This window comes from Coregonus lavaretus (assembly GCF_964263955.1).
Source record: "Coregonus lavaretus genome assembly, chromosome: 19".
Taxonomy (NCBI): Eukaryota; Metazoa; Chordata; class Actinopteri; order Salmoniformes; family Salmonidae; genus Coregonus; species Coregonus lavaretus.
The window spans coordinates 42,081,605-42,153,693 of NC_140006.1; the positions used below are offsets into that span (position 1 = coordinate 42,081,605).

General features: G+C 43.3%; 2 protein-coding genes across 2 annotated transcripts in view; both read right to left on the bottom strand.

Annotated features, from left to right (window-relative positions):
* Positions 1–11,576: 11,576 nt before the first annotated feature.
* On the bottom strand, positions 11,577–24,191 carry LOC311146521 (annexin A13-like). Its single transcript, XM_084183038.1, has 11 exons — positions 24,034–24,191; positions 22,923–22,998; positions 22,289–22,383; positions 21,570–21,740; positions 18,096–18,129; positions 17,471–17,550; positions 16,300–16,368; positions 15,882–15,983; positions 15,382–15,457; positions 13,980–14,092; positions 11,577–13,115 (listed from the first exon to the last, which is right to left on the bottom strand). The coding sequence occupies exons 1-11, from the start codon at positions 24,046–24,048 to the stop codon at positions 12,996–12,998; spliced, it is 951 nt and encodes a 316-aa protein (XP_084039164.1). The 5' UTR covers positions 24,049–24,191; the 3' UTR covers positions 11,577–12,995.
* A 46,563-nt stretch (positions 24,192–70,754) lies between these two features.
* LOC311146319 (uncharacterized protein) overlaps positions 70,755–72,089 on the bottom strand; it is a gene marked incomplete at its 3' end in the record, with an annotated part of 16,481 nt that continues 15,146 nt past the window's right edge. Inside the window, exon 8 of the mRNA XM_084182808.1 lies at positions 70,755–72,089. This exon is cut by the window's right edge and continues 462 nt beyond it. Within this exon, the coding sequence (XP_084038934.1) occupies positions 70,755–72,089 (1,335 nt within the window).

Sequence of the window (72,089 nt, forward strand, 5' to 3'; positions counted from 1 at the left end):
TTTTCAGCAACATTTTGGTAATAAACCTTTAATTAAATTTTCCTAAAACCATCCAATAAAACAACAAAAACGGTTATTGCAGTGCTCTGATGAAGGATCTTGCTCCAAAACACATCAACATTATTGAAAGTTGCCATCCTGAACCTTCTTTCAGCAAACCAGTAAATGCATTGCTTGCTGTTTGGTGTTTTAGGCTGGGTTTCTGTATAGCACTTTGTGACATCTGCTGATGTAAAAAAAAGGCTTTATAAATACAATTTGATTGATTGATTTCTGTGTTTGGTCTCATCTCAGGTCAAGGCCCAGTATGGCCTAGTCCTAGAGAACGTCAAGCAGATGTCATTCCAGCAGGAGGCGCTAGAGAGCCACGTGGTGGCCCCCAGGGGCCAGGCCAGGGCCCACCACAGGCAGGCCTACGCTGTGCACAAGGTGGACATGGAGGCCAGTGTGATGGAAGTAGAGCTCCCCATGTTGGCCTGCGGCTCCTGTGGAGCGGAGGAGTACTGCGACTTCAGAACAGGTCGGCCGCAATGTGAGAGGTGCACCATCTGTCCAGCGGGCTTCTTCCTGGTGTCCCAGTGCTCCTTCCATGCTGACAGGATATGCCAGGTGAGGAGAAGTGTTAGTAATGTTGAAAAGACAACACACAAATCAAATGAAAATGTATATGAAGTGCATTAACGGTAGAACAAGGACCGAACCCTGCGGAACTCCAGCTGTAAGCTTAAAGTATTCTGAATATTCTAAATGTAGATGCACGAACACACCCATTCAGGAGTTTTATTATGTTCCTGAGTGGCGCAGTGGTCTAAGGCGCTGCCTCGCAGTGCTAACTGTGCCACTAGAGATCCTGGTTTGAATCCAGGCTCTGTCGCAGCTGGCCGCGACTGGGAGACCCATGGGCGGCGCACAATTGGCCCAGCGTCGTCCAGGGTAGGGGAGGGAATGGCCGGCAGGGATGTAGCTCAGTTGATAGAGCATGGCGTTTGCAACGCCAGGGTTGTGGGTTCGATTCCCACGGGGGGCCAGTATAAAAAAATAAAAAAATAAAAATAATAATAAATGTATTCACTAACTGTAAGTCGCTCTGGATAAGAGCGTCTGCTAAATGACTAAAATGTAAATTATTAATCATGTTTTATATATTACAGGACAGAGATGAATGCCTTGAAGTAGCAAACCTGTGTGCAGAACAGAATAAATGTCTAAACACTCCAGGTAAGAAGGGTTTAACCTGTTTGGTGAAAAACTCTTACTGTATCAGCAATCCTTTGTCCATAATCCTATGCTACATATGACAATTCCTCCTCCACTCACTCTATAGTGAAGGTGAAAGAGTTAGAAATGTTCTACTTCTGTATTTGTGTGTGAGAGTTAACTTCTGTCCTCCACTGTTTCTATGTGAACCAGGTGGGTTCAGGTGCCAGGGCTTGTCTGAGAGAGAGGCCAGCGCAGGCTTGTGTGGACACGCCTACTTCTACAACTCAGAGATGGAGGAGTGTCAGGCCTGTCAGGAGTGTGAGGCGGAGCCAGTGGCCACACCCTGCACCTTCATGAGTGATACTGTCTGCTCCACCCCTTCCACCACCGACAGCAGCAGGCTGTCCATGGCCTGGGCGGGGGATGTGACCCTGCCTCCTGCCAAGAGCCAAGCCCCTGGTCACGCCTTCCCCAACCTGCAGCTCCACATCCAGGGGCGGGGTGACAGCAATCTGCTGTCCACCGAAGACGGCCATCTGGTGCTGAGACAGCACGGCCTCGTGTGGGCAGACGAGAACTTGGCCCTGAGCCACGGATGCCGCAGTTTCGTCCAGGTGTGTCTGCAGTTTAACGCCAGTGACCTGGCCGAGGGGCGGGACCTTGGCGGGGTCAGGGTGGAGCAGCGGGAGGGAAAGGCACTCCAGGGTGCCAGCGTTAGTGGGGTGGCAGAAGTTGCTCCAGGAAGTATGCTCTCCCTGCTCCTCAGGAGCGCCAGCCACCATTGCAACCACACAAGCGATGGCCTGCACCTACATGACCCCTCTGTGGCCCCTCTCAGCCTCTTCTGGCTGTCCCATGACACCGGGGCCGTTGCCATGGCGGCGCAGGCAGTGTCGTCGGCGCACTACCACACCAACTACCGGCCCGCCTTCAAGACCACGTCCACCTCTGACCCGTACGTTGTGGGGCTGACTCACGATGGGCGTGGAGTGCGCTTCACCGAAAGTGGCACGGTGCGCTTTGTGTTCCAGCAGGCACTCTACTCCATGGGCCAGGCGTGCGTGACCGAAGGCTTTCACCTGCTGGCCTACATCAACCGCAATGGGAGCAGCATGGAGCTGACTCGAACCTATAAGACCGGTGTCCACTACCGCGACACGTCCATCTCCCTGTCTGCTGCCACCAGGGTCGGCCCAGGTGATACTCTGGGCTTTGAGATCCTCTCCCCGGGGCAGTGCAACATCCGCTACTTCGGCGACGACTCCGGCATCAGCGCCCTCAGCTTGGTGTGGGTCCCCGCCGCCATCTCCGCCGCCCTCTCCGCCTCAGTGGCACGCACAGGCTTGCCCTCCGGAGCGGTGCGCAACAAGCCCCTGTATTTCCGCCAGGTCAGCCCCCACATGCCGCAGGTGCAGGTTGGGCTTCCAGGGAAGGGTCGCGCTGAACAAGGACGCGAGTTTGTCTTCATGGAGAGCGGGACAGCCAGCTTGGCACTGGACCTGAAGCTGATCCACTCCTGCAACCCGGTTAAAGTCACCCTGCTCCGGCATAGAGGCGAGGAGGCAGGGGAGGAGGGCAAGCCAGTGCCCCTGGCCCAGCAAGTCGGGGGCCAGATGCCAGAGGGCAGTGAGTGGGCAAGTGTGGGGCTGCGGGCCTCCTTCCAGGTCCACAATGGCACGGCGGTTTTTGTCACATTGGACTGCGTGCGCGGACGGATCAATCAGATCAGTCATCAGGCGGGGAGCGGTGTCTCTGTACTGTGGGTGGCAGCATATCACTAGTCTAAAACACCAAACTAACAATACCTAGCTAACCTAAAGCAGGGTTTACCAAATCTTTTACTTCTTCAATTAGCCTTTGATCAACAATATTGTCCAATTTTAGCATGGTTTCCGTTATGTATAAAAAGTACCCTTACTTATACTTACTTAAAATAGACCAAATTATGATTTTGGTGGCAGAGAGCATATTTAAGATTTATGGTATTTTATGCATATTTTATACTGTATTTTGATATGATAATGATGCTAGAATTAGCATTGTTATTCAACAATTCTTGGTATGAACCTCCTTTCATGTTGACATTTGTTGGGCGCATATTTTTTCTGTCTTGTATTTACAGTATATAATTGAGTTAGTGTATTGACGCCAGAGTTTTATAGAAGATACTTAAAATTATTTTGCTTTCATCAAGGATGATTTTGCAGGGCTGGTTTTACTCTGAAATGTGTTAAGAGCATATGTTTCGGGTTAGCCGCCATTTTCTAATGTGAGTGTCTTCTGCATGCCTTATTTAATGACCATTTTCAGGAGACCCAGAAAGGGTTTGTACACTCTTGTGTGGAGGTCCACTTGTGTAAGACACTCACAAAGAAGTGTGTATTAGCACTTGTTTAGAATGACAGTGACTTACTATAACCACCATTTAGAGTTCTAAGACAGGCAATTATGCCACCAGCCAAAGTGCCAGTCTTAAATGCCAATAATACATGCTTTGTAAATATTAAACATAAAACACTGATTATGACACCAAACCTCATGCTTATTAATAAGTCAAGGTCACTAAACACTCACTGCTTTAACGCACAAGACTGTAGGCTATATATTTTAATAGTGGTTGAAAGTTTGTTATATATTTAAGCAATAGGGGGTGTGGTAAATGGCCAATATACCACGGCTAAGTGCTGTTCTTATGCACGATGCAATGCAGAGTGTCTGGATATAGCCATTTGCCGTGGTATATTGGCCATATATCACAAACCCCTGAGGTGCCTTATTGCTATTATAAACTGGTTACCAACGTAATTAGAGCAGTAAAAGTAAATGTTTTGTCATACCCGTGGTATACGGTCTGATATACCATGGCTGTCAGCCAATCAGCATTCAGGGCTCGAACCACCCAGTTTATAATTAAGTAATAAGTCCCGAGGGGGTGTGGCATATGGCCGATATACCACGGCTAAGTGCTCTTCTTACGCACGACGCAATGCGGAGTGCCTGGATACGTTTACATTTACATTTAAGTCATTTAGCAGATGCTCTTATCCAGAGCGACTTACAACAGCCCTTAGCCGTGGTATTTTGGCCACATACCACAAACCTCCAAGGTGCCTTATTGCTATTATAAACTGGTTACCAATGTAAATAAACAAGTATTTTTTGCATCATACCCGTGGTATACATTGTCTTATATATATATTATACACACGGGACTGAAATGCTGTTTCAGCCAATCAGCATCCAGGACCCAAACCACCCAGTTTATAATATGTACAGCATAATGTGCATATGTTACTACAAGCTATATGTCCCTAACCCTAATTATAAAGTAATCATAAAGACAGACAATCTGTCATATACCTTTGTAATCACATGTAAAGACCTGCGTGGTATGAGAGACGTGTCTGTCCTCATGTCTTGAATTAAACCCAGGTGTTGCCGGCAAAAAAAGACCCAGATGTTTTGCATTGAAGATCAAAAGACACAGTGGGTCTTTTACATTGAATTTAAACAGTTGAAATGGTATTTGAAAAGTGGTTAATAGTCTTCCAGTTATAACCTCTCCTTTCTCAGAATGTTTCCACTGCATTGGCTAAAGAGCAATATGCACAATACCCACCATATGAAATTCACCCTATTCAGCGGATGTTATAGTTTTATGTATAGTTTCATATTGCTGCAGACTAGGAATGATTCAATAAATCATGGTCCTAGTGAAGCCAATGAGCTCGTCTGTGCATGTCATGAGATGTGATCTGTTGCTATATCAGGACCAAAAACATGCAGACACACCCACATGAAAAAATACTACAGTTTACTATAGAATACTACAGTGCTTACTATAGAATTATGTAGTAAACTGTAGAATATTACACTACACATTGTAGTATACCTCGACCATGTGTAGTACTTACTATAGAATGTTGTAGTATACTGCAGAATACTATAGTAAATACTACAGTATACTACAGACCACAAAAACACTACAGTAAATACTACGGTCATGTTTGCAAAAACACTACAATAATTACTATAGTAAACACTACAGCAGGGGTCTCCAACCCTGTTCCTGGAGAGCTACCCTCCTGTAGGTTTTCACTCCAACCTCAGTTGTAACTAACCTGATTCATCTTATCAACCTGCTAATAATTAGAATCAGGTGTGCTAGATTAGGGTTGGAGTGAAAACCTACAGGACGGCAGCTCTCCAGGAACGGGGTTGGAGAGCCCTGCACTACAGTATTTAATTTGCATATACCCTGCCCATTCCCCTCCCTTAACCCAAATTGTGCCACCCAGAAGTGAGAAACCTACATGCCAAGTATCGACAATATATTGTGTTCCCTACAGGTTATAGAAAAGAGCAGCTCTGAACTCTCCATTCAGACCTCAATCCTACCTACCTACCTACAGGTTATGAAACATTTCCTCAAATACAATTTCCTCAAAGACAAAGTCACCATTGCTATGTCAAAGATAATAAAACTAAAATACTATAGTAAATACTACAGTCATGTCTGCAAAAACACTACAGTAAATACTTCAGTATACTACCATCCGCAAAAACACTACAGTAATTACTATAGTATATACTAGTTTCTTTCTTACTAGAGTATTTATACTATCATAAACTGTAAATACTACAGTATACTACATGCATGTCCGCAAAACTACACTAAGCACTACAGTATTCACTGTAGTGTTTTTGCGGACTTTAGTGAATACTACAATAAAGTGAATACTATAGTATTTAACTATAGAATACTATAGTATTTTTTCATGTGGGCAGCAGCTTTTCAGGAACAGAGGTGCCTACTTCTACTTTAAAAAGGCTTATAATGGCACAGGTAATAGTAAACGGCATGAAACGGGGAGGTACTATTTTAACTTAGTTTGTTTTCCGTTGCAAAACGTTTCACTACAGTGTGCCCTACTGAACACAACTCAGTTAGTTACTTTAAATTGATACGTTTTTGCTCATCATATTGAGATCAACAGACAAATGCTGATTTAATGGTAAGTAACTATCATAAAGATACAAAAGAATCCCCATACCATTTATTTAGATATTAGCATTACACCTTTAAAATCCAGAGTAGTTGAAAAAAGCAACGCCTCGCCTTACCTCCTCTTGTGTATAGTTGTATTCCAATATGGCATTTTTGGGGGGGAACAATCGTATTGGATAGGGATTATGTTTGCCACAGACTAATTACCACAAGGTCAAGGGGACATAATTCAAAGAGCATGTCATCATGGTAGAAATCAAAACTACTCCACTTTGACTTGTGAGTTATAGCTGTGATAAAAAAGAAAAGGTCAAAGTCCCCCCTTAACCTAGTGCTGGCCCCCTGTGCGGGGAACCAGCCAGCCTCTCACGTTAGCGCTTTAGCTAAACGCCAATGTAACACAGATGGAGAGCAGCAAATCCTCTGTGATCTGGCGACACTGTAAACATTTAACCTGTGAAGAGCGGTATTAAAAATAGACTATAATGTTTAAAAATGGACTGTTTCATTTTAGTCATAGGCCTTTGTCGGTCATGTATGCCCCAGAGTTACTTGCAGGGGAACGTTTAGGATAAATGGTAGCATGTACACTGAAAAGGTTGGAGGTGGAAGAGTTTCGTCGATGCCTTACATTACACAAATAAAAAGGCTGAAGTTCAAAGTCATTGAAAAGGATCCACGGGTTAAAGTAAATGTCCAGTGTTTCCAGATTTCTATTAAATATGACCTATAATTAATCACAATGTGTAAAAAAAAAATTCATTCCAAAATTTTTTTATTTAAGTATGTTAAAAAGCAGCTTTTCTGTGTTGGAATGGTGTGGGCGTACCCCAACAACAGAATGGTGTGGGCGTATACCGGTCATAAAAAATATTCATGCGAGTAGACCGCTGATTGGCCAGCTCATCCTCTATGAGCAAATAATACGCATTTTTTAAACAGTCTGTTTGAGATCCAAGTTTGAGGTGGGTTTTTTTTTAAGTGGTTGTTTTTTCTCCAATTGATGCTTTGGCCACAAATACAAGTATAGGATGCGTCAACAACATTATTTCGGTATGCGTTAACAGAATATTTACTTTCAAAAGTGAGATTTTCCCTGCACAGTTACTTTAAAAGGTAGAGTCAGCGATGCACAAAGTAAACAGCAATATTGGGTCGATTTCCCCAACAACTAAGAGCATTGAAACGCAAGGCTAAACCTCTCCACTGTTTCCGGTCCACAGCTATTACGTTGTAGCTATTGAAGCGCACCTGTGCACATGTGATGATACTCTGTGATAGTGAGTTAATTAGTCAACTAAGTGCATCGTCTTGCATTGTGCTCATCTGTGACATCCGCGGTGCTACTCGTGGCAATGTCATATTGCTGAGTCTCAGTTTAAAATGATAGTTCGCTTTTTTGAAGTTTAGACAAATATGGTGAATAAACAAAGATAGTTCACTCAGGCCATTTACCCTTGAAAAAAAAATGGTCAGTTCCGGTCTGCTTTGGTTCTCCCATAGACACCAATGCAATAGCAGCTGGGTCCGGTCTGCTAAGTTCATTGACTGTAACGTAGGCAGAAAAAAATTAAGACGTGGGGTGTCTCGCTTCCTCTTCTGTCTCTGGTTTACCCTTAAATTACACTTACCTAAGGTGGTGTTGAATCACCCAGAATGTTTTTTTAAGTGCATTAACTCGTTATTTAGCTAGGTCCAGCATCTCCCAGTTGAGCATGAGTGCTGCTAGCAATGCTAGTGGAAATGGCTAGCATGGCTAACTGTACTCTCAAAACCACAAAAAAAATTGTCATTCAGACCATCTCCAAAACAATATACACAGCCACACCATGTTTTCAGATATATATGCAGGGGCGGTGTGTTCAATAGGGCGATATGGGCGACGCACTGCCAAACGGGAAAAGGAAGGGATTTTTTTTCTAATCAATTATATCACGGCAACAGTAGTTATCAGTGTTGTAATCTAGACGTCTGATCTGCCACAGTGCCACTAAATGTCCAATCAGGCTAAAGTCGTGCTTCAAATGCCCCCCCCCCCCCTTTTGGGGCAATTTCAGTCAGGTTGAAAATCGCCCAGAAGTCTGTCATAGACTCCCATGTAAAATCTATTTTTTTCAAATATCAGAGCTTTCAATACAATCTCTATGGGTTTCTGAGGGCTTGCACTTACGCGCTTTCGTCATACGTAACGTAACCATGAACGTAACTAAGAAAAGAGCGGGTAGCCTCATCAATCAATTCACGTACTACTATCAAGATGGCTATAGCGTTCAGTGCAACTCGATTGTCTCTTTGAAATAAGTTACTTTTTGTCGGCGAACAAATCAAGATAAATTGGCAACGAAACAATTAGGACCTCCCAGACCAAATTTAATAATTCAACAGGTTTCTACTAAAGGGGGGAAGTCCTACACCCGAGGATTTTCCAAAAATTGGTACGAACAAAAACCTGGCTAGCAGGCTGCGATGTAGCTAATGCAGTCTTCTGCTACCCCTGCTTACTCTTTCACCCTGAAGGCGGCACGGCAGACAGCACCGCTTGGACAGCGACTGGTGTGTAACGGACATGCACCATCTTTCAGGAAAGATTAAGAAACATGAGCTGTCAAAGACCCACATGGATATCTGTTTGAGATTGTCTGCTTTGGGGAGAGTGAACATTCCCACTCAACTGGATGAGGGATACAGGCTAGCTGTCCGCCGCCACAACGATGAGGTTAGTGTTGATAATCACAAGTTTACTGGAGAACTGAAACTGACAAGGCTGACAAGATAGGACCCTTTTGTCCATTGTTATTGGATAGGAACATAACTTATAACCAGCTCCTGACCTAAATAGATCTTAGCACAACATTTTACTCAACATATCATATTCCATATTCACTATAACAAATATATTTACTACGACATTAGCAAGAACCGCCACATCCTCAGCCGGCTAATCCAGTGTGTGAAGTTTTGCGGAGTGTTTGAGTTAGCTTTGCGAGGCAAAGATGAAACTGAGGGCTCCACCAACCCTGGTAAGCCAACACTTTTGAGATCAGTCAATAAATGCTTCTGGTATTGACTTATATGCTGCCCCTGTCTTCATGTTGTTGCTGGACATATCTTTTTTAAAATGTGTGTAGGTCACCTAAATCATCAGAAAAATTGCCCCCCCTGAGAATTTTTTCAGGAGCCGCCACTGTATATATGTGGGACTATCACAAAAGGCAATCAGGAAATGCTTCACAATTCAAATACAGTCAACTTTTACACATATAATAGCAAGTGGTCCTCTGTAGCTCAGCTGGTAGTGCACGGCGCTTGTAACGCCAAGGTAGTGGGTTCGATCCCCGGGACCACCCATACGTAAAAATGTATGCACGCATGACTGTAAGTCGCTTTGGATAAAAGCGTCTGCTAAATGGCATATTATTATTATAAGTACAGTATATTACAGATATACAATATCAGTTCCTTTGAGGGACATGCTTTTGAGACCACATAACTTCCACTACCATTGGTAGCCCAGGAGATGCTGGACCTGGCTAAAATAACCAGATAACGGACCTAAAAACTGCCTGCATGGATGGATGATACCACCCACATTAAAAAGGAAACCATCCCTTTAACAATCAGTGGAACTATCCCTTTAACAGTAGGTGGATTGTCCATTGACATCAATGCATGCTTCAATGCAAACACTGATGTTATGCTCATATCTGCAATTAGGATTCGGTCCTTGGGGAGCTATACAACAGCATCACACAGGTGGCCTTCACAGCAGACGGGCGAATGCTCGGTAGAGGCGGGGGGGGGGGGGGGGGGGGGGGGGGTTGGGGAATTGGGTGGGGGAAGTGTGGTATCCATGTTTCACAGACAGAAGACCAACTGCAACTAGGAGAAAGTCTGTTTTTGAGAACTCTTGTGGATTAACACAACCACCCATCAGATCACATTAACAGTGTCCCACTGACAAACAGTCCCAGAGGGTGAGAGAGCGAGGCAGACAGAGAGAGAAAAGTAGAGACAGAAGGAGAGAAAGAAAGAGTGCTACTGTTACCTCCTGTGGAAGGATAGGCCTCTAGGTGATGCCGCGCCATCTGGAAGCATTTGGGACTTGTTTTGGAGGCAACTCAGGCAAGCTTTGTTCTCAGTTTCCCTGTTAACTCTGCATATTCCTTAAGATAAAAGGCTTAACCATGATTTGATTTTCCTGAATGGCCATATAAAACATGTCATTTTTTGTTGTCCTGTAGGCGTACGAATGAAGTGAAAAATCGATTAATAAGTGTACCTTCCAAAAAAACTTCTGAAACCCTACCTCTTCATCACAGGAGGTTGGTGGCACCTTAATTTGGGAGGACGGGCTCATGGTAATGGCTGGAGCAGAATCGGTGGAATGGTCTCAAATAAATGGTTTCCATGTGTTTGATGCCATTCCATTTACTCCGTTCCAGCCATTAGTATGAACCGTCCTCCCCTCAGCAGCCTCCACTGCTCTTCAAAGAGTATGTTAAGACGACAGAGTCTTATCCCCCCCATTAACAAAATAACAAATAAAGCTTGCACTAGTTTTTTTCCTTCAAGCATCGACTTTGCTGATAACTTTGTTGAGGAAATATTTACTTACAACTGTGATGCGATTGTCTCACGTAGCTATCTTAAGATGAATGCACTAACTAAGTCGTTCTGGAAAAGAGCGTCTGCTAAATTACTAAAATGTAAATAAGTGTTCTTAATGTTATGACATGGAGTGTATCCAACAATGTACTCAACATTAAACAGTATTCTATGTACTGTAGTAAACATTAGGTTTCCTTTCCTATGCAGTACAGCCATCTATGGCTTTCAGTATTTAGTATTTATTAGGATCCCCAATTAGCTGCTTCCAAGGCAACGGTTACTCTTCCTGAGGTCCCAGGTCAGAGACCCAGTCAAAGAAAGCACAGATCTTTCAGATAAGGTCCTACTATATTAGGGAAAACTGAGTGGGCTAAATTGAGCTGAACCTTGTCAATGTAACAAACAGTACCTTGCATTCCCCCCTAATAGCATAGTTGGCATGACATAGGGCCTGCAGTATGGTTTCAATATCGGGTAAAGATAGATCTAGAGCACCATCTAGAGGTTCAAATGGACACTGAGGGGCTAGATACCAAGGCATAAACTGTTCTTTATATTAATACTCCTCATTCTCACTTTGGTTTTTGTTAACACCACACAGGAAACAAAGAAAATGCCCGTTTTACAGTTTAAAGTAATTGAACATTAGTCAATTATGAGACAAAACCAGTAGTAGTGAACACATTTCAATCTCATGAATGCAATTTCCCTTTTATCTGAGGTTGACAAGAAAAGAGAAAACACAGCAACATGCATTGTTCGGTTTAATATAGCTATGTTTTATTTATATATTTTACTGTAACCACAAATCTTTGGCTATGTTCAGGATAACATTAATCCAAATGCCAGTCGTTGACATTGACCTGGTTGCCATCAATACCGTTCTCTGACACACCTGTATAGCCGACACAACAGAAGCCTACTCTCACTACAATATAATCAACATAGTTAGAGGTATTTTCAACAACATACTATTTTAGGAGGATATGTGATATTATTAATTACCATACAGTAGATGCCTTTAATTCTACATCCCTATGATTGTACATGAAGCCTTTACGATTAATGTTCATATTTCCTTTAAAATGATTAAATCCTACAAATCAAGGCTTAATATATTCATTTTAGAGCACTATCACTCTCTAAAAGCATTAACATCAACTGCAATGAACATGTTTATATCTTATAGTTAGATTGGTTACTACTGCTATTTTATTAGAAAAAAGAATTGTCAATCAAAATGTGTGTAAATATGTGAAAGAGAAGGCAGTTTAGAGGCTATGATCTATAAACACCGGTCACCTTTTTCTACAGGTTAGAAAATCCCAAACGACGGATAGAAATTCTAAACCAGATATGTTTCCGAGATCTTCTCGATTTAAAAATGGAGTCATCTCGTGATCCTCTGTACGTAAAGTTTTACGATGAGATTATTCGGAACTTGAGTGGCGAGTGTTGCAACAGGACGAAAATATAGCATTTCTTAAAGGCTAGTCAAGGCAGCTACGTGCTAGAAACTGATGCTACAGCCAACCTCAACTCTCAGCCACAAAGAAGAGGAAAGGAGCAAGAGCATGTCTGTTGGAATATGTTTTGGGTTTGGGGGGGGTGCTGAGGAGTATTTCTCCTCCACTAATACAGGAGTAGTAAAGGGCAAGTTCACTAATTTTGTAAAAAAAAAAAAAAAAAAAGGGGGAATAAATAACATTTTGTTGCATTTAATTTTTTCAGAGGGTCCTGCAGCACTCTCAGCACACCTACTTCTCACGGCTTTGAATAAGAGCGTGAAAAAGTAACAATGAGAAATAATAAATAGCTGGTTACATTACTGTATGTAAGAAGCAAGAAGAGGAAAGTCAAACTGTACCAGGAATGTGGAATGTGTGATAGTAAACATACAGTATATCAATAATCATTTTTTTTTTTGGTTTTAAGAACAGTATTTAAAGTTCAGTTCTATGACTTTTACTTCATTATCCAGTATACTGGCCAGGCTACCTGGCAGTCTTCTGTTCATAACAACTCGATGTAGAAGTTATAGTGACATCTTCTGTCTGCGTTAGTAACACACGATGATATGGTTGGTTTTCGGTCCATGCTGCAGTCAGAGCCGAAGACGAGGAGGAGGAAGAGGTGAGAGAAGAGGAGAGCGAGGGAGAAGTATAAGAAAACAGGGGTCTTAGTGCAGGACCTCCAGTAGGAGGCGTTTGAAGTCTCCTCCACACTCAGAGCTCAGAGCGTCTTTCAGAGGAACGTCATACTTCTCCAGGTACATCTCCTTAATGGTCTCCAGGTCAAACTGTTGGAAACAAACACTCACATGATCTTCTGATTCTATAAATTATCTTCGTATGACTTTGATACGTTCTTATTAGGGCAAGTAGTAGTAATCATGGGTTGCACCTCCGTCACTCGGTTGCGTCATGCCATTGTTATGAACATACAACCCTATTGACCAGGTCACTCTTGAAAAATAGATTATCTCAATGAGAAAAACCTGTATAAATAAAGGTTAAATAAAACAAATATTTGTACCCTGAAGGCCACTGGTACGCAGTCATTCTGAACGAATGACTGTTTCATCAAAATTACACTACAGTGGCCTGGAAATACGACGATATTGCTAAAGTAAGAAATAATGAAATGGGAAACGTCGCCATCATTATGATGTCCTCAAATTTACTTTAGAGAGATGGCAATGTTGCCATTAGCTAGCAAAGTTTGTACAAAAAAAATATTTGCTAGCAATGCTAATGTTAGCTAGCTAAAATTCAGTGCAGTCCCCTCAATCTTAGCTAGCTAAAGTTATCCTGCATCTAAAGCCAATCTGGCGACATCACCAATGCAAAAAATATTTATTTTGAAATGTCATCGTGTTTCCAAGCCACAGTAACGCACTTTAGACTAAATCTTTTTTTCAGTTGGGCATCAGTCCTAAAACGTTCAAAATAACAGTGATTCCTTAGCATGTTTGTAAGGTCGTGTAATTTGCTCGCGCAACAATTATTGTGGCAACACCCTCCATCATAAGCCCTTACACAATACTGATAGGAAAATAAGTGAAAAAAAGGCATTGCCTAACAGGACAAAAGCTTAGAAACACATTGGTGATACAAAACCCCTTAATGAGTAATATTCTGTGTCTCATGCCTTGATGTCATACCTCTGAGCGACCAACGATGATGCGGATGAGTGTGTCTTCGTCGGTGCCCGCCCCTTTCATTGCGGCGTTCAGGCGACGGGCGAAATAGAGCTGAGGGTTTTTGGCACACCTCACTGTTGAGAGAGAGACATGCATATGCACGCAGACACACACACAGATGAATACTTCCCTGTACCCCTCACAAATCTCAAAGCACTGGGTGGAGGGTCACTTAAGTCTCTAGCACCAGCGTCTGTTTTCATTTGATGAATGAAAGTTGGTTCTCTCATTTTGGAGTCTACCCACTATGTTATCGTCTCATGATGAAGACTCCTTCACAGACACTGGGTGAAATCTCATTTACAACTAATGGCAGTGAATGGTTTCACCCTCAGTTAGCCAAGTTAGTTAGCTATAATTAACAAAAATATAAAAACGCAACATGCTACACATTTTACTGAGTTACAGTTCATAAGAAAATCAGTCAATTGAAATAAATTCATTAGGCCCTAATCTATGGATTTCACATGAAGGGGCGCAGCCATGGGTGGAGCCAGGCCCAGCCAATCAGAATGAGTCTTTCCCCACGAAAGGACTTTATTACAGACATGAAACTGAGGAGTATTTATCAGCTGTCTGGGTGGCTGGTCTCAGACGATCCCGCAGGTGAAGAAGCCGGATGTGGAGGTCCTGGGCTCGTGTGGTTACACATTTATGTCATTTTAGCAGAGGCTCTTATCCAGAGCGACTTACAGGAACAATTAGGGTTAAGTACTTTGCTCAAGGGCACATCGGCAGATTTTTCACCTAATCGGCTCGGGGATTAGAACCAGCCCCCTTTCGATTACTGACCCAACGCTCTTAACCACTATGCAACCTGCCGCTCCTACACGTGGTCTGCGGTTGTGAGGCCGGTTGAACGTACTGCCAAATTCTCTAAAACGATGTTGGAGGCGGCTTATGGTAGAGAAATGAACATTCAATTCTCTGGCAACAGCTCTGGTGTACATTCCCGCAGTCAGCATGCCAATTGCACCTGTGGCATTGTGTTGTGTGACAACTGCACATCTTAGAGTGGCCTTTTATTGTCCCCAGCACAAGGTGCATCTGTGTAATGATCATGCTGTTTAATCAGCTTCTTTATATGCCACACCTGTCAGGTGGATGGATTATCTTGGCAAAGGAGAAATGCTCACTAACAGGGATGTAAACAAATTTGTGCACAAAATTGGAGAGAAATCTTTGTGCGTATGGCAAATTTCTGGGATCTTTTATTTCAGCTCATGAAAACATATGACTAACCCTTCACATGTTGCGTTTATATTTTTGTTCAGTGTTTTATTTACAGGTAGTTAGCAAAAGAGTGGTCGCCAGCTACCGTAACGCTGTTTGTGTCCAAAACATGGCTCTAAAAATGACATACCCAGGGTGATGTAGCACTCCTTTAAGGTCCCAGTAGCCTCGTTGTCAATGGCATCCAGGATCTCTGTCCCAGAGAGCTGGAGAGAACACAAACAAGACAGTGAACACAGAATCAAGATGGTGATCCATTTGTCCATACTGAGTACAAAACATGACTGACTACTTCTAGACAATTTCCCCAGTACTTAGAAGTGCTTCCATTTAATGACAGATAGTTTTTTTTTTTTTTTTTTTTAAAGGACTGGGGCAGTCCCACTCCTCACGCATTTCTTGTTTTTTTGGATAGTACAGATAGAGGAGAGAGTGTGCTGAAATAGCAGTGGGACAGATTTTAACCCATGCTGCAGCAGTGTATGTGGGCTGGAGGCAGCAGCTTACTCTACTGGACCAACCTAGTAATAAATGGTTATTGTCTTCCACGGTTGACTATTATTGTCAATTCAGAGCGTTGACAGAGTTCATGACCCCCCCAGTGGCACATAGCAGGTGGACTGTACATACCTGCTCATAGATCTTGAAGGTGGCCTGAAGCTGCAGGTAGTTCCTGTGTGTCAGAATGTAAGTGAAGGTGGACTCGTCTGTTCCGAAACGACCCTCTCCTGCCTGACATCCACAAACAAAGACCAGAATAAAACACACCAGCAGAAAGCACAGGGATACAGTCAAAGTCATTGCTTACAAAAAGGAAGGAATTCTGGCTTGAGATCCGTACGCACAACTTGGAATTTTGCATAAATCACGCATTGATGTCAATGGCAGATTTACTCGAAAGACATGAGTTACTGACGTTGCTCTAACTCTACTTGGATCGTTGGGGCACAATAGGGATAAACATCCTATTGATTCCTAGAGTGTCATGAGGGGTTAATAGTAACAGACATGAAACAAGAGCCTGGTACAGTACGTAGTGAGAGCTCACCTCAAACATAGCGGTCGCGTCCTGCTCGGCCAGTCCCTCATCCACCTCAAAGCCCTCATCCCTGTTAGCCTATCAGGGTAGAGAGAGAGAAAGGGGGCGTGGGGTAAAGAAGAGACGCAAAGAGAGAGAGAGAGCGTCTGGGAGGGATCATCAACCTATCAAGCCAAGGTATGATGTGAGTCAACAAGTGGCATTAAAAAAAGGGAGTTTTTCCCCACAACCAACAGTATTTTCCTGTTTTCCCATTTACTTCTATTCACTTTCTTACCTAGCAGTCATTCTTATCCAAACCAACTTACAAATGAAAAACTGTATCATGGTCATTGTGATACGATTGAGGGGATATGAGTCATGTACCTTTTAGTGCCGGGGAAGTGGGATGGGGCAGTGGTGGAAAAAGTACCCAATTGTCATACTTGAGTAAAAGTAAAGATGCCTTAATAGAAAACTACTCAAGTAAAAGTGAAAGTTACCCAGTAAAATACTACTTGAGTAAAAGTCTAAAAGTATTTGGTTTTAAATATACTTAAGTATCAAAAGTAAACGTAATTGCAAAAATATATACTTAAGTATCAAAGTATAAATAATTTCAAATTCCTTATATAAAGGAAACCAGACGGCATCATTTTCTTGTTAAAATAAAAAATAAAAAAATACAAATAGCCAGGGGCACACTCCAACACTCAGACATAATTTACAAACGAAGCATGTGTTTAGTGAGTCTGCCAGATCAGAGGCAGTAGAGATGACCAGGGGTGTTCTCTTGATAAGTGTGTGAATTAGGCAATTTTCCTGTCCTGCTAAGCATTCAAAATGTAACGAGTACTTTTGGGTGTCAGGGAAAATGTATGGAGTAAAAAGTACATCATTTTCTTTAGGAATGTAGTGAAGTAAAAGTTGTCAAAAATATAAATAGTAAAGTAAAGTACAGATACCCCAAAAAACTACTTGAGTAGTACTTTCAAGTATTTTTACACCACTGGGAAGGGGGTGGTGAAAGAATGGGAACAAGGCCCAAGTGTGCCGAACACAGACTGGCCTCCCAGTCCATTTTACCAAAGGGGAACAACTCCAGTTGGATGTCTTGTTTTCGCCTTGTCACGTGATCAATTGGTGCAAAATGTGTATATTTGACACATGTACTGTAATCACAGAATATTATCCGGTTTACCTGCAGTAGAGAGATCAGAAGGTTCTTGACATCTCCACTGGTGTCATCCTCAATGTCAGCCTCCAGGTCACGCTCGTTCACTGGAAGGGAAACAAATGTGTCACATTGTAGAGGTCAAAGGTCATTCCAGATGTATATGCATTGTGAAGCTTTTATTTTTTTTACAATACACAGTTTCAGTGGCGTTAGGAATAAAAATTGAAGACAAAAGTCCACAAAACCCAATAGTGGGATGTCAAAATGCAATACTTTGAAAGGACAGCAATTTGAGAAGAATGTGAATTCAATATCACAACAGTATGGAATGTATCAATAATTCCCCTGACATATCAGACATTGGGTCAGCATATTGTTTTTAAGGGGGTAAACAGTCTCACCTTTCACTGACAGTTTGGGGATTTCCCAAATGCTCTAACATTACGCTAAAAGGAATTTGTGATGTCATGTCTAAATCTCCACCAGAAAACAAGAGAGGAAAATGTGACCGATTCCACTGTGATTCATCCTAGTGACTCACCCTTGACATAACAAATACAAGAACACTGGTTGTGTATGGGTTGACTGACCATAGTCTGGACCATAAAATGTGTGATTATGCTCTGAAGTCCTGGCTAAAAATACTTACCCTGGGCATACGCCTCGTGGCAACTCAGGATCTCCTGTTGGGGGAGAGAGTCAGGGAATAACACAAGAGACATTCTGCTTTAACATTTCTGTTTTCATTCACAAAATAATATACACAGTTCTTTGTCTAAAAGTCAGTGGGACAGGTAACTGGATCTGTTGAACAGCATTGTTTGTCATTATCTTGTGCGTACATTCCTGCAGAGTGCAATTTGATCACGACAGTCCAAATCAATGCTGGTTGGACCAATAAACCCATACCCGATAGGTCCTTAATTCAAGAAGGCCCAAATCCCCGTCATTCGCATGAAGAACAGACGGAGATATCGGGGACGTAGGTCGGGGTGCCTTGTAAGGATCCGACGGCGAATGGGTAATCTGCCTCTACCATCAGACCTATTAGCCAATATACAATCATTGGATAATAAAATGGATGAGCTCCGATCAAGAATATCCTACCAAAGGAACATTAAAAACTGTAATATCTTATGTTTCACTGAGTCGTGGCTAAACGACGACATGGATAACATACAGCTGGGGGGGGTTCGGTGAATCGGCAAGATAGAACAGCCGCCTCCGGTAAGACAAGGGGGGGCGGTCTGTGTATATTTGTAAACAACAGCTGGTGCACGAAATCTAATATTAAGGACGTCTCGATGTTTTGCTCGCCTGAGGTAGAGTCTCTCATGCTAAGCTGTAGACCACACTATTTACCAAGAGGGTTCATCTAGATTTTTCGTAGCCGTCTATTTACCACCACAAACCGATGCTGGCACAAAGACCGCACTCAACGAGCTGTATAAGGCCATAAGCAAACAAGAAAATGCTCATCCAGGAGGTGGCGCTCCTAGTGGCCGGGGACTTCAATGCAGGGAAACGTAAATCTGTTTTACCTAATTTCTACCAGCATGTTAAACGTGCAACCCAAAAAAACTCTAGACCACCTTTACTCCACACACAGAGACGCGTACAAAGCTCGCCCTACATTTGGTAAATCTGACCATAAATCTATCCTCCTGATTCCTGCATACAAGCAAAAACTAAAGCAGGAAGTACAAGTGACTCGCTCAATACAGAAGTGGTCAGATCACGCAGATGCTAAGCTACAGGACTGTTTTGCTTGCACAGACTGGAACATGTTCCGGGATTCTTCAGATAGCATTGAGGAGTACACCACATCAGTCACTGGCTTCATCAATAAGTGTGTCGATGACGTCGTCCCCACAGTGACTGTACGTACATACCCAAACCAGAAGCCATGGATTACAGGCAACATCCGCACTGAGCTAAAGGGTAGAGCTGCCGCTTTCAAGGAGCGGGACTCTAACCTGGATGCTTATAAGAAATCCCGCTATGCCCTCTGACAAACCATCAAACAGGCAAAGAGTCAATACAGGACTAAGATTGAATCGTACTACACCGGCTCTGAGGCTCGTCGGATGTGGCAGGGCTTGAAAACTATTACAGACTACAAAAGGGAAGCACAGCCGCGAGCTGCCCAGTGTAACGAGCCTACCAGACGAGCTAAATTACTTCTATGCTTGCGTCGAGGCAAGTAACACTGAAACATGCATGAGAGCATCAGCTGTTCCGGACGACTGTGTGATCACGCTCTCCGTAGCAGATGTGAGTAAGACTTTTATGCAGGTCAACATTCACAAGGCCGCAGGGCCAGTCGGATTACCAGGACAGGTACTCCGAGCATGCGCTGACCAACTGGCAAGTGTCTTCACTGACATTTTCAACCTGACCCTGACTGAATCTGTAATACCAACATGTTTCAAGCAGACCACCATAGTCCTTGTGCCCAGTAACCTAACCTGCGTAAATGACTACCGACCCGTAGCACTCACTTCTGTAGCCATGAGGTGCTTTGAAAGGCTGGGTAATGGCTCACATCACCACCATTATCCCAGAAACCCTAGACCAACTACAATTTGCATACCACCCAAACAGATCCACAGATGATGCAATCTATTGCACTCCACACTGCCCTTTCCCACCTGGACAAAAGGAACACCTACGTGAGAATGCTATTCATTGACTACAGCTCAGCGTTCAACACCATAGTGCCCTCAAAGCTCATTACTAAGCTAAGGACCCTGGGACTAAACACCTCCCTCTGCAACTGGATCCTGGACTTCCTGATGGGCCGCCCCCAGGTGGTAACAGTAGGTAACAACACATCTGCCACACTGATCCTCAACACGGGGGCCCCTCAGGGGTGCGTGCTCAGTCCCCTCCTGTACTCCCTGTTTACATTTTTACATTTTTTGTCATTTAGCAGACGCTCTTATTCAGAGCGACTTACAGGAGCAATTAGGGTTAAGTGCCTTGCTCAAGGGCACATCGACAGATTTTTCACCTAGTCGGCTCGGGGATTAGAACCAGCGACCTTTCGGTTACTGGCACAACGCTCTTAACCACGAAGCTACCTGCCGCCCGTATACCTGCTCACCCATGACTGCATGGCAAAGCACGACTCCAACACCATCATTAAGTTTGCCGACAACGATGAGACAGCCTATAGGGAGGAGGTCAGAGACCTGGCCATGTGGTGCCAGGATAACAACCTCTCCCTCAACGTGATCAAGACAAAGGAGATGATTGTGGACTGCAGGAAAAGGAGGACAGAGCACGCCCCCATTCTCATCAACGGGGCTGTAGTGGAGCAGGTTGAGAGCTTCAAGTTCCTTGGTGTCCACATCACCAACAAACTATCATGGTCCAAACACACCAAGACAGTCGTGAAGAGGGCACGACAAAGCCTATTCCTCCTCAGGAGACTGAAAAGATTTGGCATGGGTCCTCAGATCCTCAAAAAGTTATATAGCTGCACCAGAGAGCATCCTGACTGGTTGCATCACCGCCTGGTATGGCAACTGCTCGGCCTCCGACCGCAAGGCACTACAGAGGGTAGTGCGTACGGCCCAGTACATCACTGGGGCCAAGCTTCCTGCCATCCAGGACCTCTATACCAGGCGGTGTCAGAGGAAGGCCCTAAAAACTGCCAAAGACTCCAGCCACCCTAGTCATAGACTGTTCTCTCTGCTACCGCACGGCAAGCGGTATCGGAGTGCCAAGTCTAGGGCCAAAAGGCTTCTTAACAGCTTCTACCCCCAAGCCATAAGACTCATGAACAGCTAATCAAATGGCTACCCAGACTGTTTGCATTGTCCAACCCCCCCCCCCCCCCCCCCCCCCTACATGTACACATTACATTAATTACCTCGACCAACCTGTGCCCCCGCACATTCACTCTGTACCAGTACCCTGTATATAGCCTCCCTACTGTTATTTTATTTTACTGCTGCTCTTTAATTATTTTTACTTAACACTTATTTTTCTTAAAACTGCACTGTTGGTTAAGGGATTGTAAGTAAGCATTTCACTGTAAGGTCTACACCTGTTGTATTCGGCGCATGTGACAAATAACATTTGATTTGATTGGTTTAATGGTCCAGTAACAACATACCTGATTGGTGCTGGTGCACAGGATCTCCACCAGAACAGCCTCGTCGGTGCCCGCCCCTTTCATGGCCTTCCTCAGCTCCTTGGCAGAGTAGATGTGGGGTGGATCTAGCATTGCCACGACGGCCATCTCAAAGCTACCAGTCAGCTCCTTCTTCAACACCTCCTCCAACTCCTTAGTATGGACAATACATAGAACAGACAAGTCTAAAAAATATTTCCTTGTGCAAACCCTGTGGTATAGTGGTAACACACCTGCTGCTATCACATGTATGCCTCCCCACCAGAGATCAGGGTTCAATCCCTGCATCGTCCGGTCTCCCCTCTATTTCTGTACTGTCTAAATGGAATTCCACTCTCCTTTAAACAAACAAAAAAAGTGTTGATTTCCTCGATTCCTATATACATTTTCCTACTCCAATGCATTTCAAGGAGGCAAGCAAAGAGGACACAAGGAATTAAGAAAAATCTAGGAAAGGCGAAATTCTGCACAATGGCATCGACATCCATTTTTTAAAAACATTTACATGTTAGTATTTCCATCACTCATTCACCGTGCTAACTCATCATTTGGGACATCCATCTTGTGCTCCAAAAAGTACTTCTCCCCTACAACTCAAATGAAGCATGCTATAGTCGTAAAGCAAACAGTTGGACTCTGCATGTCATATAAAAGGTCTTAATGTGTTGATGTCACGAGTCTATGGATGAGAAACGACTCACATCGTCATACTTCTCAAAGTATGCGTGCTTGATTTCCAAGCGCTGTGCTGATGAACGATTGGCCAGGATCTCAATGATGGCCTCCTCATCCGTCCCTGTGGAGATGAATCAGAAAGACATTTAAATACAAATTAATAAGGTTGCAAGCCGATGATCCATGGACGCTCAAACTATCTATTTATTTAGTGCAAATAAATAAAAATCAGTCAATTGTCCTGTTATCGTTGTATAATCCGACAATCTTTACATTGCTGTATAATTGACTCATATTGGTGGATAGATCATGATTAGGTCACTTTATTTCTGATCAGATGGGTGATGTCATGTCATAGAGGCGTCCATCAGTCATGTGCAAGCTAACATGACCCAATGTAAGGGACTGAATGGAAGATAATGAGAGTTTCCTGAACCAATCCTCAGTACTGCTGGTTTTCATCCTGCCCCTCTAAATCAGGAACTGATTCAGACCTGGGCTGGGACATCTATCTGGCCAATCAGTGACATTGATTAATCAATTCATTAGGGAGACGAGAAAAACGTCGGTACTGTCGACCTCCAGGCTCGGATTTGAGAACCCTATAGCCTTTGACCTAGATTAATGCTTGAATAGGAATATACGAGTCTATACACTTACCCAAACCTTTGCAGGATTTGCGGATGGCCTTGACATCAGCCATGACATCGAAATCCTCATAGGGGGTAATGGTTGGCTATATGGGGAAACGTTCAGAACCAGGACACCAATGACACTAATATAACATGATATACAAAAATATGTGCTTTCCCATGATACATCTGTCTCAAATAATCATAGGTCTATGCCACATAATTAATCCTAAAATTATGCAGTCTTTTCTGTATAGATCATGTGTGGGGCGGCAGGTAGCTTAGTGGTTAAGAGCGTCAGTAACCGAAAGGTCGCTGGTTCTAATCCCAGAGTCTGTCGATGTGCCCTTGAGCAAGGCACTTAACCCTAATTGCTCCTGTAAGTCGCTCTGGATAAGAGAGTCTGCTAAATGACGTAAATGTAATGTGAGAAAGAATTTTCCTTCATGGTTGAGTACAGTAGGCTAGATTCCCCTCTCTGTTCCTAGTCTAGTAAAGGGTGCAGTCTCTGTGAGCTGAGTCATGGGGCAGTTGCATATTGATACAAAGTTACAGGGCCTCAGCATCCCTTCCACGCCCACCCTCCACAAAGACAATGCAGCCTTATTGATCATTGAGAGTAGAACTTTCTGGAAATTCCAGAGAGAAGCAGCCTACTCAAGCTGCCACGCTCCTAACACTCATTTGTTATACAGATGGTAGGCCTATGAATAGGCCTGCTGCATAGCCTCCATTTATAAAACAGGCTATGATAAACAGTAGGCCATTTATGGATAAGTTATGTTCCACTCATACACAAATCATATATGAAGGCTACCATTTACATAAATAGGCCACATTTACATATATTTTCTAAAACGAACATTTTAAAGCATTAAAATGAGTTGATAACCAATAACAATGTGATAGGAAGAATGAAGGTAAATGGCCTACATTCTAACATAATATAAATAACGACATTATCTTCGACATGTAGATTATTGATTTAGTCGAGTGGTTCATAGACCTACTTAAAAGATGCGTTGCAGCCTTGGTTTACTTCCCGACTACACTGCAGCATCCAATACGCTACTAGGCCTAGAGCGTTAACAAAAAGCTGATAACGCATTTATAAGAAAACTGTCAAAAACTTGACTCACTTGGACGTTGCCCATGTTGCAACTCTGTTTTCAACCCAGCGAAGACGATGTACAGTGTCGGTCCGGTCAGTGTCCTCCTCGATATTCACCCTCGAAGAAGTTGATTCTGCACACGCAGGACCAGCCCTGACCGCTACTGCGTAGCTGACGTCACCAGTGTTTATCAATTTAGTAGGCTAATAACAACACTCCTGAAAGCGTTTAGTGATCATCCTATCTAGTAGCTGCTTAACTTCAACAATTTCGGTTTGTGTACTATGATTTAATAAATTAAAAGCATTAATTTACTGTATTACCACTGTAGATAACATAAGAAGAATAGGATACTACTTTTATATGGAATTGATATAAACCATAAACGGTGTTAAGAATGAACAAAAATTCGGGAGAGAGGACCAGACTTGAACGCAACACTTAACTACAGTAGTTGCCTTGAATGCAGTTCCCTACTAACTCAACAAGCACCAGCTGCAACTCATTGCTAATCAGCCTCCACACCTGTCCTCACTCTCCTTAATCACAACTGCCACCCTACTTAAACCTGGCCAAACTAACATTCCTCCTCTGGCCGACTAGTCACTGACCCGGGTGGCTGAAGGTGGAGGACAGACGATGTCTAACAGACAGCTGTGGGATAAGGAGACTTGGATGGCAGAGGAGGAATGGAAGGAAAAAGAGATTCAGAGGAGGTCTAAGAGAGAGAGAGGGCGGAAGATTGTGAGATTGAGTTGGGGTAAAAAATGGCAGGTAGAAGGTTTGGTAAAAAAGAATGGTAGGAAATGTAAGCAAAGTGAGCTGAAGACAGGAGGAGAGTGGCGCAGCGGTTTAAGGCACTGCATCTCAGTGCTTGGGGCGTCACTACAGACCCCCTGGTTTGATTCCAGTCTGTATCACAACCGGCCGTGATTGTGAGTCCCATAGGGCGGCGCACAATTGGCCCAGCGTCGTCCGGTGTAGGCCGTCATTGTAAATAAGAATATGTTCTTAACTGACTTGCCTAGTTAAATAAAGGTTGTTGTTTCTTAAGGGGGGGGGGGGGGGTGACGTATCGGAGGTGGTAGGTGTGGTGAAGTACTCTGAGTCAGAGGGTCAGGATAAAGATGAGTCTGTGACAGTAGGAGTGAAGTTTGTGGAAAAAGTGGATCCTTGCCTTTTGGCTGATCCATTTGTGGTTTCAAGATGGGTGAAAAAAAGCGTTGGGTATAGTGGAATCGGTGAGGGTAACCAGAAGTGGTCTAGTGATAATCGTTTGTGTTTCTGTTGGGCAGAGGGAGAAGGCGTTCAGAGTTAAACAAATGGGGTAAAGAATTGTGAATTGTTTCGCTCTCAAGAAAAGGGCGCTATTGAAAGGAGTGAGAACTGGGGTAGCAGTTAATGTAAAAGTGGACCAACTGAAGGGGAAGATTCCCGGTGTTTGTGATGCTCATCGTTTGGTGCGACGCAAACAGGGTGGGGAAACAGAAGTCATTGTCTGTTCTTTTACATTTTGAAGTTGAGTCTTTGCCTGACAAAGTGAAGTTAGGATATATAAATTATCCTGTACGAGCTTATGTGCCGAACACATTATGATGTTACAGGTGTCAAACTTATGGGCATGTGGCAGCAGTATGTAGGAGGGAGATTCCAAGGTGTGAGAAGTGTGCAGAAGGGCATTAAACAAAGGAGTGTAATGTAGTGGTATGTGCTAATTGTAGGGGTGGCCATGGGGCTGGGGATCAGACGTGTCCAGTGCGAGAGAAGCAGGTTGAGGTTTCCAGGGTAAGAGTAGTGAAGAAGTTGTCATATGCGGAGCTGAGGCAGTGAAGAAAGTAGGGGGGAGTGGTGAGAGTAGTAGATTTGTACCAGTACAGAGGGATAGGCCAACAAGTGATATATGTTTCAGTAAGATTGGATTTTTTGCGTTTATAGCAATGGTTATTAATTGTACTGTAGGGATGGAACGTATTGAAGAAAAGTGAGGTTGTGGTGGCAGCTGCAGAGAGATATTTGGGTGTGTGAGACTTGACATCAGAAGAGTTACCGGGAGTGTTAAGTGGTGATGTCCCATCATTTCAGGTTGAGGGCATGAGGTAGAAGTGAGTATATTTAAATAGTGGAGAAGGGTGGTGTTAATTATTATTAATAATTTGTATTTGTGAGTGTAGTGTTAGATGGTAGGGTTTTCTTTATTTTCTTTTATTTTTCAGGCAAAATATAAGGGAGTTGTACTCCAGTCTAGTAGGTGGCGGTATTGCAACAAATTGGATGCCAACCGCCATTAAACCTCAACGAAGAAGAACATTCCTCCTCTGTGTTCTGCAGTGTTTGCTGCATGACACGACATTGTGTGTTACTAGCCTTATCAAGTTTTGCACGACACCTTCTGTCTAGTATCTCTTCGGTTCCTCCAAGGATCTCCTGGGGGTTGCCATCCCCACAGCAGCCTAACTACCACGGCCTGACGATGTCTACCTGGGACGCTGAACTGAATTCTAGAGTCCACCCCTCCTGGATCCTTCATTTGCAGCCTTCGGCTTCATCCGGTCCATTCTCATTCCCTTCCTGAATACTTCTCACAATGATTACATTTCGTCAATAAATATTCTAAACTAATTTCAATGTCTGGTCCTTAAACGCGTCAAATAAAAAAATAATCACAGCCGAATTGGATTTAAATTACATTTCTTAATGTGCTCTCAGGTTACTCCAGATTACAATCTAAATAATCCAAGTTTCAGACTACAGCTTCATTTGGAATACAACATTTTACACCGGCGTTGACTACACAAATACACTGAAAATATATATATATATATATATATATATATATAAATGCAACATGTAAAGTGTTGATACCATGTTTCATGAGCTGAAATAAACAATCCCAGAAATGTTCCATACGCACAAAAAGCTTATTTCTCAGTTGTTCAGTATACATTGAATTCATGCAAAAATATAACAAAAGAACTAACATCTGTCAAGGTGAGACAAAACCTTATCAGTATACAATACATTTATGTTCTGGAGACAAAATTATATTTATTACAAAACAAATCCTACACTGTAAGAGGTTACAGTGTATGAATTTGACAGTAGTTTACAGGCAGCTCAGTGGCAAGTAAAATTCGGTATTTCATATTACAGTACACCTACTGTATCAAAGCAAGTACTGTATAATGACACACAAGACAATACCCTACAATTGACTGTATTATACTGTAGAAAAGTAAATGCTACCGTAATCAGAATGAATGAATGGATTGGTGCAAGCAGGTTGGTTGCTAAGTAGAGTGTTTACAGCATATTAATGAATATTTGGTGGCACTTTTAGAGGCATTAACAATGGCTTCGAAACTGGCAGCGACCACAGGGCAAAACTAGACCAAAAGGACATGGCAAAATGCTCAACCATTTAAGGTTAAAGACTGGCTATAACCGCATAAAAGTTAAATTGGTACAGCATTCTCACTCATGGGTGCAACAAATATAGCTTCTTACAACTCACGCTTCAAAATACCTTGCACCCACTAGTGGTCAAAAGGCTTTACAAAGATACGGTACGGTACTGTATTAGGTGTGGTTGAATTACAGTACCATTCAAAATACAGCAATTATTTCCCTACCCACAACATTTTCCCACATTGCACTGTCATTTACAGTATGCTGCAGTAAAACATTTCAAAGTATTTTACTGTTGATAATACCCCAAATTACTGTATAAATAGATCATGTAATAAAATGGACTAACTCCTAATAAACAAATGAGCATAACCACCATCCTTTGCACACAAGTAGAAAAGACAAAGCCTCTGTTGTTCATTGTCAGAACACAAAATAACTACAACCCACAATCCCTCTCTGTATTCAGCTTTGACCCAGTACTGACCAGATGCTTGTCATTCTCTGATATACAGTATTTTTTATTATTATATTATAATATCAACACATATTCAATATATATGTTCAGTATATTCAATAGTATATTCAATATTCAATCATTTAATGCGTTGGTTAAAGTGTCTAAAAACATAAGGGTTGTTACAAGTTAGCCATCTATTTGGCTCAAGTATACATTATATTGTTGGGACTTCATTATTCTGATATTAGACTCCTAATGAATTGGAATGTGAGGAAGTAACATTGTAAGACTTGTCATAAGCATGTATGAGACCCTTAAAGGAGTAGTCCAGCCAAATGACAAATTAACATATTTGTTTGCTTATTGACAGCAGTCTATGGGACAAGGAGAGATTGCTATCCATTTTTACATTTAACATTTTAGTCATTTAGCAGACGTTCTTATCCAGAGCGACTTACAGTTAGTGAGTACATACCTTTTTCATACTGGCCCCCCGTGGGAAACGAACCCACAACCCTAGCGTTGCAAGCGCCATGCTCTACCAACTGAGCTACACAGGACTGTGTTTTTTTAATAACTTTGTCACTGCCAGTAATATTAGTATTTTCTAACCAAAAGTCAATGTTCCCCAAAGTACCATCCTTTAGATTCCATGTTCCAAATCATCTCAAGCGAACTTCAAACCAAGTACTTGAGCAACCCTTTCAGAGACTTTGAAATTATTTGGGCATGAAATACAGGCCCTGCAGAAAATATACACTGAGTGTACAAAACATTAGAAACACATTTCTAATTATTGAGTTGCACCCCCTTTTGCCCTCAGAACAGCCTCAATTCGTTGGGGCATGGACTCTACAAGGTGTCGAAAGCGTTCCACAGGGATGCTGGTCCATGTTGACTCCAATGCGTCCCACAGTTGTGTCAAGTTGGCTGGGTGTCCTGTGGGTGGTGGACCGTTCTTGATACAGATGGAAAACTGTTGAGTGTGGAAAAACCCAGCAGCTTTGCAGTTCTTGACACAAACCGGTGTGCCTGGCACCTACTACCATACCCCATTCAAAGGCTCTTAAACCTTTTGTCTTGCCCATTCACCCTCTGAATGGCACACACAATCCATGTCTCAATTGTCTCAAGGCTTAAACATTCCTTCTTTAACCTGTCTCCTCTCCTTCATCTACACTGATTGAAGTGGATTTAACAGGTGACATCAATAAGGGATCATAGCTTTCACCTGGATTCACCTGGTCAGTCTATGTCACGGAAAGATCAGGTGTTCCTAATGTTTTGACTATTGTCTACAGTTTGGTTATGTACGCTCATCTCCACCAGGGTGTAGTACTGTTCTGTGTTATGAAATAGTAGGTTTTCTCTCCAGACCAGGGTTGTTCAGCACTGTTCGACAGTACCCATCAAATAACAACAGAAAATGATATAGAGTTTTATATAAATATTTATTGCAGGTCTAGGGGGGAGCTATGTATGTACATGCGATTACAACAGAATACAATATAAATGTACTAAATAAATATTCCCGTGTGGATCCAACGGCTTGTAACCAAGCGTTATAGCACGAAGACGACAGTGGTACAAGTTCACTTAACAAACAGGTTTTAACTGAGCAGCGTTCGCTAAGAGCAGTGAGACGTTGGGCCAATAGGTTTGCTGTCATGCAGAAGTCACTGTAGCATTCCTGTAGTGTAACTGGATCCAGCAGAATTGTTACGAATTAGCTGGGTTTTATTCACCAGGAAACCAACTGGAGGAAAAACAGACTGAAACAGGGCGGGACTAAGCTGAACTTGTCCAATAAGAAATGTTTATTTCCGTTGCAAAAGTTTTCCATTACAAAACGCGGTGTGCACTAATAAAATTATGTGACGCATTTACGTTTGGGAGAACTTTGAATTTACATTTCGTTATAATAGGCAAGATCAAGTATTACACCTTCATTACCAAACGCTGTAGCATTTTGGATGTAAGTTGATTAAATTGGCACAAAGCAATTTTTGGAAGTGCTTTGCCACATGCTATAGCAGTTTTACAAAACGTATACATCAAAGATAAACTTCAGTTTGTTTTTGTACAGACATAAAGCATGTTTGACTGAAAGGAGACCAAATACAGGTGAGACACTGTTTCTTCAGGGGGTGTATCCTCATGATGCTACACAAGTGGTAGCGAATGTATGTAAGGTGCACCTATGTAGCTATTTCTCCTGCTCAACACTTCAAATTCACATCCTTTGTATAATCTATAAGGCCCCAGAATTAACGGTATAATTATCTGTGCACTGTGCTTCATATGGAAGTTACATTATACACTTCCAGATGACCAGCACTCTGAAATACTCGGCCCACTACTTGACAAGAATGACCCAGGTGCAGGATTCAGACGAAAGAGAACTCCAGTCTAGCATAATGGAACAGGTGACAATATCATCAATTAGTTGTTTACAAAAATGGGCTGGTTAAAATCAGTCCCACGTTCTCGTACAAACCAGTCTAAATCCGATTGTTGTCTAATTAATTCAGTGTAAATTCCCTCACGGCAGTAAGGATGTACTTAATGTATTGAAGAGTGTGACAAAACGCGCACAAATGCAAACTGAGCAAATGTACAAGCAAATAGTGCCGACTAAACATTTCTCTACATTGCGGATAAAGTGACTTTAAGCTGCATAATTGCACAACTAACACCACAACTTTGTAATTCAACAAATACTTTGTTTGGAATGCTTTAACAGACCGTAGTGTCATGTTTTTCTTTTGACATAACCACAGGGCAACCTGTGCAAAAAAGGTTTTCTCCACCCTTATCTTTAAAACCCAGTTTGCTTGTGAGCCGTGAATACAAAACATATAGTCTATCATGTTTGATTATCATGCACTTTTCTCTGACCCATTGTCTTCAAAATCCCAGGGGCAAACGTCAACCCTTTTAGCAGTGCTTACGGGTTCATTGTAGTCCCAGGGACAGATGTCCACCATCAGGGTGGGCGGCTGTAGCAGACTCCCCGTGGATTTGGAGTAGTCTGAGTGGAGGATCTTGGGCTTCCCATCAGTGGGTGTGACGCTCTTCTTATGTCTGATCCTCTCTGGGGAGATGGAATCTGAATCGCCTCCCAACACTGGCTGCTCCTCAAAGGCCCAGGGGCACACCTCCGGTTTGAGTGGGAGCGGAGATCTGGGAGACCTGGGCTTCCTTGTTTCTCTGGCCTCATCTCGTTCACCCCCCTTGTCTTTGGAGCGCTGTCGGCCTGCAGGCGATTGCCCCGCGGCCCTCTGCTGCTTCTGTTGGGAGCGACTGCCCTTGGTGCTAACCGTGCCACCACCACCACCACCACCACCATCAACCCTGTGGACCGTGGTGGTCTCTCCTGGAGCAATGGACACATGCTTCTGGGACCTTCCTTCTGAGGGGGTTGGGGGGTCCTCCATATCCCAAGAGCACACCTCAGAGAGGTCATACAGGTTTCTCCCCGGCTCTGTATTGATGGACGGCTGGCTGCCACTCACCTGCTGCTTCATGATGCCCATCTTGGCCATGGGTGTCCTGGAGTACTCTACCGACTGGCTGATGATCATCTTAGGATAACACTCCATCTCGTCCACCTCAGACAGCATCCTCCCATCGCGCCCCTTGAGTCCCTTCTTGCTGGCATCCTCCGCGCTATTGGTCTTGTTGGTGAGCCCAGGCATCTTCTCTTTGGCACTGGTGATGACACTCAGCGACTTCTGCATGATTGACGTCCTCAGCTGAATGGGCTTTTTGTCCACTGTGAAGTTGTGCGCGCTGGCCGACTTGCAGACCAAGGGTACTGACTCGGCCAGTTCCACCTTTGGGGCAGGCTCTGGTGACTTCTTAACCTGCCTCCTAATGAGAGATCCCAGCAAGGAACCCTCGCCGGTGGCCATTTTGTCCCCACCAGAGCCCACTCCGCCGGCAGTTTCCTCAGCTTGGTCACAAACGTGGTCGTAGCTGTGTGACTTCTTCAGGCCCAGAACCTTGTTCTTCAGAGAGTCTTCCCTGGACTTGTGACCTGAGTGGGACGAGTCGAAGGGGTTCCGTCGAAGGGTGCTGCGGTTGCTCCCGTGCTCGCTACCGACACGTTCCTCGCGGCTGCCATAGCTGCCATGCCGGTGCAAGGTCTCTGGGATCTCAGTGATGCGCCTCATGAGAGAGCGGCCCAGGCCTTTCTTGGAGCTGCGCTTCTTCTGCAGGTGTGGGTTGTTGGCCAGCATCTTCTTGCGCTTGTAGACCTCCAGTTGGGCGTAAAGCTTCTTGAGCTCGTCCTACAATGGTGACAGAGGGATGGGTTGGGAGAGATAGAGAGAAGGAAGTGGATGAGAAAACATATTGCTTGTTCAATGCGAGTTTTTTGTTGTTGTTGCTCTAGAGACATATTCTGACATCATAGACACTAAACTAACCATGGTCCATTTCCTTGACAGACTACAACGTTGCCACAAGGTAGCGACTTCCCACAGGGTTCAGTGTTGGGGCCAATCCTGTTTTTAATCTACATGCTCTCACTCACCCAACTCCTCAGACATTACAACATCAACTTTCACTGCTTTGCTGATACTCAAGTATACATCAAAACCAAACCGGACACCATCGCCATTTTATCAAATCTAGACAGCTGCATATTTATTTGTAATGAAAAGCGCTATACAAATTACATTTGTATCACAAATTATTTACAATTCCAAATGTTCCCAAACAAAACAGCAAATGGGTGCTTCATCTAACCAGTCTCTACACTGTAAGGTGAAAATCTTGGCGCCGTACTGGATGGCAGCCGCTTTGCAAGCCGACCCAACTTAGCTATTTTGTGATTCTTTTGTCATTTATTTAACTTTATTTTCTCTAAATGTATCCGATATAATTTCTTACAACCGACAATAACTTTTTAACATCAGATCAGCAGTTACTTACCACAATTCATGCTTCAACTTTGACTCATCTGCCCTGGACTCTTTCTGTAATTCCGACCCAATTTTCAGGCTACCCAAGAGGAAACGCTGACGTTACAAAGGCAAGAGAGGGGGGAAACTGGCGAGATTAAGGAGACGGAAGAACCGGCCACCTCTTCCCTCCATTCTACTGGCCAATCACTTGATAATAAGATGGATGACCTCCGATCGCGGATTTGCTACCAACGGGACTCTCGAAACTGCAATATTCTCATATTTTCTGAAGCATGGCTCTCGGACAAGTAACCCCCATGGCTATCCAACTAGATGGATTCTCCATTCACCGGGCGGACAGGACAGTGAAGTCGGGGAAATTGAGGGGGGGATGGGTTTGCCTCTTCATCAACAACCACTGGTGTGCTGACATGAGCGCGGTGGAAGTGTCAACCCATTGTTCACCCGTCTTGGAATACCTGATGGTCAAATGCCAACCCTTCTAACTCCCGAGGGAGTTTTCAGCTGTTATCGTGAATGTTGTATACATTCCACCTCAGGACAAGAAAAATAACAAGCTGGCACTTAACGAACTGTACGAGGCTATAAACAAGCAAGAGGCTATGTTGCCGTCGACTTAAATTCTGCGTCATTAAGACGTGATGCCCAACTTCTATCAACACATCTCCCTCTCCACTAGGGGCGATAAAGTCCTAGACCACTGTTATTCTACCCACAAGCAAACATACAAGGCCCTCCTTCGTCCGCCATTCGGCAAATCAGATCATGACTCCGTACTCCTGCTTCCTGTTTACAAGCAGAAGCTCAAACAGCAATTACCAGTGACTCGCTCCGTTGAGAAATGGTCTCCAGAATCACAGATGATGCTACAGGACTGCTTTGCTAGTGCCATCTAGAATATGTTTCGGGACTCCACCGATAACGTCGACGAGCTAACCACCTCCATCACCGGCTTCATTAGGAAATGCATCAGCGATATTGTCCCCACAGTTAATGTTTGCTACTTCCCCAATCAAAAGCCCTGGATGTGGCATGTGGCAGGGGCTACAGTCCATTACGGATTACAAATGAAGACCCAGCCGTGATCTGCAATGGAGCAGGTTGAGAACTTCAAGTTCCTCTGTGTCCAAATCACTAAGAATTTAAATGGCCCACACACATGTGCACAGTCATGAAGAAGGCACGACAGCGCCTATTGCCCCTCAGGAGGTTGAAAAGGTTTGGCATGGGCCCTCAAATGTCTACAGCTGTACCACTGAGAGCATCTTGACTGGCTGCATCACTACTTGGTACGGCAATAGCACCGCCCTCAAACGCAAGGCGCTACAGAGGGTGGCACGGACAGCCCAGTACATCACTGGGGCTGAGCTCCCTGCGCTCCCTGCCATCCAGGACCTCTATAAAGGTAGGCCCGGAAAATCGTTAGACTCCAACCACACAAGCCATAGGCTGTTCTCTCTGCTTCTGCACGGTAAGCGGTACCAGTGCATCAAATCTGACACAAACAGGCTCCTGAACAGTTTCAATTCTATGCCATGAGACTGCTAAATAGCTACAGTTGGAAGTCTGGATCGGAAGTTTACATACACTTTAGCCAAATACATTTAAACTCAGTTTTTCACAATTCCTGACATTTAATCCTAGTAAAAATTCCTTGTTTTAGGTCAGTTAGGATCACCACTTTATTTTAAGAATGTGACATGTCAGAATAATAGTAGAGAGAATGATTTATTTCAGCTTTTATTTATTTCATCACATTCCCAGTGGGTCAGAAGTTTACATACACTCAATTAGTATTTGGTAGCATTGCCTTTAAATTGTTTAACTTGGGTCAAACGTTTCGGATAGCCTTCCACAAGCTTCCCACAATAAGTTGGGTGAATTTTGGCCCATTCCTCCTGACAGAGCTGGTGTAACTGAGTCAGGTTTGTAGGCCTCCTTGCTCGCACACGCCTTTTCAGTTCTGCCCACAAATTGTCTATAGGATTGAGGTCAGGGCTTTGTGATGGCCACTCCAATACCTTGACTTTGTTGTCCTTAAGCCATTTTGGAACAACTTTGGAAGTATGCTTGGGGTCATTGTCCATTTCGAAGACCCGTTTGCTACCAAGCTTTAACTTCCTGACTGATGTCTTGAGATGTTGCTTCAATATATCCACATAATTTTCCTTCCTCATGATGCCATCTATTTTGTGAAGTGCACCAGACCCTCCTGCAGCAAAGCACCCCCACAGCATGATGCTGCCACCCCCGTGCTTCACGGTTGGGATGGTGTTCTTCGGCTTGTAAGCTTGCCCCTTTTCCCTCCAAACATAACGATGGTCATTATGGCCAAACAGTTCTATTTTTGTTTCATCAGACCAGAGGACATTTCTCCAAAAAGTACGATCTTTGTCCCCATGTGCAGTTGCAAACCGTAGTCTGGCTTTTTAATGTTGGTTTTGGAGCAGTGGCTTCTTCCTTGCTGAGCGGCCTTTCAGGTTATGTCGATAGAGGACTCATTTTATTGTGGATATAGATACTTTTGTACCTGTTTCCTCCAGCATCTTCACAAGGTCCTTTGCTGTTGTTCTGAGATTGATTTGCACTTTTCGCACCAAAGTACGTTCATCTCTAGGAGACAGAACGCGTCTCCTTCCTGAGCGGTATGATGGCTGTGTGGACCCATGGTGTTTATACTTACGTACTATTGTTTGTACAGATGAAAGTGGTACCTTCAGGCGTTTGGAAATTGCTCCCATGGATGAACCAGACTTGTGGAGGTCTACCATTTTTCCCCTGAAGTCTTGACTGATTTCATTTGATTTTCCCATGATGTCAAGCAAAGAGGCACTGAGTTTGAAGGTAGGCCTTGAAATACATCCACAGGTACACCTCCAATTGACTCAAATGATGTCAATTAGCCTATCAGAAGCTTCTAAAGCCATGACATCATTTTCTGGAATTTTCCAAGCTGTTTAAAGGCACAGTCAACTTAGTGTATGTAAACTTCTGACCCACTGGAATTGTGATACAGTGAATTATAAGTGAAATAATCTGTCTGTAAACAATTGTTGGAAAAATTACTTGTGTCATGGCACAAAGTAGATGTCCTAACCGACTTGCCAAAACTATAGTTTGTTATCAAGAAGTTTGTGGAGTGGTTGAAAAACTAGTTTTAATGACTCCAACCTAAGTGTATGTAAACTTCCGACTTCAACTGTAACTAAATGGCTACATGGACTATACATGGAGTTTGTATTTTATTCTTATCTACACACTACCAGTACTGATACTCCAACACACATACAAACACTCACTCCATAATTTGCTCACACACACATAATATGCACATATATTTATACCAGTGGTGGTCAGAGCCGTTTAAGATGAGGGAGGACGATTTTTTTTATGAGCATGGCCTTATTTCTATTACAGCATATTGGATGACTCTCATTCATATTCCATTCATCCAGTTCAGTGCAACAGCGATAGGTTTAGGCTACTACATGATACTCGAATTTTCCCTATACCCATCATGAGGTTGATACAACCTAGCCTATGAATTAAAGTTTACAATGTAGGTACACACAGGTCGAGAGACACATTTGAGGTTACAGACGTCACCGCCTTGTACACTCTTGCCTGCTGATATAGGGTGTAATCATTAGTCCAACAGTTGCAAACAAGAGTTTCTATTGGACAAATTCAGGTATGTTTATCCCGTTTCGTTCCGTTTGCTTCCGTTCAAGAAACGGCGGAATGAATAACAGTTCTTTAAAATTAAAATAAATTAAAATCAAATTCCTTCTCTTCCCTTCGCTTGTGGACTTCAATGCACAACAAATCAGCTGTATGCGACCAGGCGGAAAAACCTTTCCAAGCCAAACCTCTACAAACAGCCTACATCGTTGTCACCATATTAGCTAAAGTAACGTCATAGTCAACATAGCTAATAGAACTAACGCGTTAGTAAACCCGCTACAATCATGCAGTAACATTACAGTGTACAGTCAGTAAGCAGTTACACCTGCGTGCCCCGGTGGTAGTAAATTAGTAAAACCAAAAGCTTACCTTGACTTGGAAGTGTTCCAGTGTTGTGTTGGAAAGTCATAGCCAGCTAGCTAATATACATCCCTCTGTTTGAGCAGGGTGTTTCAGTAGGCTAAACTAGCTAGCTAGCTAACATCCCTCTGTTTTAGCAGGGTGTTTCAGTAGGCTAAACTAGCTAGCTGCATTTGCTAGCTAAGTAAGTGAAACTGAATAAAAATGACACTCGCTCGCTCTCTAGTTCTCTCTAGCTTCTCTGTCAAGGTGGAGTGTAGTGGAACGTGGAATCACACGCAGGACACAGAGATTCAAAGCCAAATGTCTTTAGTGAAGTCCGTAGTACACGCCAAACACGGCAACAGGCCACAGGCGAAAACAAACGCACACTAGACTGTCCAAAGTAAGTATGCACAACATGCAGGACTCTCTTACAAAACACGAAAATAAGAGAGCACAATACAGAGGACCAAACAACAACACGTGACAGAAGAACCCACCATACAAGGACCAAGCAGCGTGTCCAGGAGCAGGCAGACTGGACATGGGAGGAAGCACCGGGAAAGGAGATGGAGAGGTTGGCGATGGCCCAGGTGGGCAAAGTGTGGTCCTGGGAGGACATGCTCGGGGGAAAAGGGCCATGGGCTAGGATTAAGGCCCTGGCGAGAGAGGAGCAGCGGCGTCAGCAGTGTCATCGTCGGACGGACGAGAGGCAACCCCAAAAAATGTTTAGGGGGGGCACACGGCATGGGCGACTGGGCAGCAGGAGGCTGCCACAGGACGATTTGGAGAGGAGGCCACCGGGTTTGGGGGGCCAGAAGGCAGGTTGGCGGAGCCTGGATGGAGAGCGGAACCAACTTCCCGTACTCAGGCATGGCAGCATGGGACGGGGCAGGTGCCGCGGTATGCGGAGCGGCGTACTGTGCCACGAGTGGTCCGGCATAGTCCGGTACGTCCTGTGCGAGCACCCCGCACGTGTCGTGCGAAGGTGGGTATGCAGCCAGGACGGAGTGTGCCGGCTCAGCGCTCGTGGTCTCCAATGCCTCTCCGCGGTCCCGGATATCCTGCTCCAGTGTCACATGCTGTTATGCCAGTACGGGTACACAGCCCTGTACGTCCTGTGCGGATGCCTCACACGGAGTGTGTGAAGGTAGGCATTCAGCCAGGACGGGTTGTGGCCGCTCTTCACTCCAGGTCTCCTATCCGTCTCCACAGCCCGGTCCGGCCTGTTACTGCCACTCGCACCAAGCCTACGGTGCGCGTCGCCAGCCTGGCCCGGCCTGTTCCAGCCCCTCGCACCAAGCCTACAGTGCGCGTCGCCAGCCCGGCCCGGCCTGTTCCTGCCCCTCGCACCAAGCCTACGGTGCGCGTCGCCAGCCCGGCCCGGCCTGTTCCTGCTACTCGCACCAAGCCAGGGGTGCGAGTCGTCAGCCTGGTCCAGAACGTTCCTGCTACTCGCACCAAGCCAGGGGTGCGAGTCGTCAGCCTGGTCCAGCCCGTTCCTGCTACTCGCACCAAGCCAGGGGTGCGAGTCGTCAGCCTGGTAAAGCCCGTTGCTGCTCCACGCACCAAGCCAGGGGTGCGAGTCGTCAGTCCGGTGAGGCCCGTTCCGGCTCCACGCACCAAGCCAGGGGTGCGCATCGTCAGCCCGGTCCGTCCCGTTGCTGCTCCACGCATCAAGCCAGGGGTGCGAGTCGTCAGCCTGGTAAGGCCCGTTCCCGCTCTACGCACCAAGCCAGGGATGCGTATCGTCAGCCCGGTCCGGTCCGTTCCTGCTCCACACACCAAGCCAGGGGTGCGTATCGTCAGCCCGGTCCGGCCCGTTGCTGCTCCACGCACCAAGCCAGGGGTGCGCATCGTCAGCCCGGTCCGGTCCGTCCCTGTCTCACGCACCAAGCCAGGGGTGCGCGTCGTCAGTCCGGCACAACCCGTGCCTGGGTCACCGGTGCCTAATCAGGTACCGGTCAACTGCTCCACAACGGAGCTGAAGCTAACCGCTCCTGCTACGTCCAGTTCAGCTCCAGCCAGCGGGGCCAGACCGGACCAGGGGCGCTATGGGGGGATTATTGGAGGGTGGTGGGCAAGCCCGGAGCCAGAACCGCCGCCGAGGAGGAATGCCCACCCAGCCCTCCCCTGTTTTGCTCTGGTTGAGGCGCGGTCGCAGTCCGCGCCTTTAGGGGGGGTTACTGTCACACCCTGGTTCTCTCTGTGAGTCAGCTACTCACCACATTTTATGCACTGCAGTGCTAGCTAGCTGTAGTGTATGCGTTCAGTACTAGATTAATTATCTGATCCTTTGATTGGGTGGACAACATGTTAGTTCATGCTGCAAGAGCTCTGATAGGCTGGAGGACGTCCTCCGAAAGTTGTCATAATTACTGTGTAAGTCTATGGAAAGGGGTGAGAACCACGAGCCTCCTAGGTTTTGTATTGAAGTCAATGTACCAATAGGAGGACGGAAACTAGCTGTCCTCCGGTTACACCATGGTGCTACCCTACAGAGTGCTGTTGAGGCTACTATAGACCTTCTTTGCTAAATAGTGTGTTTTAATCAATTATTTGGTGACATGTGAATATATTTAGTATAGTTTGATCTAAAAAGGATAACTTTTTTAATGTTTACAATTTAAATTGTTATGAAATTCACTGAGGAGGATGGTCCTCCCCTTCATCCTCTGAAGAGCCTCCACTGATTTACACTGACTCTACACACACCCACTCACATACAATCATCATATACGCTGCTGCTACTCTGTTCATCATATATCCTGATGCCTAGTCACCTTACCCCTATACATATCTACCGCCAGCACTCCAGTATCCCTGCACATTTTAAATATGGTATTGGAACTTACCCTGTATATAGGACGCTTACTTACTTTATCGTGTTCTTCTTATTTTTATATCTTGTGTGTTTTTGTTCTACCTTGTTATTTTTAGTATTACATTGTTATTGATTACTGCATTGTTGGGGTTAGAGGTTGCAAGAAAGGCATTTCACTGTACTTGTGCACGTGACATGAAAACTTGAGTTGCCCTCCAACTATGTGGTGCTTGTGATACTTGGAACAGGTCCGACTTAGCGCTGGGCTTGTGAGGGAGAAGGTGAGGGAGAAGGTGAGGGATAATGTGAGGGAGAAGGTGGATCAGGAGGCTGTGGAAGTCTTTCACCCATTTAAAACTTTTAAAACTTTTACAAACCCCCCCAAAACCTAATTAAGTTTACAGAACAGAGAAAGAAAGGGAGGGACCCTGCTCACCCGTATGTCCTCGGGGTCCAGGCTGTGTTCGCTCCAGGCTGAGGTGATGCTGCTGTTGAGGTAGGACCCGGAGCGGCCCATGTCCAGCTCCTCTTCATAGGCTTCAGTGGCAATGTCATCACTCGCCTGGATCCCTGTGGACAGACACTAACGAGAGGGGGAAACAACAGACAGATTGATATTTATTTAAAATGTTCTGGTGCACTTTTCCACAGCGCGTGTCTTTTGTGAGATGAAAATGTCGCCCACAGACAAGATTGACGTTTTCTACTTCTGAGGTTTCTAACTAAGACTTGAGAAATGAACTGTTTATTCCCCACTCAGCGGGAGTGTTTAAAATGTTCTCCACAGGACTGAAGAGATGAAATACCCAGAGGTTCAATTACAGTACGAAGCTGTTTAATGTACTGGTTATGTATTCAGTGAAAGGAGGGAGAGCAGGTTTACCTTTGGTACAAGCAGCAGCCCCAAAGTCACAGTCACGGTGAGGTGTGTGTGAGCGAAGACCAACATGAGCATCCAGTCAGGGTGCCACTGAGGGGCGAGAGTGAACCTGCAGATAAAGACCAACATTTACATTTACATTTTTTTTTATACTGGCCCCCCGTGGGAATCAAACCCACAACCCTGGCGTTGCAAACGCCATGCTCTATCAACTGAGCTACATCCCTGCTGGCCATTCCCTCCCCTACCCTGGACGACGCTGGGCCAATTGTGCGCCGCCCATGAGTCTCCCGGTCGCGGCCGGCTGCGACAGAGCCTGGATTCAAACCAGGATCTCTAGTGGCACAGTTAGCACTGCGATGCAGTGCCTTAGACTACGCTTGTTTTATTGTTATTCTGTCTCTCACTGTTCAAATAAACCTACCATTAAAATTATAGACTGATCATGTCTTTGTCAGTGGGCAAACGTACAAAATCAGCAGGGGATCAAATACTTTTCCCCCCTCACTGTATGTGTAACAGAGTGCATTATATTCTGCCCCAAGCAGGGCTGGAACTCACAACCTTCTGCACAACAACACGCCACTCAAAAGCCAACTGTCTTAGCCAACAGAGAAAGAGACTCTGTGAGCAACAGTTGGCTTTTAGATCTCAGGTTAGGTGATGCGACCGGATGTACTCCAGTCAACATTCTACAGATGAGTTTCACATCCACTACATAAAGATCTTCACTATCTGACATGAGTAGCCAGGGGGCTCAGGGACAAAGAGCACTGGCTTCTACCCTCCCTACGAAGACGTAAGACTGGACTTGATCCTTTTTCTTTGGAGCTTATGGATTTATCTTTCTTTTACAATACGTCTTTCTATTCCGTCGATCTCCCTGACTCAATGGGTTTTGGTCACTGAGTATCGGTCATTGGTTCAATTCTCGGAAAGAGTAGAAGCCTACTTGAATAGGAGAGGGATGCAAATATCCATGATTTGCATGAAGCCAAAAATGGTGTGGAAAACCAAAAGCACCAGGATGTACTCAAATTAAAAACAGTGCTTTGCATAGCATAGATAAAGGTCTGGCTAGGTACAGCAGGCTGTACACACCAGGATATGAATCATGAAAGAGTTTAATTGTGTACAAAAGGATGATATACTGGCAAGTAACGTGACGGATGCACAGAGGGGGTGAGAGAGACGCAGAGAGAACTTCAAATCGAACAGCGGACAGAAGACAGATGATTGAATGAAGCCTCCACCACTAACCATGCAGTGGAGTCTATCTCTCTGCTCTTTAATAGGAGTTGTGTCATTAGCCCAGATGAGCAGTACCTCAACAGTAAACATTGCGTTACAAGGAGTGGCCACTCAGTCATCACTGTATGGTGCGAATATTAATTATGTGAAAGCTTCTAATGCCATTGATGGGAGAAAAAACTCAGATTTCAACCTAGGATCCTGCACCCACACGAAGACGGAGGCCAACCCCTGGTGGAGAGTGAACCTGCTGGATGTGTACAAAGTGACTGCTGTTGTCATCACCAACAGAAACAGCAATTATGAGAGGCTCAATGGTGCAGAGATCCGTATTGGTAATTCACTGAAGAACAATGGCAACAACAACAACATATGTGCAGTCATCTCCAAGATCAAAGCAGGAAATAACGAGACCTTCCAGTGTAACGAGATGGAGGGACAATATGTCAGTGTGATCATCCATGGCACTGCACAAACTCTCACTCTGTGTGAGGTGGAGGTATATGGCAGTCTAGCAGGACGCTGTTCATCTGCAACATGCCTCCATCATGACGAGTATCACTTTGTGAACCAAAATAAGAATTGGACTGAAGCACAGAGTTACTGCAGAACGGAGTACACTGACCTGGCCACCATAGACAACGTGGAGGACTTGGACAGACAGATGAGGACTGCACACAGTGGTTATACTGAAGCAGCCTGGATAGGGTTAAAGAAGGGAGAGTGGCAGTGGTCAGACAATAATTGCAGTGAGGGATATTTCAACTGGCACCAAGACGAACCAAATAACGGGGTAGGGAACGAGGACTGTGTGATGATGAGCAACGGTGGTCAATGGAATAAATCCAATTGCAACAATTCACATGTGTTTATCTGCTATGACAGACTGAACAGTTCTGGTAAGACATTCCACTTGATTAATAATACTCTGATGACTTGGAGAGATGCTCAGATGTACTGTAGGGTGCATCACACAGACCTGGCCAGTGTGAGGAACCAGACTGAGAATGAGGAGATATATAGACTGGCTAATGGTCACTGTGTGTGGATCGGCTTGTTCAGAAGCTCCTGGAAGTGGTCGGACCAGAGTAACTCCTCATTCAGAAACTGGCATGATGGACAACCCAATAACGTCGGAGGGAATCAGACTTGTGCTGTGACATTGATGAACAATTCAGGGCGTTGGGGTTATCAGAAGTGTGATGAAGAACTACCTTTCTTCTGTTACAACAGTGAGTGGCCCTCTCCTCTGTTCATGGCATCTCTAATGTTGCTGAGTTATGGAGAAAACTACAGCTACACCTCTGAACGTGTTATAACAGCCTTTCTCACACCTCTCCTCAGGGACACCTAGACAGTTAAACTATGTTGTTATAGCCCTTAACTAGCTCACCTGATTCACCTATTCAAGGGCTTGATGATTAGTTGACAAGTTGAATCAGGGGTGCTAGATCTAGAATAAATCAAATGCATGGTATGGCTGGGATCCCAGAGTGAAGGTTTGAAAAAAGGCTCGTTTTTTTTTTCCTCAGATAAGGCGATCCTGATTCATCAGAATAAGACGTGGAAAGATGCCCAGGCCTACTGCAGAGAGCACCACAACGACCTGGTCTCTGCCTACTCTGAGGAGATCCAGAGATGGGTGGAGGCCAGGGCCAAGAGGTCCTCCACTCCTCATGTGTGGCTGGGCCTGCGCTACACCTGCACCTTGAACATCTGGTTCTGGGTCAGTGGAGAGGCCACCTGCTACCACAACTGGGCTCCGGGAAACGGGACCGTCATGGAGGACTGTGGGAGAACCGGAGCGGGGAGAACCGGGGCGGTAGAGAAAGATGGACGTCACCAGTGGGTCAGTCTGCCTGACACCGAGAAGCTCAACTTCATCTGCAGCACCTCTAACTAACAGGTAGTAGAACCTGGACCCAGCTCTAGCACGGTGGCTTTCCCAGACACAGACTTGGCCTGGACCTGGACGTAAAAGCAGAGAAGAATCTCTATTGAGAATGCTTCTTAGTCCAGGTCTAGGCCAAATCTGTGTCTGGGAAACCGGCCCTCAGTCTTCAGATCCAGATCTTTTCATTCATAGAACTTTCTAGGAGCATGTTGCTGTCGTAGCTTTTTGAAAAAGAAAAGCCTCCCACTCTAGGAGCTCAGACGCAATAATTTAATAACCAAAGTTTGGTCAGACCAGCTGTCTTCATCAGGGTATAATGACAAACACTGCGGGTCACTAGTTTATATAGTGTCAAAGGACACACGCAGGTGTCTGTAATCATGGCCGGGTGTGGCCTGATAGCATTGGTTGCTTTACAGATATAAATAGAACATACGATCATAGATACGATTGGTTACACAGGCCTACAAACATTTACAATGGATAGCAAAAACACAAGAATGGCTTCAAATCAAAGTCTACGTTGAGATCGAAGGGAGCAAGGGTCTTCAAATGAAAGATCCAGGCAGCCTCTCGTTTTAACAATCAATTGTCAAGATCGTAACTTTACCACTTTTTGTTTGACATTATATTGTATTGTGTGTGACTTAATAATGATTAGATTTGATAGATTATGTTTAAGGAAAACATCTTTGTTTTATCTTTGAGTTTGGTTATTTACATCCTTTTCACATATTTGGTCCAAACGTTTTATTCGTCTTCTAATCACATATAAATCACTCATAAAATGGATGACCGTTGTTGATGTTGTTCTTTTAGTGTCAGTAGTAATGCTGTGTGAGTATGTGATGTTGGATGGTGGTTTAAATGTCATATTTTGATGCTGTTTTGAACTATTTATTTTTTGTTTAAGGGATTGTTTTACTATTATTGATTCACCGCCAATGTGGCAAAAAAATAAATAAATATATATATATATATATACTGTATACATTTGTCAAGTTGCTGTGTAATAAAAATAAATAAAAAACTTCCTAGATTGTTAACTTATTTAAATGTCGTTCAAAACTCCAACGCAGTTGTCAAGTCAACATATCTGTCAGTGCTGCTGTGAACCGCGTCACAAGAGAAATGCCAAACGGGAGATAGATTTAAAAATATATATATATCACTGATGCAATTTCAATGTTTCAGTTACTTTGTGTATCACCAGATTTGCTTGAGATGATTTTATTGCAAAACTGTTCACTGCACCCAAGTTGCTTGACATAGGCGTTTCAACGAGCATGAATATAAGCTCCCTGCTCACTCAGCCTGTCTTTTCAAACTTCCTGGTAGTTAGTCGTGTGAGAAAATAAATACTTTTCAGAATGACAGTTCAGGACCTTTAAAACTTCTTAACTATAAAATGTGATGCTTAGCTTATATTGTATCCACTTTGTTTCCCCTGAATAATTTCAATAAAATCATTCAAAAAAAGATCTAGAATCAAAATGAGAATGGAAGAATGTGATCATATCGAATACTCTGAGTATATCAAACATTAGGAACACTGCAAAACACCGCAACAAAAACTATTCATCACGACAAAGTCCCATTAAAGTCGCTGTGTGGAGTGAATGACTAAAGTGTGGTCTATGAAAAATGTATTAGCGTCAAACTTCAAACCTTCAAACGAGGCAGGTGAATTTACAAGGAAGGGTTGGGCTCTTTCATATCCTCGACTAATTCAATTGGGATCCCGATGCTGAGGGATGGCAGTCAAGGTCCCAGGGAGGTCGCTGTCCCAGCACCCCTCTGTCAACTGCTCCCCAGATAATGAGATTCAACCTCATTAAATCACATTAGTCATCCCAAAGGGTGTTTTTGGCACGGGTTTGAAAAGAAACATCACGACTCTCTCCCTCCCTCCCTCAGACAAACTCAGCCAGCCCTTATCTCTGGGCTCCAGCAGTCTGGCTGTTCTCTGATGCCTCTGACACAGTTCTTTTGGGTGTTGGATGTAATTCCAGCCGGGGAGAATCACCTGATTTATAAAAAGTTTGGTCTGTGATTCATCCAAGACATTCATGAGGGTGTTGTTCAGAATTTTCTATTTGAGGGACAGATGAAAAGTATCCGACATTTCATTTTCTCCAGTCGCTGTCGGCTTTTTCAATGTAGACATTTTCAATCACGGCTGGTCCGTTATTGGGTGAGGCATGCCAACATGTTGATATGAAACTTTTTCAAGTACAACCCGGGGGTTAGATTGATGGCGATCCCATCTTGCTGGTTTGTTCCGGCAGACATAAGAATGGCAATAGACTCTCTGGACGTGTTTATGGTCATAATGGACGTACGCCAACCTCATTTTCTTTCAATGTAAAAGGTATTCACTGGCGCCACCTGGTGGTGATGAGCTTAAGCAATACAGACAAGTTCTACATGCAGCTTTGTGATGAATGTTCTAGGTACCATTTTACATACTGGACACATGCTGAGTGATAACTTGTACATTGAGGGAATGACTACTACAAACAAAAACAGCACACACACACTTGTAGTTTTCCTGGTGGTCAAATGAGGAGGAGGCTCATCAAGCCAGTGTCAGCTCCTCCAGCAGATAACAGTTACATACAGGGCATAAGGAGTTTATTTTAAGCCTTGGCAGAGTTATGCACCGTCTGCCTGATGCAGGCATATTTTATTCACCTCCTTTCAAGTGGCTGTTGGAGTTGTCCTGCTGACACTATTCATTTGCTTGATGGGTGGGAGCGCTCTACTCTGCCTTTTAACTGGGGATGTTCTGCTCCTGTTATTCTCCTGGCTGTATCTGTTCTTGATTATAAACTATAAAAGGCATATCTCTCTCTCTCTCTCTCTCTCTCTCTCTCTCTCTCTCTCTCTCTCTCTCTCTCTCTCTCTCTCTCTCTCTCTCTCTCTCTCTCTCTCTCTCTCTCTCTCTCTCTCTCTCTCTCTCTATCTCTCTCTCTCTCATTCAATTAGATGTTCCCCCTACAGATCTACACAACCTACTCAACCTTTTAAAAGTTAAAGAAAATTGTAGAAAATGTTCCAAATTAATTAAAAATAAAATAAAAACAAAGATGTCTTCACACCCCAGAGATAATACTTGTTGGCAGCCATTAGAGCTGTGGAAATTTTTAATAAGATTCTAACTTTGCACAAGTCTTAAGGCAACATATATTCATTGTTTTTGTCAAAATTGTTCAAGCTCAGTAAATTTGGTTGGTAGTCATTGATGGACAGCTACCCACTGGGCACAGACGTCAGTTCAACGTATAGTTTTGATTTACATTTGGTTGAGTTGTCAACTAATGTGAATTCAACATGAAATCAACAAAACATTTCACCATGTCATTGGATTTAGGTTAAAAGTTGGGTTGAAAAAAATATGAAATTCCCTTACATTGATTACTTTTTGCAAATCCAATCAGTTTTCCACATTGACTCAACGTCATCACATATACTTTTTGTCGTTGAAATGACCTGGAAACAACGTTGATTCAACCAGTTTTTTCCCATTGGGAATATTCAAACCTTGTCTCTAAATGTTCAAGCAGATTTAAGTCAGGACTGAGACTGGACTTTTCAGGAACACTCACCACTTCTTGGTGGATGAAATGAAAAACAGCTTCTATCTCAAGGCCATCAGACTGTTAAATAGCCATCACTAGCACATTAGAGGCTGCTGCTGCCTATTGAAATCACTGGCCACTTTAAGAAATGGAACACTAGTCACTTTAATAATGTTTACATATCTTGCACTACTCATCTCATATGTATATCCTGTATTCTATACTATTCTACTGTATCTTAGTCCATGCCGCTCTGTCATTGCTTGTCCATATTTTTATATATTCTTAATTCCATTCCTTACTTAGATTTGTGTGTATTGGGTATATGTTGTGAAATTGTTAGATATTACTTGTTAGATATTACTGCACTGTCGGAGCTAGAAGCACAAGCATTTCACTACACCCGCAATAACATCTGCTAAACACGTGTATGTGACAAATACATTTGATTTGATTTGAAAGCCACGCTGGTGTGTCTTTGGCATTAAAATGTGTTTAATTGTCTCGCTGAAAAATACAACCCTATCCCAGGGTTAGGTTTTCAGAAGACTACGGTAAGTTTCCCTCTAACTTTTTACCATCAATGACTCCCAACCAAATTTACTGAACTTTAAGCAATTTTGATCAAAACAATACAGTGCATTCGGAAAGAATTCAGACCCCTGGACTTTTTCCACATCTTGTTACGTTACAGCCTTATTCTAAAATTGATTAAATAAATGTTTTTCCTCATCAATCTACACACAATACCCCATAATGACAAAGTGAAAACAGGATTTTAGAAATGTTTGCTAATTTATTAAAAATAAAAACCAGAAATACATAAGTATTCCGACCCTTTGCTATGAGACTCGAAATTGAGCTCAGGTGCATCCTGTATCCATTGATGTTTCTACTACTTGATTGGAGTCCACCTGTGGTAAATTCAATTGATTGGACATGATTTGGAAAGGTACACACCTGTCTATATAAGGTCCCACAGTTGACAGTGCATGTCAGAGCAAAAAACAAGCCATGAGGTCAAAGGAATTGTCCATAGAGCTCCGAGACAGGATTGTGTTGAGGCACAGAATGAATCCGACGATCCTTACATTGCTGCATAATTGACTCATATTGGTGGATAGATCATGATTAGGTCACTTTATTTCTTAACAGATGGGTGATGTCATGTCATAGAGGCGTCCATCAGTGATGTGCAAGCTAAGGGACTGTATGGAAGAAAATGACAGTTTCCTGAACCAATCCTCAGTACTGCTGGTTTTCATCCCGCCCCTCTAAATCAGGAACTGATTCAGACCTGGGCTGGGACATCTATCTGGCCAATCAGTGACATTGATTAATCAATTCATTAGGGAGACGAGAAAAACGTTGGTACTGTCGACCTCCAGGCTCGGATTTGAGAACCCTATAGCCTTTGACCTAGATTAATGCTTGAATAGGAATATACGAGTCTATACACTTACCCAAACCTTTGCAGGATTTGCGGATGGCCTTGACATCAGCCATGACATCGAAATCCTCATAGGGGGTAATGGTTGGCTATATGGGGAAACGTTCAGAACCAGGACACCAATGACACTCTAATATAACATGATATACAAAAATATATGCTTTCCCATGATATATCTGTCTCAAATAATCATAGGTCTATGCCACATACAGTGGGGAAAAAAAGTATTTAGTCAGCCACCAATTGTGCAAGTTCTCCCACTTAAAAAGATGAGAGAGGCCTGTAATTGTCATCATAGGTACATGTCAACTATGACAGACAAATTGAGAAAAAAAATTCCAGAAAATCCCATTGTAGGATTTGTAATGAATTTATTTGCAAATTATGGTGGAAAATAAGTATTTGGTCACCTACAAACAAGCAAGATTTCTGGCTCTCACAGACCTGTAACTTCTTCTTTAAGAGGCTCCTCTGTCCTCCACTCGTTACTTGTATTAATGGCACCTGTTTGAACTTGTTATCAGTATAAAAGACACCTGTCCACAACCTCAAACAGTCACACTCCAAACTCCACAATGGCCAAGACCAAAGAGCTGTCAAAGGACACCAGAAACAAAATTGTAGACTTGCACCAGGCTGGGAAGACTGAATCTGCAATAGGTAAGCAGCTTGGTTTGAAGAAATCAACTGTGGGAGCAATTATTAGGAAATGGAAGACATACAAGACCTCTGATAATCTCCCTCAATCTGGGGCTCCACGCAAGATCTCACCCCGTGGGGTCAAAATGATCACAAGAACGGTGAGCAAAAATCCCAGAACCACACGGGGGGACCTAGTGAATGACCTGCAGAGAGCTGGGACCAAAGTAACAAAGCCTACCATCAGTAACACACTACGCCGCCAGGGACTCAAATCCTGCAGTGCGAGACGTGTCCCCCTGCTTAAGCCAGTACATGTCCAGGCCCGTCTGAAGTGCATTTGGATGATCCAGAAGAGGATTGGGAGAATGTCATATGGTCAGATGAAACCAAAATATAACTTTTTGGTAAAAACTCAACTCGTCATGTTTGGAGGACAAAGAATGCTGAGTTGCATCCAAAGAACACCATACCTACTGTGAAGCATGGGGGTGGAAACATCATGCTTTTGGGCTGTTTTTCTGCAAAGGGACCAGGACGACTGATCCGTGTAAAGGAAAGAATGAATGGGGCCATGTATCGTGAGATTTTGAGTGAAAACCTCCTTCCATCAGCAAGGGCATTGAAGATGAAACGTGGCTGGGTCTTTCAGCATGACAATGATCCCAAACACACCGCCCGGGCAATGAAGGAGTGGCTTCATAAGAAGCATTTCAAGGTCCTGGAGTGGCCTAGCCAGTCTCCAGATCTCAACCCCATAGAAAATCTTTGGAGGGAGTTGAAAGTCTGTGTTGCCCAGCGACAGCCCCAAAACATCACTGCTCTAGAGGAGATCTGCATGGAGGAATGGGCCAAAATACAAGCAACAGTGTGTGAAAATCTTGTGAAGACTTACAGAAAATGTTTGACCTGTGTCATTGCCAACAAAGGGTATATAACAAAGTATTGAGAAACTTTTGTTATTGACCAAATACTAATTTTCCACCATCATTTGCCAATAAATTCATTAAAAATCCTACAATGTGATTTTCTGGATTTTTGTTTCTCATTTTGTCTGTCATAGTTGACGTGTACCTATGATGAAAATTACAGGCCTCTCTCATCTTTTTAAGTGGGAGAACTTGCACAATTGGTGGCTGACTAAATATATTTTTTCCCCACTGTAATTAATCCTAAAATTATGCAGTCTGCATAATCTGTATAGATCATGTGTGGGGCGGCAGGTAGCTTAGTGGTTAAGAGCGTTGTGCCAGTAACCGAAAGGTCGCTGGTTCTAATCCCAGAGTCTGTCGATGTGCCCTTGAGCAAGGCACTTAACCCTAATTGCTCCTGTAAGTCGCTCTGGATAAGAGCGTCTGCTAAATGACGTAAATGTAATGTGAGAAAGAATTTTCCTTCATGGTTGAGTACAGTAGGCTAGATTCCCCTCTCTGTTCCTAGTCTAGTAAAGGGTGCAGTCTCTGTGAGCTGAGTCATGGGGCAGTTGCATATTGCTACAGGGCCTCAGCATCCCTTCCTCGCCCACCCTCCACAAAGACAATGCAGCCTTATTGATCATTGAGAGTAGAACTTTCTGGAAATTCCAGAGAGAAGCAGCCTACTCAAGCTGCCACGCTCCTAACACTCATTTGTTATACAGATGGTAGGCCTATGAATAGGCCTGCTGCATAGCCTCCATTTATAAAACAGGCTATGATAAACAGTAGGCCATTTATGGATAAGTTATGTTCCACTCATACACAAATCATATATGAAGGCTACCATTTACATAAATAGGCTACATTTACATATATTTTCTAAAACGAACATTTTAAAGCATTAAAATGAGTTGATAACCAATAACAATGTGATAGGAAGAATGAAGGTAAATGGCCTACATTCTAACATAATATAAATAACGACATTATCTTCGACATGTAGATTATTGATTCAGTCGAGTGGTTCATAGACCTACTTAAAAGAAGCGTTGCAGCCTTGGTTTACTTCCCGACTACACTGCAGCATCAAATACATGTCGTGTATTAGGATTATGCCTTTGTTGAATGTTGTTATGATCTTAGTTCAAATGTAGCCGTTTGGAGGGTGACGTCCCAGGGGATAGGTGATTGGACGAAAAAGGGAGCAACCCATTTTTGCCATTGTTTATAAGTAGGAGCTAGACAAAGGGGGAGTCAGGAGCATTCAGATTATTTTGGGACGGTGCTCCTCCAGACACCGCGGGTCTGTAACTTATGCTGTAAAACTTGTGATATTAATAAAAGCCTCTAATCCAGGTGCAGCCTAAGCGGACTCTTTGTTGACAGCAATAGCCACCAACAACAGACACGACAGAATGGGGGCTCGTCTGGGATTTCTGATTGCATCGTTCTTGGTGCCCTTCCTGAGTCGCGAGTTGACTACTGCCCATGTCGGCTTTAAAGGTGAGATTACTCACAAAATTTGGGCATTGGTTATTCCGCTGATTCATGAGAGGGCATTGAAGGTGTACAGTTAAAAGTACTTGGGTCGTTGTTGATGTGCGCTATTGTGGTCGACTAGGAGTCTGTAATAATATTCTAAAATGTTATTCCATTGGTAAACGGCAGATAATTGGAATTTTAGAGCATAAAACGGTAGGAATTAAGTATTGAAGGTGTACAATTAAGGCAGATATGCGCATACATTAGAGCACTGTACCGCTTAAGACCCCAGGGGGGCCATTTTAGAAATGGGCCGACAAATCCGCTTACACGATAGAATGTGCAAGTCGGTGTGTTTTTAAAGAAAAACTCGGGTTAATGAAATGTATCTGATTGTGATTATTGCTCGACTTTCGTCCGACGGGGGGTCTGCTTGGGTCTGATTTCTCGGTGAATTGTCATTAAGTCCACGGTAGCACAAAACGGTAGGAAAATATGTCAAAAGAAAAAGGGCAGTGCAGGATGCTTATTTGTGTGTGGTAGGCCGCAGTTAGCTAAAGGCTAAGGCTAATGTTAATGCTAAATGCTGGAGTGTGGGTCATGCCACATTGTACATAGCGGCTAATGCTAAATGCTAAGGCTAAATGCTAATTGTGTTGCATGCTACATGCTAACGGGTGTCCTTAGAGGGCCATTGCGATGGATTAAAGCCTCTTAAACTTGTTTGTGTGTGTGGAATTCAGAGTTCTACGCAAATGTGAGCTCTGTTATGTGTAATTGTTCGATTATAAGGTATAAAATAGTGAAGCTGTAGCGTAATGCTATCGTTCTATTGTGTGGCAATCGTATTGTTAAATGGATTTGCGCATGCGCTTGATTTTACGGCGCTAAAACTACAACATGAGGTGATTTGCTAAAACTACAACACGGCATTGTGGGTAAAGGGTCATATTTCTGTGGGGTTACCCTGCAGGGGGAGAAATAGCCACAGACAAGAGGTATTTGGACACAAATCTTCTAAATCGTTAAAGTGACTGTTGTTCGAACATGAAACTATTTGTTGAGATGTAGTGAATTTATAAATTAGATATATGAGGACGAATTATAATAAATTAAATTAAATGACGATTAAAATAAATAAAAATTAAATAAAAATGTTATTGATCTATTTAGTTCTGAGTTCAGTCTTAGAGCGAATGTGAACGAAGGAATATTGAATATGGTTGAGATAACTCAGTGATTGCAGTAACTACTAAAATCTTTTTCTGTGTCTCTGTTCTTGTCATATGAGAGGAGCAATAGGACGAGACGACAGGAGAGAGAGAGAGAAGGAGAGGGGGTGCTGACGTAACGTCACGTGACGCGACAGAGGATCGAGTCAAGGGTTTGAGACTGGTCTGTTCACAAAATCTTCCCCTACAGGATGTTTGATGTTATGACAATTTCACATAGGCTTGGCAAATTCATTAAAAATTGCATTTTGGAGGCTATGTGCATCACTGGGGTTAATTAAGTTGTGTTGGGAATCAAAGACTGACATTATTCTGTAAAATTAAGATAATTAGGAGCTTATAGAGCAAGGGTTTATGGGAATTGTAGTAATGGTAAGGTTAGAGGCTTTGTTTATGGGTATTGTAGTCTGAAGTTGACTACTTGCATTTGATGGGTTGTGGTAAGATAGCCACCACTAATTGATAAATTGGTGACATAGGATGTAGAAATAAAAAATTGATTTTAATTATTCATAATTTTTAATTGATTTTTTAATTGATTTTTTATTTTAATTAGAAATAGTTTTTGAATATAAATTTTTATTGAATTATTTCATAGTCATATTTTTATTGATTTATAAAAAATAAAAAAACCTTTTTGGAGTTGTTTGGGTTATATTAATAATTAAAGGGGGGAAGCCATAGGCTATATAGTCTAAAATAAAATAATTCACGATAAAGGAATATAAAAGGGTTGTTACAATGGGGAAAAACGACATCAAGGCTATGAAAGTCATTACACCGGTTGATATAGTACAAAATGGTAATCCTTTAGTTAAGAGTATTGCTAGGTTATCCGGCAAATGAAACAAAAGTTGCCCTTCATTCTCAAACAAAAACTGATAAAAGATTCCAGCGATAAGATAAACAAAGGTATAGAGAAGGCGACAGAAAAACTAAGCGCAGAAGTCAGTATACCTTTCTCACATACGGATTCAGCAAAAAGACACCCACCTTATGAGAAGGAAGTAGAGCTTAGGGATGTTTATCCTCAGCTTCCAGGGATCATCCAGGAGGGTGATTGTTGCATCAGAGATGAAGATCAGAGTGATTGAGAAGAGATCATGGGTGGATATGACTCTGTGATCAGAAGGAAGTTGGCAAGAGAGGAAAGAAGGATACTAGAGATTCGAGTTCAGATGAAGACAGCGATAAAGAGGAGACTAAAGGTGCTGTGTATTCAAAAGGAGTTTATCCTACAAGGACTGGCACAGAAGAAATAGTAAGAAGATGATGGAAGATGATATTTCGAGGACAGAACTTAGAATATAAGCTGTTGAAGAATCCTGATATGTCAACACCAAGAAAGAACAGGATCAAGAAACTCTCAGAAAACTCAATCATACAACTGGTGGAGAAGAAAAGCTTTGGTTATGAAGAATCAGAGTGAACCAAATCAACAATCACTGTTACAGCTTCAACTGAACAATATCAAATGCAATTGTACCAGCCACCAAGGGGGGTACCAGTTATCCATATCCACAGACAGTTTCTGGACAGACACAGAATTGGAGAGGAAGAGGACGAGAAGACTTAGAAGAAGGAGGAAGATTTCAGCTACACTTCCAGCAACTTTCAGAAGACTGTTATAATTATGGACAGGTTGGTCACTTTACCTGTGAGTGCAACAAGTCAGGAGGAAACAACAGAGAACATTTTAAAGGAAGATACAGGGGCCAGTCAAGATCACCTGTTCTCCAGGTGAACCCTAAGGATTCTAGAGTGCCTAGAAGATACGAAGGGGGGTGTCAGCTGGTAGCACCAATTAGGAAGAAAATATAGAGGTGATGGTGAATAGTGGAAAAGCTTTTATCTGTGTTCAGCCTAAAGAGGTTAAACATCTCACTATGTAAAATTAACTAATTAGGATAGGGATTTGAGGTAGTAAAACAGCTAATTACTCTTAAGGAACCAATTGAGCTCTGCTATAGAACTCAAAGAGAAATTAAAATAGACATACTAATATTAGAACATATACCTATTGCATTGTTGGGAAGAGATGCATTGTTTAAATTGAATTGTACAATAAGATGTACACTAGACGGCTGTCTGGTAGAAGATTTTAAAAAAGTAGGGTTTTTGGGAATCATATTTGTTTAAAAAGATAATATCATAGGAAGGATGATAATCTATTAGACTGCCTATTAGACAATCTGTCTGAAAAATAAAGTTAAAAGGGGTGACTGTTATTCTGGGTTACATTCTTACACCAAGGGATTTCAGGCTAGGCTAAAAGGTGTTTAGTCGTTTGCCAAGTCTGTGTGTAAAGAAGTCAGAAGCAGGTGGGGACTTTCCCGATCACATATTCTAAAATTTGGTGGTAAAGGATTTTGTGAATAAATCAGTGGAAAAGGTTTTTAAAGGTTAGGAGAAAATATTAGATTAAAATAAGTTAGGAGAACTAGGTTGAGAACTAAGTTTCAAAGTTAGTAGTAAGAGAGAGAACAGTGGTGAAGGACATTTTAGAGTTTAGTGGGAAGATATGGTAGGAGTTTAGATCTGTTAGGAGCAGATGCATTGAGAAAGTATATGTTGCTGAATGATAAGAGAAGATTGAGGGTGATTGAGTATCTATAGTTACAGTTCCCAGCAGGAAGATCAAGGTAATTATAGGTGTATTTTTTATAATCAAAAGTTTGAAAGTCAGGGATTAGAGGTAGGACTGAGAGTTGGGAAAAAGTGACACTAGTGGTGATAGATGGAAGTACAAGCAAAGAGTTCAAAGCTTTGGGGAAAATGGATGAAGTAACAACAAGGACATTAACACTTCAGTCTATTAAAACAACAGTGAGAAGCAATTTAACTCTTTCAACATTGATAGTTATTAAAGCCATAAATATATCGCATTTGATTATAAGGGAACCAATAGCTCCAGCACCAATTTTAGAGGAAAAATACTTATTAGGGTTAGGATGGGGACGTTCCTCCCACATGGAGAGATAATTATGGAGAAGTATTGTTATCAGGACCAGATGTGGAAGCGGTGCACCTAGTCAAAGGAAGTATATTTTGTACAACGATATGAAGTGGAAGAGGGCCATATGAGTGATTGTTCATTTATTTTGCGTAATGTTACAGAGAAAGATCAGGGAGAATATATGTGTACTTATCTAGTGCAAGCATTAAAATTTGTTCCGGTTAAGAATTATTGGTTAAAAGGCTATGTAATTCATAAAGTAACGCTTATAATGGAAAAGTTGAGGTCTGTTGTAGCCTCCACGGTCACCAAAGGAGTTCAGGATAAGTTTATCACAGTAGTCACTCCAACAATAAATAATGCACAGAGTATATAAGGGATTAATGATACGATGGCAATAGCAAATGTAGGAAGTATGACACCGACAACAACTTTTCTGAAATTAAAGGAGGTAGCAAGAGAGACTCAGGGGTTTATGATACGGATAGAGAGTCAATATAGATTCATCTGAAATAGTGAAGGATACTATCATGGAGGTACAGGATGAGGTCTTTGATTTTAATGACAGACAAGGAGAGGTATCTGATCAGTACCGCTCGTTAGGGAAGAGATAAACTAAATGGATGGGTTTGATTCTTCTGTTGTGAAAATTAGAGATAGATATCAGTGAGGAATCTTGAGGGTCCATGTCTGTTGAGAATTCCAGCACCAGACACGTGGGGTTCGACCTCTATCAAGTATGTGTCAATCTTATGCGTTGTCATGACGGTGGTATCAGCAACAATCAGTAACCGATAAAATAATGTCGTTGTCAGAACATTTGTTTAAGCCTAGGTTTAAGGGTTATTGGGTTAAATGAATTACCCTATGTGAATTTGTTGGATGGTAAGGAAAGTCAGGTAACAGCGAACCCTGAAGCATTTGAGGTGAAAGCAGTGAGGGCTAAAAGTTGTTTTTGTTCTAATAAAACATATGATGTAAGGGGTATGTTTATGGGAATATCAGATTGTGATGATTATATGATAACTTTGGGTAGGCATGACCTTAAGGGTAGTAATGAGAAATAGGTTACTTTTTATGTACCAGGTAGTAAGAAGAGCAGGACTTTGATGGTGAAAGATCAGCTTTTGCCTGTCAATGTGACTATGGGGAATTTTAGAGATATTTGGAGGGTTTGTGGTGATGAAATATATATTCTTACCCTATTGATGGACAGGATGTTGTTACATGTCAACGTTGAAGCTTCCATATGAGGTTTTACCATTAAAAGAGGGGTAGCACCGGACACAGATAAATTTAAATCTAGGTTTGGAAATAGGATGAAGAGAGACCTGGAGACATGTCATAGTCTTCAAGCCTATCATTGAAGGATAAATCTAAGGGAGAAGGGGGGACTTTTTCCATGGTATGGTGTAACATTTGGGAAGATGACACAATGATGAAAATAATCATGGCCTCTAAACCTTCAAGCTGCATACTGGATCCTATTCCTACTAAACTGCTGAAGGAGCTGCTTCCTGTGCTTGGCCCTCCTATGTTGAACATAATAAACAGCTCTCTATCCACCGGATGTGTACCAAACTCACTAAAAGTGGCAGTGATAAAGCCTCTCTTGAAAAAGCCAAACCTTGACCCGGAAAATATAAAAAGCTATCGGCCTATATCGAATCTTCCATTCCTCTCAAAAATTTTAGAAAAAGCTGTTGCGCAGCAACTCACTGCCTTTCTGAAGACAAACAATGTATACGAAATGCTTCAGTCTGGTTTTAGACCCCATCATAGCACTGAGACTGCACTTGTGAAGGTGGTAAATGACCTTTTAATGGCGTCAGACCGAGGCTCTGCATCTGTCCTCGTGCTACTAGACCTTAGTGCTGCCTTTGACACCATCGATCACCACATTCTTTTGGAGAGACTGGAAACCCAAATTGGTCTACACGGACAAGTTCTGGCCTGGTTTAGATCCTACCTGTCGGAAAGATATCAGTTTGTCTCTGTGAATGGTCTGTCCTCCGACAAATCAACTGTACATTTCGGTGTTCCTCAAGGTTCCGTTTTAGGACCACTATTGTTTTCACTATATATTTTACCTCTTGGGGATGTTATTCGAAAACATAATGTTAACTTTCACTGCTATGCGGATGACACACAGCTGTACATTTCAATGAAGCATGGTGAAGCCCCAAAATTGCCCTCGCTAGAAGCCTGTGTTTCAAACATAAGGAAGTGGATGGCTGAAAACTTTTTACTTTTAAACTCGGACAAAACAGAGATGCTTGTTCTAGGTCCCAAGAAACAAAGAGATCTTCTGTTAAATCTGACAATTCATCTTGATGGTTGTAAAGTCGTCTCAAATAAAACTGTGAAGGACCTAGGCGTTACTCTTGACCCTGATCTCTCTTTTGACGAACATATCAAGACTGTTTCAAGGACAGCTTTTTTCCATCTACGTAACATTGCAAAAATCAGAAATTTTCTGTCCAAAAATGATGCAGAAAAATTAATCCATGCATTTGTTACTTCTAGGTTAGACTACTGCAATGCTCTATTTTCCGGCTACCCGGATAAAGCACTAAATAAACTTCAGTTAGTGCTAAATACGGCTGCTAGAATCCTGACTAGAACCAAGAAATTTGATCATATTACTCCAGTGCTAGCTTCCCTACACTGGCTTCCTGTTAAGGCAAGGGCTGATTTCAAGGTTTTACTGTTAACCTATAAAGCGTTACATGGGCTTGCTCCTACCTATCTTTCCGAGTTGGTCCTGCCGTACATACCAATACGTACGCTACGGTCACAAGACGCAGGCCTCCTAATTGTCCCTAGAATTTCTAAGCAAACAGCGGGAGGCAGGGCTTTCTCCTATAGATCTCCATTTTTATGGAACAGTCTGCCTACCCATGTGAGAGACGCAGACTCAGTCTCAACCTTTAAGTCTTTACTGAAGACTTATCTCTTCAGTAGGTCATATGATTGAGTGTAGTCTGGCCCAGGAGTGTGAAGGTGAACGGAAAGGCTGGAGCAACGAACAGCCCTTGCTGTCTCTGCCAGGCCGGTTCCCCTCTCCACTGGGGTTCTCTGCCTCTAACCCTGTTGCAGGGGCTGAGTCACTGGCTTGCTGGTGCTCTTTCATGCCGTCCCTGGGAGGGGTGCGTCACTTGAGTGGGTTGAGTTACTGACGTGATCTTCCTGTCTGGGTTGGCGCCCCCCCCTTGGTTTGTGCTGTGGTGGAGACCTCTGTGGGCTATACTCGGCCTTGTCTCAGGATTGTAAGTTGGTGGTTGGGGATATCCCTCTAGTGGTGCGGGGGCTGTGCTTTGGCGGAGTGGGTGGGGTTATATCCTTCCTGTTTGGCCCTGTCCGGGGGTTTCTTCGGATGGGGCCACAGTGTCTCCGGACCGCTCCTGTCTCAGCCTCCAGTATTTATGCTGCAGTAGTTTATGTGTCGGGGGGCTGGGGTTAGTTGGTTATACCTGGAGTACTTCTCCTGTCTTATCCAGTGTCCTGTGTGAATTTAAGTATGCTCTCTCTAATTCTCTCGTTCTCTCTTTCTCTCTGAGAACCTGAGCCCTAGGACCATACGTCAGGACTACCGGGCATGATGACACCTTGCTGTCCCCAGTCCGCCTGGCCTTGCTGCTATTCCAGTTTCAACTGTTCTGCCTGCGGCTACGAAACCCCTACCTGTCCCAGACCTGCTGTTTTCAACTCTTAATGATCGGCTATGAAAAGCCAACTGAGAGACCTGAGCCCTAGGACCATACGTCGGGACTACCGGCCGTGGTGACTCCTTGCTGTCCCCAGTCCGCCTGGCCTTGCTGCTATTCCAGTTTAAACTGTTCTGCCTGCGGTTATGGAACCCCTACCTGTCCCAGACCTGCTGTTTTCAAACTCTTAATGATCGGCTATGAAAAGCCAACTGAGATTTATTCCTGATTATTATTTGACCATGCTTGTCACTTATGAACATTTTTGAACATCTTGGCATGGTTCTGTTATAATCTCCACCCGGCACAGCCAGAAGAGGACTGGCCACCCCTCATAGCCTGGTTCCTCTCTAGGTTTCTTCCTAGGTTTTCGCCTTTCTAGGGAGTTTTTCCTAGCCACCGTGCTTCTACACCTGCATTACTAGCTGTTTGGGGTTTTAGGCTGGGTTTCTGTACAGCACTTCGAGATATTAGCTGATGTAAGAAGGGCTATATAAAATAAAATTGATTGATTGATTGATTGAAGATCATATTGATAATATTAGTTATACTTTGAGTCCAGATAGTTCAGATATTGTCACTAGGGTTATATATGCATTGAAGAATATAAGGGATGCATTTGGTAGATCTGAAGGAGCGGAAGTCAGCGAAGACTTGGTTGCAAGATCAGGTAGGCCCAGTAGGGGCAGTGATGGTTCAGATTTTAGTTGCAGCTTTGATAGCACTGTGTGTGAGGTTTGTAATTTGTTACTGACCTTTGAGAAAGCTATGAAATTGAGATAGGTTGGAGAGTGATGCCTGGAGACAACACTCAGATGCCGGTGTTGACTGTTCCTGATCTGGATGAAGATGGACAAGTGGAACTGAATGGATAAATATCATTTTTGATGTTTTGATCATTTTTCAATTTTTTTTTCAATATTAGTGTGATTTTAGTATGATTTTATGAATCAAAGGGGGGAAGTGGGTTAATGTGATTCATACATCATTTATATATCATTTTTATATTCTTAGTTGATATTGATGTTTAATTTGAAAGTGTTGTTTTGCAAAAGATACTGTTTGGTCTTTTCTTTTCTTCCAGAAGCATTTGGGGGAACATGTGGAGATTGAAATACTCAAACAAGGACAATATGAAAGGACAATGACTGGAGGAGATGAAACAAAGAGGGTGTGGAAAGATTCCGATTCCATCATCAACAATACATTGGAAGAGGAGACTACGGGGAGATGAAGTGTAGTGGACTACATTCCAGTGTCTGCAATGAAATATAGACATATTTCATGTGTAATACATAATTTGTGTCATAGCCTTAGGGATTAATTTTTGTAGAAGGATATTTGATGTTATTGAATAAATGTGAGGATCTTAGATGTTTTTGTTTATTTCGTTGATGCTTAGGGACAGGGAGTCTAGGCAGGGAGAGGTCCACTGTAGGGTCCAATGGGTTGACCAGCCTTAGAGTGGATATTTTTTGGATAGGATTTTGTTTGCAGGGGCTTACATGTGTATTTAATTGCATCATAGTTTCAAATGCATTTACATTGTTTATGAGTTTATCTGGAGTACCGAGGTGGTTGCCTGGGGCAGAGGGACCGTGAGAGAATTTTACTGTCTTGATTGATGGATGGATTTGGAACGAAGGTTGCCGGACAGTTTTTTCGCTCTCACACTCCATAAAGATTTGTTCATATTTCATAGTAATGTATTCACACTTCATAAACAGTTATTCATATTTCATAGAAAGGTATTTACACTCTAGAGAAGAATGTTTTTGGTTTAATGTTAAAGATACTCAATAAGATTAATTGTCACTTGTCATAATCCTATTCTGTTTGTTTTCGAGACTGTTTAGTTTCGAAGGGGGGAAATGTTGTGTATTAGGATTATGCCTTTGTTGAATGTTGTTATGATCTTAGTTCAAATGTAGCCGTTTGGAGGGTGACGTCCCAGGGGATAGGTGATTGGATGAAAAAGGGAGCAACCCATTTTTGCCATTGTTTATAAGTAGGAGCTAGACAAAGGGGGAGTCAGAAGCATTCAGATTAGTTTGGGACGGTGCTTCTCCAGACACCGCGGGTCTGTAACTTATGCTGTAAAACTTGTGATATTAATAAAAACCTCTAATCCAGGTGCAGCCTAAGCGGACTCTTTGTTGACAGCAATAGCCACCAACAGCAGACACGACATACGCTACTAGGCCTAGAGTGTTAACAAAAAGCTGATAACGCATTTATAAGAAAACTGTCAAAAACTTGACTCACTTGGACGTTGCCCATGTTGCAACTCTGTTTTCAACCCAGCGAAGACGATGTACAGTGTCAGTCCGGTCAGTGTCCTCCTCGATATTCACCCTCGAAGAAGTTGATTCTGCACACGCAGGACCAGCCCTGACCGCTACTGCGTAGCTGACGTCACCAGTGTTTATCAATTTAGTAGGCTAATAACGACACTCCTGAAAGCGTTTAGTGATCATCCTATCTAGTAGCTGCTTAACTTCAACAATTTCGGTTTGTGTACTATGATTTAATAAATTAAAAGCATTAATTTACTGTATTACCACTGTAGATAACATAAGAAGAATAGGATACTACTTTTATATGGAATTGATAGCAACTAAACCATAAACGGTGTTAAGAATGAACAAAAATTCGGGAGAGAGGACCAGACTTGAACGCAACACTTAACTACAGTAGTTGCCTTGAATGCAGTTCCCTACTAACTCAACAAGCACCAGCTGCAACTCATTGCTAATCAGCCTCCACACCTGTCCTCACTCTCCTTAATCACAACTGCCACCCTACTTAAACCTGGCCAAACTAACATTCCTCCTCTGGCCGACTAGTCACTGACCCGGGTGGCTGAAGGTGGAGGACAGACGATGTCTAACAGACAGCGGTGGGATAAGGAGACTTGGATGGCGGAGGAGGAATGGAAGGAAAAAGAGAGGCAGAGAAGGTCTAAGAGAGAGAGGGCGGAAGATTGTGAGCTTGAGTTGGGGGGAAAATGGCGGGGAGAAGGTTTGGTAAAGAAGAATGGTAGGAAATGTAAGCAAAGTGAGCTGAAGACAGGAGGAGAGTGGCGCAGCGGTTTAAGGCACTGCATCTCAGTGCTTGGGGCGTCACTACAGACCCCCTGGTTTGATTCCAGTCTGTATCACAACCGGCCGTGATTGTGAGTCCCATAGGGCGGCGCACAATTGGCCCAGCGTCGTCCGGGTTTGGCCGGTGTAGGCCGTCATTGTAAATAAGAATTTGTTCTTAACTGACTTGCCTAGTTAAATGAAGGTTGTTGTTTTTTAAGGGGGGGGGGGGGGGGGTGACGTATCGGAGGTGGTAGGTGTGGTGAAGTACTCTGAGTCAGCGGGTCAGGATAAAGATGAGTCTGTGACAGTAGGAGTGAAGTTTGTGGAAAAAGTCGATCCTTGCCTTTTGGCTGATCCATTTGTGGTTTCAAGATGGGTGAAAAAAGCGTTGGGTATAGTGGAATCGGTGAGGGTAACCAGAAGTGGTCTAGTGATAACTGTTTGTGTTTCTGTTGGGCAGAGGGAGAAGGCGTTCAGAGTTAAACAAATGGGGTAAAGAATTGTGAATTGTTTCGCTCTCAAGAAAAGGGCGCTATTGAAAGGAGTGAGAACTGGGGTAGCAGTTAATGTAAAAGTGGACCAACTGAAGGGGAAGATTCCCGGTGTTTGTGATGCTCATCGTTTGGTGCGACGCAAACAGGGTGGGGAAACAGAAGTCATTGTCTGTTCTTTTACATTTTGAAGTTGAGTCTTTGCCTGACAAAGTGAAGTTAGGATATATAAATTATCCTGTACGAGCTTATGTGCCGAACACATTATGATGTTACAGGTGTCAAACTTATGGGCACGTGGCAGCAGTATGTAGGAGAGAGATTCCAAGGTGTGAGAAGTGTGCAGAAGGGCATGAAACAAAGGAGTGTGAAGCATTGGGGAAAGTAGTGGTGTGTGCTAATTGTAGGGGTGGCCATGGGGCTGGGGATCAGACATGTCCAGTGCGAGAGAAGCAGGTTGAGGTTTCCTGGGTAAGAGTAGTGAAGAAGTTGTCATATGCTGAGGCAGTGAAGAAAGTAGAGGAGGAGTGGTGAGAGTAGTAGATTTGTACCAGTACAGAGGGATAGGCCAACAAGTGATGTATGTTTCAGTAAGATTGGATTTTTAGCGTTTATAGCAATGGTTATTAATTGTACTGTAGGGATGGAACGTGTTGAAGAAAAGTGAGGTTGTGGTGGCAGCTGCAGAGAGATATTTGGGTGTGTGAGACTTGACATCAGAAGAGTTACCGGGAGTATTAAGTGGTGATGTCCCATCATTTCAGGTTGAGGGCATGAGGTAGAAGTGAGTATATTTAAATAGTGGAGAAGGGTGGTGTTAATTATTATTAATAATTTTGTATTTGTGAGTGTAGTGTTAGATGGTAGGGTTTTTCTTTATTTTCTTTTATTTTTCAGGCAAAATATAAGGGAGTTGTACTCCAGTCTAGTAGGTGGCGGTATTGCAACAAATTGGATGCCAACTGCCATTAAACCTCAACGAAGAAGAACATTCCTCCTCTGTGTTCTGCAGTGTTTGTTGCGTTGCATGACACGACATTGTGTGTTACTAGCCTTATCAAGTTTTGCACGACACCTTCTGTCTAGTATCTCTTCGGTTCCTCCAAGGATCTCCTGGGGGTTGCCATCCCCACAGCAGCCTAACTACCACGGCCTGACGATGTCTACCTGGGACGCTAAACTGAATTCTAGAGTCCACCCCTCCCGGATCCTTCATTTGCAGCCTTCGGCTTCATCCGGTCCATTCTCATTCCCTTCCTGAATACTTCTCACAATGATTACATTTCGTCAATAAATATTCTAAACTAATTTCAATGTCTGGTCCTTAAACGCGTCAAATAAAAAAATTATCACAGCCGAATTGGATTTAAATTACATTTCTTAATGTGCTCTCAGGTTACTCCAGATTACAATCTAAATAATCCAAGTTTCAGACTACAGCTTCATTTGGAATACAACATTTTACACCGGCGTTGACTACACAAATACACTGAAAAAAATATAAATGCAACATGTAAAGTGTTGATCCCATGTTTCATGAGCTGAAATAAACAATCCCAGAAATGTTCCATATGCACAAAAAGCTTATTTCTCAGTTGTTCAGTATACATTGAAATCATGCCAAAAATATAACAAAAGAACTAACATCTGTCAAGGTGAGACAAAACCTTATCAGTATACAATACATTTATGTTCTGGAGACAAAATTATATTTATTACAAAACAAATCCTACACTGTAAGAGGTTACAGTGTATGAATTTGACAGTAGTTTACAGGCAGCTCAGTGGCAAGTAAAATTCGGTATTTCATATTACAGTACACCTACTGTATAATGACACACAATACAATACCTTACAATTGACTGTATTATACCGTAGAAAAGTAAATGCTACCGTAATCAGAATGAATGAATGGATTGGTGCAAGCAGGTTGGTTGCTAAGTAGAGTGTTTACAGCATATGAATGAATATTTGGTGGCACTTTTAGAGGCATTAACAATGGCTTCGAAACTGGCAGCGACTACAGGGCAAAACTAGACCAAAAGGACATGGCAAAATGCTCAACCATGTAAGGTTAAAGACTGGCTATAACCGCATAAAAGTTAAATTGGTACAGCATTCTCACTCATGGGTGCAACAAATATAGCTTCTTACAACTCACGCTTCAAAATACCTTGCACCCACTAGTGGTCAAAAGGCTTTCCAGAGATACGGTACGGTACTGTATTAGGTGTGGTTGAATTACAGTACCATTCGAAATACAGCAATTATTTCCCCACCCACAACATTTTCCCACAATGCACCGTCATTTACAGTATGCTGCAGTAAAACATTTCAAAGTATTTTACTGTTGATAATACCCCAAATTACTGTATAAATTAAAAATGTTCCGTTACGGTGTAGATCATGTAATAAAATGGACTAACTCCTAATAAACAAATGAGCATAACCACCATCCTTTGCACACAAGTAGAAAAGACAAAGCCTCTGTTGTTCATTGTCAGAACACAAAATAACTACAACCCACAGTCCCTCTCTGTATTCAGCTTTGACCCAGTACTGACCAGATGCTTGTCATTCTCTGATATACAGTATTTTTTTTATTATATTATAATATCAACACATATTCAATATATATGTTCAGTATATTCAATAGTATATATTCAATATTCAATCATTTAATGCGTTGGTTAAAGTGTCTAAAAACACAAGGGTTGTTACAAGTTAGCCATCTGTTTGGCTCAAGTATACATTATATTGTTGGGACTTCATTATTCTGATATTAGACTCCTAATGAATTGGAATGTGAGGAAGTAACATTTTAAGACTTGTCATAAGCATGTATGAGACCCTTTTTATTTTATTTTTTATTTATTTCACCTTTATTTAACCAGGTAAACCAGTTGAGAACAAGTTCTCATTTACAACTGCGACCTGGCCAAGATAAAGCAAAGCAGTGCGATAAAAACAACAACACAGAGTTACATATGGGGTAAAACAAAACAAAGTCAAAAATACAACAGAAATACATATAATATACAGTGTGCAAATTTAGCAAGTTATGGAGGTAAGGCAATAAAATAGGCTATAGTGCAAAATAATTACAATTAGTATTAACACTGGAATGATAGATGTGCAAGAGATGATGTGCAAATAGAGATACTGGGGTACAAATGAGCAAAATAAATAACAATATAGGGATGAGGTAGTTGGGCGGGCTAATTTCAGATGGGCTGTGTACAGGTGCAGTGATCGGTAAGGTGCTCTGACAACTGATGCTTAAAGTTAGTGAGGGAGATAAGTGTCTCCAGCTTCAGAGATTTTTGCAATTTGTTCCAGTCATTGGCAGCAGAGAACTGGAAGGAATTGCGGCCAAAGGAGGTGTTGGCTTTGGGGATGACCAGTGAGATATACCCGCTGGAGCGCAGACTACGGGTGGGTGTTGCTATGGTGACCAATGAGCTAAGATAAGGCGGGGATTTGCCTAGCAGTGATTTATAGATGGCCTGGAGCCAGTGGGTTTGGCGACGAATATGTAGTGAGGACCAGCCAACAAGAGCGTACAGGTCACAGTGGTGGGTATTATATGGGGCTTTGGAGACAAAACGGATGGCACTGTGATAGACAACATCCAATTTGCTGAGTAGAGTGTTGGAGGCTATTTTGTAAATGACATCGCCGAAGTCAAGGATCGGTAGGATAGTCAGTTTTACGAGGGCATGTTTGGCAGCATGAGTGAAGGAGGCTTTGTTGCGAAATAGGAAACCGATTCTAGATTTAACTTTGGATTGGAGATTCTTAATGTGAGTCTGGAAGGAGAGTTTACAGTCTAACCAGACACCTAGATATTTGTAGTTGTCCACATACTCTAGGTCAGACCCGTCGAGAGTAGTGATTCTAGTCGGGTGGGCGGGTGCAAGCAGCGTTCGGTTGAAGAGCATGCATTTAGTTTTACTAGTGTTTAAGAGCAGTTGGAGGCTACTGAAGGAGTGTTGTATGGAATTGAAGCTCGTTTGGAGGTTTGTTAACACAGTGTCCAATGAAGGGCCAGATGTATACAAAATGGTGTCGTCTGCGTAGAGGTGGATCTGAGAGTCACCAGCAGCAAGAGCGACGTCATTGATATACACAGAGAAAAGAGTCGGCCCAAGAATTGAACCCTGTGGCACCCCCATAGAGACTGCCATAGGTCCAGACAACAGGCCCTCCGATTTGACACATTGAACTCTATCTGAGAAGTAGTTGGTGAACCAGGCGAGGCAGTCATTTGAGAAACCAAGGCTATTTAGTCTGCCAATAAGAATGCGGTGGTTGACAGAGTCGAAAGCCTTGGCCAGGTCAATGAAAACGGCTGCACAGTACTGTCTATTATCGATCGCGGTTATAATATCGTTTAGGACCTTGAGCGTGGCTGAAGTGCACCCATGACCAGCTCGGAAACCGGATTGCATAGTGGAGAAGGTACGGTGGGATTCGAAATGGTCGGTGATCTGTTTGTTGACTTGGCTTTCAAAAACATTTGAAAGGCAGGGCAGGATGGATATGGGTCTGTAACAGTTTGGATCTAGAGTGTCACCCCGTTTGAAGAGGGGGATGACCGCGGCAGCTTTCCAATCTCTGGGGATCTCAGACGTTACGAAAGAGAGGTTGAACAGGCTAGTAATAGGGGTTGCGACAATTTCGGCGGCTAGTTTTAGAAAGAAAGGGTCCAGATTGTCTAGCCCAGATGATTTGTAGGGGTCCAGATTTTGCAGCTCTTTTAGAACATCAGCTGTCTGGATTTGTGTGAAGGAGAAGCGGGGGGGGCATGGGCAAGTTGCAGCGGAGGGTGCAGAGCTGGTGGCCGGGGTAGTGGTAGCCAGGTGGAAAGCATGGCCAGCCGTAGCAAAATGCTTGTTGAAATTCTCGATTATTGTAGATTTATCGGTGGTGATAGTGTTTCCTAGTTGGACCCTTAAAGGAGTAGTCCAGCCAAATGACAAATTAAACATATTTGTTTCCTTATTGACAGCAGTCTATGGGACAAGGAGAGATTGCTATCCATTTTTACATTTACATTTTAGTCATTTAGCAGACGCTCTTATCCAGAGCGACTTACAGTTAGTGAGTACATACATTTTTCATACTGGCCCCCGGTGGGAAACGAACCCACAACCCTAGCGTTGCAAGCGCCATGCTCTACCAACTGAGCTACACAGGACTGTGTTTTTTAAAAACTTTATCACTGCCAGTAATATTAGTATTTTCTAACCAAAAGTCAATGTTCCCCAAAGTACCATCCTTTAGATTCCATGTTCCAAATCATCTCAAGCGAACTTCAAACCAAGTACTTGAGCAACCCTTTCAGAGACTTTGAAATGATTTGGGCATGAAATACAGGCCCTGCAGAAAATATACACTGAGTGTACAAAACATTAGAAACACATTTCTAATTATTGAGTTGCACCCCCTTTTGCCCTCAGAACAGCCTCAATTCATTGGGGCATGGACTCTACAAGGTGTCGAAAGCGTTCCACAGGGATGCTGGTCCATGTTGACTCCAATGCATCCCACAGTTGTGTCAAGTTGGCTGGGTGTCCTGTGAGTGGTGGACCGTTCTTGATACAGATGGAAAACTGTTGAGTGTGGAAAAACCCAGCAGCTTTGCAGTTCTTGACACAAACTGGTGTGCCTGGCACCTACTACCATACCCCATTCAAAGGCACTTAAACCTTTTGTCTTGCCCATTCACCCTCTGAATGGCACACACAATCCATGTCTCAATTGTCTCAAGGCTTAAACATTCCTTCTTTAACCTGTCTCCTCACCTTCATCTACACGGATTGAAGTGGATTTAACAGGTTACATCAATAAGGGATCATAGCTTTCACCTGGATTCACCTGGTCAGTCTATGTCACGCAAAGATCAGGTGTTCCTAATGTTTTGTACACTCAGTGTACATTGATTATTGTCTACAGTTTGGTTATGTACGCTCATCTCCACCAGGGTGTAGTATTGTTCTGTGTTATGAAATAGTAGGTTTTCTCGCCAGACCAGGGTTGTTTAGCACTGTTCGACAGTACCCATCAAATAACAACAGAAAATGATATAGAGTTTTATATAAATATTTATTGCAGGTTTAGGGGGGGAGCTATGTATGTACATGCGATTACAACAGAATACAATATAAATGTACTAAATAAATATTCCCGTGTGGATCCAACAGCTTGTAACCAAGCGTTATAGCACGAAGACGACAGTGGTACAAGTTCACTTAACAAACAGGTTTTAACTGAGCAGCATTCGCTAAGAGCAGTGAGACGTTGGGCCAATAGGTTTGCTGTCATGCAGAAGTCACTGTAGCATTCCTGTAGTGTAACTGGATCCAGCAGAATTGTGTTACGAATTAGCTGGGTTTTATTCACCAGGAAACCAACTGGAGGAAAAACAGACTGAAACAGGGCGGGACTAAGCTGAATTTGTCCGATAAGAAATGTTTATTTCCGTTGCAAAAGTTTTCCATTACAAAACGCGGTGTGCACTATTAAAATTATGTGACGCATTTACGTTTGGGAGAACTTTGAATTTACATTTCGTTATAATAGGCAAGATCAAGTATTACACCTTCATTACCAAACGCTGTAGCATTTTGGATGTCAGTTGATTAATTGGCACAAAGCAATTTTTGGAAGTGCTTTGCCACATGCTATAGCAGTTTTACAAAACGTATACATCAAAGATAAACTTCAGTTTGTTTTTGTACAGACATAAAGCATGTTTGACTGAAAGGAGACCAAATACAGGTGAGACACTGTTTCTTCAGGGGGTGTATCCTCATGATGCTACACAAGTGGTAGCGAATGTATGTAAGGTGCACCTATGTAGCTATTTCTCCTGCTCAACACTTCAAATTCACATCCTTTGTATAATCTATAAGGCCCCAGAATTAACGGTATAATTATCTGTGCACTGTGCTTCATATGGAAGTTACATTATACACTTCCAGATGACCAGCACTCTGAAATACTCGGCCCACTACTTGACAAGAATGACCCAGGTGCAGGATTCAGACGAAAGAGAACTCCAGTCTAGCATAATGGAACAGGTGACAATATCATCAATTAGTTGTTTACAAAAATGGGCTGGTTAAATCAGTCCCACGTTCTCGTACAAAGCAGTCTAAATCCGATTGTTGTCTAATTAATTCAGTGTAAATTCCCTCACGGCAGTAAGGATTTATTTAATGTATTGAAGAGTGTGACAAAACGCGCACAAATGCAAACTGAGCAAATGTACAAGCAAATAGTGCCGACTAAACATTTCTCTACATTGCGGATAAAGTGACTTTAAGCTGCATAATTGCACAACTAACAACACAACTTTGTAATTCAACAAATACTTTGTTTGGAATGCTTTAACAGACCGTAGTGTCATGTTTTTCTTTTGACATAACCACAGGGCAACTTGTGCAAAAAAGGTTTTCTCCACCCTTATCTTTAAAACCTAGTTTACTTTTGAGCCGTGAATACAAAACATATAGTCTATCATTTTGATTATCATGCACTTTTCTCTGACCCATTGTCTTCAAAATCCCAGGGGCAAACGTCAACCCTTTTAGCAGTGCTTACGGGTTGTTTGTAATTAGAACTCAGAGAGTTTTCTTGCGCTGGAGAAGTCTGTGCTACGCTGGCATGTGCGTCCTCTACCTCCCACGGGCACGCCTCCGCTCTCTTGATCTCCGACGCCTCCGGGTCTCTCATCGAGCTCCTCCGTCTCCCGGATGTTGGCACGGTGACCGGACCACCCTCTGATGACTGGCTGACACGTCGTCTTTCCGAGGGCCTGCTGGAGGAGCTCTCCTTGCTCTTTGACCTGTGCTGCTTCTCTTCCTCCCTGTCCCTTCCTCCTTTCGCTCTCTCACCCCTCTCTCCCCTTTCTTTGGAGGAGCACGAGCCTTTTCGTTTCCGCTTGGAGTGAGGGGTGGGGCTGGAGCAGGTCTTCTCCTGGCTGGGGGAGGGCGGGGCTGGGGCTTCATTGTAGTCCCAGGGACAGATGTCCACCATCAGGGTGGGCGGCTGTAGCAGACTCCCTGTGGATTTGGAGTAGTCTGAGTGGAGGATCTTGGGCTTCCCATCAGTGGGTGTGACGCTCTTCTTATGTCTGATCCTCTCTGGGGAGATGGAATCTGAATCGCCTCCCAACACTGGCTGCTCCTCAAAGGCCCAGGGGCACACCTCCGGTTTGAGTGGGAGCGGAGATCTGGGAGACCTGGGCTTCCTTGTTTCTCTGGCCTCATCTCGTTCACCCCCCTTGTCTTTGGAGCGCTGTCGGCCTGCAGGCGATTGCCCCGCGGCCCTCTGCTGCTTCTGTTGGGAGCGACTGCCCTTGGTGCTAACCGTGCCACCACCACCACCACCATCAACCCTGTGGACCGTGGTGGTCTCTCCTGGAGCAATGGACACATGCTTCTGGGACCTTCCTTCTGAGGGGGTTGGGGGGTCCTCCACATCCCAAGAGCACACCTCAGAGAGGTCATACAGGTTTCTCCCCGGCTCTGTATTGATGGACGGCTGGCTGCCACTCACCTGCTGCTTCATGATGCCCATCTTGGCCATGGGCGTCCTGGAGTACTCTACCGACTGGCTGATGATCATCTTAGGATAACACTCCATCTCGTCCACCTCAGACAGCATCCTCCCATCGCGCCCCTTGAGTCCCTTCTTGCTGGCATCCTCCGCGCTATTGGTCTTGTTGGTGAGACCAGGCATCTTCTCTTTGGCACTGGTGATGACACTCAGCGACTTCTGCATGATGGACGTCCTCAGCTGAATGGGCTTTTTGTCCACTGTGAAGTTGTGCGCGCTGGCCGACTTGCAGACCAAGGGTACTGA

What these genes read in the sequence shown, in the direction of transcription:
- LOC311146521 (XM_084183038.1), bottom strand. An exon ending in ACTTTGAGAAGTATGACGAT is followed by an intron (nt 21,741 to 22,288) that starts GTGAGTCGTTTC and finishes GTCCATACTAAG; the next exon opens with GAGTTGGAGGAGGTGTTGAA. An exon ending in TTCTGATCTCTCTACTGCAG is followed by an intron (nt 16,369 to 17,470) that starts GTAAACCGGATA and finishes CTACCCTGATAG; the next exon opens with GCTAACAGGGATGAGGGCTT.